The sequence below is a fragment of the Mesoplodon mirus genome (genome assembly GCF_964341445.2).
Source record: "Mesoplodon mirus genome assembly, chromosome: 19".
NCBI classification, from domain to species: Eukaryota; Metazoa; Chordata; class Mammalia; order Artiodactyla; family Ziphiidae; genus Mesoplodon; species Mesoplodon mirus.
The window spans coordinates 58272658-58334771 of NC_138995.1; the positions used below are offsets into that span (position 1 = coordinate 58272658).

Below are 62114 nucleotides of genomic sequence, written 5' to 3' on the forward strand. Positions count from 1 at the left end.
GATTGGACCCTCGAAAGGAGAAGAACTGACTGGTTAACTCCTGGGTCCTGACCCCTTTCCTTCCCTTTCTGCATTCTGCTTTCTTCCCTCTGCTGTCTGCAAGCCATCTGGACCCGCTTCTTTCCTGCTGAGGCTCTGAGGTCTGTTCTGGCCCAGGGAACTCTGGGGGACCTTTGGGTGGTTCGGGCGGAGTTTGGGAAGAATCTCACCCATGTACACCAGGCCATAGACTGGGCCCAGGCTGGAGGTGGCTTGTTAGACATTGGCATCTACTGCCTCCAGTTCATCATTATGGTCTTCAGTGGGCAGAAGCCGGAGAAGATTTAAGCTGTGGGAAGGCGCCATGAAACAGGTACGATCTATCCTGGACTATACGATGGTAATAGGAGTGACCCTGTCTTACTGGGAGTGCTGAGCTGGGAATGTCTCCTCACCCACGAGAATCAGGTTAGACAGCTGGAGGAGCTTCCCATGTGAAGACAAAGAGGATCAGAGTTGAGAGTGTCGGCAGGCTCTGTGCTGGGATTTTGCTGTGTGATCTTGGCCAAGGGACACAACTTCTCTGAGTCTTAATTAGTTACTGGTAAAATGTCAGTAATAGAGTTATCATAAGGAGTTAATGAAGTAACTTGAGGCAAATGGCAAGCAGTTACTAATGATTATTTTTGAATTTGTCTCAGACTTTGCTGCATAACAAACTACCCCAGAACTTAGTGACCTTAAGTAACAATCATTTATTAGTTTGTGATTCTGTGGGTTGGCAATTTGGGCTGGGCTCACCTTGGGCGGTTCTTCTGCTGGTCTTAGTCATGTAGCTGCAGTCAGCTGGCTGTTCCACTGGAGTTGGATGGTCTAGGACGGCCTCACTATGTCTTGCAGGTATTGGTCTTGGTTCTCCTCCACATGGCCTCTCCAGCTGGCTAGCTCAGGTTCATTCACACTGTGGGCTCAGAGTTCCAGGCGTAACATAAAGAAGGCAGGCCTCAATGTGCAAGCACTTTTCAAAGCTTTATTTGTACCATATTTGCCACTGTTCCATGGCCCAAAGTCAGCTCAGATTTCAGAGGTGGGCAAATAGACTTTACCTCTTGATGGAAGGAGCTACCACAAAGGGGCACCCATAGAGGAGTAAGAGGAATTACTGTTTTCATCTTTGCAAACAGTACCACAGAAGGCAATGAATAACCAGGAAAATAAAACATGGGATCAAGGTCACTCTTCAGAAAAACTGTCTCAGAAGATTGGTTCAAGATGGCAGAGTAGGGCTTCCCTGGTGGTGCAGTGGTTGAGAATCTGCCTGCCAATGCAGGGGACACGGGTTTGAGCCCTGGTCTGGGAAGATCCCACATGCTGTGGAGCAACTGGGCCCGTGAGCCACAGCTACTGAGCCTGCGCGTCTGGAGCCTGTGCTCCGCAACAAGAGAGGCCATGACAGTGAGAGGCCTGCGCACCGCGATGAAGAGTGGCCCCCACTTGCCACAACTAGAGAAAACCCTCACACAGAAACGAAGACCCAACACAGCCAAAAATAAATAAATTTATATTAAAAAAAAACTATCTCCAAATGAAATCCTAAAATAAAATGCAATCTTTAAAAAAAAAAAAAAAAAAAGGATGGCAGAGTAGAAGGACGTGCACTCACTCCCTCTTGCGAGAACACCAGAATCACAACTAACTGCTGAACAAACATCGACAGGAAGACACTGGACCTCACCAAAAAAGATACCCCACGTCCAAAGACAAAGGAGAAGCCACAATGAGACGGTAGGAGGGGCGCAATCACAATAAAATCAAATCCCGTAACTGCTGGGTGGGTGACTCACAAACTGGAGAACACTTATACCACAGAAGTCCACCCACTGGAGTGAAGGTTCTGAGACCCACGTCAGGCTTCCCAACGTGGGGGTCCAGCAGGAGGAGGAATTCCTAGAGAATCAGACTCTGAAGCCTAGAGGGATTTGATTGCAGGACTTCAACAGGACTGGGGGAAACAGAGACTCCACTCTTGGAGGGCACACACAAAGTAGTGTGCGCATGAGGACCCAGGGGAAGGAGCAGTGACCCCATAGGAGACTGAACCAGACCTACCTGCTAGTGTTGGAGGGTCTCCTGCAGAGGTGGGGTGTAGCTGTGGTTCACCGTGGGGACAAGGACACTGGCAGCAGAAGTTCTGGCAAAGGGCTTCCTTGGTGGCGCAGTGGTTAAGAATCTGCCTGCAAATGCAGGGGACACAGGTTTGAGCCCTGGTCCGGGAAGATCCCACATGCTGCGGAGCAGCTAAGCCTGTGTGCCACAACTGCTGAGCCTGCACTCTAGAGCCCGTGAGCCACAACTACTGAAGCCTGCACGCCTAGAGCCCATGCTCTGCAACAAGAGAAGCCACCGCAATGAGAAGCCTGCACACCACGACGAAGAGTAGCCCCTGCTCTCTGCAGCTAGAGAAAGCCTGTGGGCAGCAACGAAGACCCAATGCAGCCAATAATTAATTAATTAATTAGTTAATTTTTTAAAAAAGTTCTGAGAAGTACTCCTTGGCATGAGCCCTCCCAGAGTCTGCCATTAGCCCCACCGAAGAGCTGAGTAGGCTCCAGTGTTGGGTCGCCTCAGGCCAAACAACCAACAGGGAGGGAACCCAGCCCCACCCATCAGCAAACAAGCGGATTAAAGTTTTACTGACATCTGCCCACCAGAGCAACACCCAGCTCTACCCACCACCAGTCCCCTCCCATCAGGAAGCTTGCACAAGCCTCTTAGATAGCCTCATCCACCAGAGGGCAGACAGCAGAAGCAAGAAGAACTACAGTTCTGCAGCCTGTGGAAGGAAAACCACATTCACAGAAAGATAGACAAAATGAAAAGGCAGAGGACTTTGTACCACCAGATGAAGGAACAAGATAAAACCCCAGAAATACAACTAAGTGAAGTGGAGATAGGCAACCTTCCAGGAAAATGATAGTGAAGATGATCCAGGACCTTGGGAAAAGAATGGAGGCAAAGATCGAGAAGATGCAATAAATGTTTAACAAAGACCTAAAAGAATTAAAGAACAAACACCTAGAAGAATTAAAGAACAAACAAACAGAGATGAACAATACAATAACTGAAATGAAAAATACACTAGAAGGAATCAATAGCAGAATAACTGAGGCAGAAGAACGGATAAGTGACCTGGAAGACAGAATGGTGGAATTCACTGCCACAGAACAGAATAAAGAAAAAAGAATGAAAGGAAATGAAAATAGCCTAAGAGACCTCTGGGACAACATTAAACGCAACAACATTCACATTATAGGGGTCCCAGAAGGAGAAGAGAGAGAGAAAGGACCCCAGAAAATATTTGAACAGATTATAGTCGAAAAGTTCCCTAATGTGAGAAAGGAAATAGCCACCCAAATCCAGGAAGCGCAGAGAGTCCCAGACAGGATAAACCCAAGGAAAAACATGCTGAGACACACAGTAATCAAATTGACACAAATTAAAGGCAAAGAAAAATTATTGAAAGCAACAAGGGAAAAATGACAAATAACATACAAGGGAACTCCCATAAGGTTAACAGCTGATTTCTCAGCAGAAACTCTACAAGCCAGGAGGGAGGGGAATGATATATTTAAAGTGATGAAAGGGAAGAACCTACAACCAAGCTTACCCGGCAAGGATCTCGTTCAGATTCGACGGAGAAATCAAAAGCTTTACAGAGAAGCAAAAGCTAAGAGAATTCAGCACCACCAAACCAGCTCTACAACAAATGCTAAAGGAACTTCTCTAAGTGGGAAACACAAAAAAGAAAAGGACCTACAAAACCAAACCCATAACAATTAAGAAAATGGTAATAGGAACACTTCTCCCCTTCAGAGAAAGCCCGCGCACAGCAATGAAGACCCAATGCAGCCAAAAATAAAATTAAAATAAAGAAATTTATATTAAAAAAAAAAAAGACACTGGCAGGGGCACTTCCCTGGCAGTCCAGTGGTTGAGACTCCAGGCTTCCACTGGAGGGGGCGCGGGTTCGATCTCTGGTCAGGGAACTAAGATCCCACATGCCATGTGGCTCCGTCAAAAAAAAAAAAAAAAAAAAGACACTGGGTATAAGTCCCACCCCTTGGGTTCAAGTCCCATCTGAATTGTGCAGTTTCATCTTGAGACCCAGGAAGAGCCAATGTTTCAGTTTGAGCCTGAAGGCGGGAAGAAAGCTGATGTCCTAGTTCCTTTTTTAAAAAAAAAAAAATTATTTATTTATTTGTTTATTTATTTATTTGGCTGTACCGGGTCTTAGTTGCAGCATGCAGGATCTTCATTGTGGTGTGAGGGATCTTTAGTTGCAGCATGCAGAATCTATTTTCCTGACAAAGGACCAAACGGGGCCCCCTGCATTGGGAGCGCGGAGCCTTAACCATTGCGCCACCAGGGAAGTCCCTCGTGTCCTAGTTCAAAGGTAGTGAGGCAGAAAGAATTCTTTCTTATTCAGAGGAGAGTCAGCCTTTTGTTCTATTCAGGCCTTTTACGCAATCTTCTTTACTAAGTCTCCTGATGTAATATCGATCTCATGCAAAAACACCCTGAGAGAAACACTCAGAATAATGTTAGACCAAACATCTGGGTACCCTGTCAAGCTGGCCCAGTAAAGTTGACATATAAAATTAACCATCATAGTTCCTGACACTGTGGAACTTTACTCACTGTTATTGTCATTTAAGGCTGCATATTCTTGGACTGTTACATGAGAGGGAAATAAACTTCTGTGTTGTTTAAGTCATTGTTATAATGGTCTTTGCTAAAGCAGCTGAATTGGTGTGCTACCTTATATTTTCCAAAGATATCTCCTGTCCCCACTCACTTCCCCCATTAAGAAGCAGAGTCGAGTTCCCCTTCCCCTGAAGTGGTGTGGGCTCATGACTGATATGTAGCTGTTGCAACATGGCAGAAGAGTGATGCTGCATGATTTTTGAGGTCAAATCAGGGAAGGCAATGCAATTTCTTTGTTAGCTGAAATACTCTTGAAACCTTCAGCCATCAGGCAAGTAGTTCAGCTGCCCTGAAGCCACCAAGCTATCAGGAAGCTCAAGCTATCCCACACAAAGAAACCACATGGAAAGGCTTGAGGCTCCGTGAAAACATATGCTCCACCAGGTCCCGACACCCTTCAGTCTCCCTGGTCTTCCAGTTCCAGCCACTTTCTGACTGCAGACACTGAGTGACCCCAAGCTGGAACTGCCCAGAGAGCCCTTCCCAATCTCACTACCTACAGGCCTATCAAAGATAATAAAATAATTGTTGTTTTAAGCCACTAAGCTCTGGGCTGATTTGTTACACAGCAATAGTGAACCAGAACATCTGGTATAACTTTTATAGTGGGAGAGATGGATTCATTTTTAATATGTCTAAGCAGAAGTGGAACCCCCAAATCCTACTCACTCTTCTCCACCCCAGAACCTTCACTAGATCAGCCACCAGGGTCCTCTTCCCCTGAATAACTTGGCAGCTACAACATGTTAGCCCTGTCCTTTGTTGTCCTTCCTCTATGTGCAAAGGGTTCTTCCTTTCCTGGAGTGCTAGTCAGTTGCTTTTCTTTCTTTCTTTCTTTCTTTCTTTCTTTCTTTCTTTCTTTCTTTCTTTCTTTTTTCCATTGAAGTATAGTTAATTTACAATGTCATGTTACTTTCAAGTGTACAGCAAAGTAATTCAGTTATATATATATTGAATATATATTTTATTTTCATATTCTTTTCCATTATAGGTTATTACAAGATATTGAACACAGTTCCCTGTGCTTTACAGTAGGTTCCTGTTGTTTATCTATTTTATATGTAGTAGCATATATCTGTTAACCCCAAACTCCTAAATTCTCTCCTCCCCCCACCCCTGCACTATCCCCTTTGGTAACCATAAGTTTGTTTTCTGTGTCTGTCAGTGTATTTCTGTTTTGTAAATAAGTTCATTTGTTTCATTTTTTTATGTTCCACATATAAATGATATCATATGATATTTGTCTTTCACTGTCTGACTTACTTCACTTAGTATGATCATCTCTAGGTCCATCCATGTTGCTGCAAATGGCATTATTTTATTCTTTCTTATGACTACTATTCCATTGTGTATATGGACCACATCTTCTTTATCCATTCATCTATCGATGGACATTTAGGTTGATTCCATGTCCTGGCTATTGTAAATAGTGCTTCTGTGAGCATAGGACTGCATGTGTCTTTTCGAATTAGAGTTTTCTCTGGGGTAATCGGTTTCTAAAATGGCTCTCAATGACCTCCACCTCCTGGTATTCATGTCCTCATATCATCCCCTTTCCTGTGACTGTGCTGGACCTAGTGACCTGCCGCTCACGGCAAAAGTGATGGGATGTCCCTTCCGAGACTAGGTTATAATAGACTATGACTTCAGTCTTGCCTGCTCACTTTGATTAAGCTTGCTGCCATGTTGTGAGCTGCACTGTAAAGAGGTCCCATGGCAAAGAAAGGAGTTCCAGCCAACAAGGAACCAAGATGCTTGCCCTCAGTCCAGCATCTCTCGTGTGACCGGATCTACCCAACAATCATTTATGGGTGCTTGGAAATGGATCCTTCCCCAGATGAGTCATTGGATGAGACCAGAACCTCAGCTGACACCTTTTTTTATAGCCTTGTGTGAGAATGCAAAGCAGAGGACCCAAGTAAGCCACCCCCAGGTCCCACCGATTATGTCCATCTTGTAATATACATCGGTAACTTTAAGACACCTATAAACTGTATTTTCCTTTGTTAGAAGAGTCTTAAGTTACTTCCCTGGTGGTCCAGGTGTTAAGACTGCGCTTCCACTGCAGGGGGCATGGGTTCCATCCCTGGTCTCGGAACTAAGATCCCACAAGTCATGTGGCATGCCCCCCCGCCAAAAAGTCTTAAAACATCATTTTCTCTCTGATCCCTTTCGATATACAATAAATAACAGATTGTACTAGATTCATTGTCTCATAATAATGTGTAAGAGAGATTTACTATTACCAGTGAGCCATGGGAAGGCTGTGAGCCTGTGAGGACCAGGTGGAAGATGGGCTGGAGGGGAGGGACAGGAGGCTGGGGCCTGTGAGTGGGGCTGAGTAAGAAAGCCCTGTCCAAGTGACACAGGTCAAGCTGGAGACCTGACAGCACCCACAAGAACCGTACAATTCTGGCAAATCCTTCTCCTTCTCTGGGCTCTGGTTTCTGCATCTATAAATAGGCCATAATTATCCTAGATGTATTAGTTATCTATTGCTGTATAACAAATTGCCCCCAAACTTAGCAGCTTAAAGCAACAATAAACGTTTATTGTCTCACACAATTTCTGAGGGTTGGAAATCAATGAGTGGCTGAGCTGTGGGGTCCTGGCTTAGGATGTCTCACGAGGTTTCAGTCAGGATGTTGGTGGGGACAGCTGTCACCTGAAGGTTTGACTGGGGCTGGAGGACTTGGTTCCTCGACACGTGTGTTTCTCCAGCAGATGACTGCTTGAGTGTCCTCACAACGTGGCAGCTGCTTCCTCTAAAGTGAGTGATCCTAGAGAGAGTCAGGCAGAAGCTGCAGTGACTTTTATGACCTAACCTTGGAAGTTACACTCTGCCATTTCCACAATACCCTATTAGTCACACTGTCAGCCCTATTCAATGTGGGAGGAGACTACACAGGGGCCTGAATACCTGGAGGTGAGAATCATTGGGGCCCATCTTGGAGGTGGGCTTCATAGTTCTGATATAGTATCTTTATTATTGTAAACAATATTGACTTCAGAACTATCTCAAAAGTTTTTCCCCCTCTACTCAACAGCTGTACTGTTTAGAGATCTGTGGCTGCATTAAAAGCCCTTTCTTCCTTCTCTGTAACTGAGATGGAGGGAGGGCTAATTCACTGGGCTGGAATAACAGACACAAAGAAAGACAACTTCAAAGTTAATACGAAACACTATTTCCCAAGGACATGCTTTCTTACTCACACTGTTGGAAATTCTATCAGTAAAAATGAAACATCCCACTCTTGCCTGTAGGATCGAAGTCATTTGATACATAGTAGCAGCCTTGATTTCCAACCCAGGTGCAGAGTAAAGGGTTTCTTGACCCAACACTACACATCTACATTCATCTTGTAGTTTGCAAGGATACAGGACCCTGGTTCCTTTTGCAGTCCACACACTGCTTGGCTTTGAGCCTAACATACAGTCATCATCTAAACTCCACTCTTCCTCCAAATCCTATAATAACTCTACCTTTTCCTTTGTCAAGATGCTCCATGCTTTCTCTGTTGTGTGGTCTCCATCATCTCAGTGGGTCAATAAACTTTAATTTGTCAGACTATATTCCTGGTGTTGTCAGGCTGATGGATTAAGACACCTATAATCTTCAATTGCCGTGGCTCCCAGCCACGCTTGGGACATAGATTCCCTTCTCTTATATGCCCAAACCATTCATCATCTGACCCCAGCCTATTTTTCTAATCTCAGTTCTTTTTTCTTCTTACTATTTTCTTTTGAAAGGGAGATATAATCATTTCCATACAGTAAACTGCACGTCTTATGTGTACAACTCAGTGAATTTTTAAATATGTGTATGCCCAAGTAATCACCACCCAGATAAATATATAGCACATTTCGGACCCCAGGAGCCTCTCTGTCCTCACCCTGCCAATCTATCACCAATCTATCACTTTCTGAACTTCAGATTCCTTTTATTTTCACAGAAACACATATAAACATTCATAGACTTTAGTCATCTGGAACGTCCTGCCTCAAAGAATGCTATCTTTGGCCTCTGATATTCCTTCTGTCCTGGCAAGGGCTCAAGTCCCACCCGAAACTTTTGAAAATATTGCAGTAATGAATGAAAGAATAAAATTTAAAGCTGCGATTGAATGCGTGCCTGGTGGAATGGCGCCACGACCAGTTCCTAAGGGGAAGTGCTGATTGGGCAGTCACGTGATAGGGGCCGAGCCTTCCCGGAGCAGGTGAGGCAGGTGCGGTCTTGTGTCCTGCTAGCCCTGCGGGGCAGCGGCTCGCGGCGGCCATTTTGCGGGGCGATCACGTGAGAGTACGCACGCTCAGCGGGGCGCTCACGTGACCAGGGGCGTGCTGAGGCCGCCCGGGCGGACCCGGCGAGAGGCGGCGGCGGGAGCGGCGGTGATGGACGGGTCCGGGGATCAACCCAGAGGCGGGGGTGAGGCGGGAGGCGGACGGGCGGGAGGAGGGCGAGCCCCTCGCCGGCCGACCCCAGGATCCCTCCTGCCGGTATGGGGCCGTGCGATCGCCAAGCACTCCGGGGCAGAAACTCCGGGATCCGGCGCTGCCAGCTTCCACCCACTCCCGGGGTCCCGGGCTCTCTGGCCTCTGCGTCCGGATCCCTTCCTGTCTGGCGCTCTCGGACCCCCGAGAAGCTGGGGAACCCCATAATCCAAGCCCCCGGGGCAGGCCCGGGCTTGTTGCCGGCACCACTTCCTGGTGGGAGGGGCGGGTCTCCCCTCAGTCCCCTCAGGCCAGGGGTCTGGTTGCATGAAGTGTTCCCTCAGCCTCCTCCCCCGGAAGAATGAAGGATACAGGCCCAGGACTCCTGCCTCTTTCTCCATCAGGGACTCAGTTGCCTGGGCCCCCAGTCACTTTATCTACCAGGGACCCAGAAATGCAGGGTCCCCTAGCGTTGTCCTCCCTCAGGGATCATGAGCCACTCCAGTTCCCTGGATCCCCCTAGGACCCAAGAGTCCAGGCACCTCTTCCCTCCTTTCTCCTCTAGGGCCCACCAGCTCTGAGCAGATCATGAAGACAGGGGCCCTTTTGCTTCAGGGGTGAGTTTGAGGTCTGATTATTGCGGAGCAGATTTGAGGAGTGAGGCCCCATTCTGATTCTGCATTCCCTGCAACTCCATTCCCACTCTAGTTTCATCCAGGATCGAGCAGGGCGAATGGGGGGAGAGACACCCGAGCTGGGCCTGGAGCAGGCGCCCCAGGATGCATCCACGAAGAAGCTGAGCGAGTGTCTCAAGCGCATTGGAGATGAACTGGACAGTAACATGGAGCTGCAGAGGTGTGGTCCCTGGGACCCAGGAGTCCAGCCAGTGAGCCCCTTCTCCCTCAGAACCCAGGAGTCCCAGCTCCCAGCCCCCACTTTCCCTGGGAGCCTGGAGTCCAGGCCCACAGCCCCCTTTTCCGTCAGACCCAGGGGTCCAGGGCCCCACCACTCAACTCAGCACTCTGGACTCCCAGCCCTCCCCTGCCCTAGGATCTTGAAACTCTCCTTCAGGGAGTCATTTTCCCCAATTTCCTCAATGTCCACCTTGTGGCTCTCCCCCATGATGGCTTCCTGGCTCAGGCCTCAGTTTCCTTATCTTTGGTACGGGGTGGACACCAGAGTTTCCACACTCCGCCTGATCCTCCCTCCCCAGCACTGGCTCTCCTCTCTCCTGCAGGATGATCGCGGCCGTGGACACAGACTCCCCCCGAGAGGTCTTTTTCCGAGTGGCGGCCGAAATGTTTTCTGACGGCAACTTCAACTGGGGCCGGGTTGTCGCCCTTTTCTACTTTGCCAGCAAACTGGTGCTCAAGGTGGGCAGCTGCAGGGCTGTGAGCCCAGGCAGGCTCCCCTATGAGGACCTGGGAGTTGTGAGGTCAACCCCTGTGGCAGCCCAGGAACCACAGAGGGAATGGAGAGAGACAGCTATGGACCGCTTGTCTGCTTTTTCATTCATTTATTCATTCAACAAACATTTATGGGCCCTATGGTGTGTGTGACCTGTACTCGGCACCCAGGACACAGAACAGAAAAGGCTAGGTCCCTGCTCTCAGGGAGCCCACGTCGTATGATGAGTGCTGAGCGAAGTAAACTAGGGTGACGCGATTGGGCAAAGTGGTCAGGAGAGACTTCTAAGAGGAGGTGACGTGAAAGCCGAAGTTGGAATGACAAGAAAGATGCAGTGATATATTGTATAAAGATGGGGGAAAAGGCATCCCGTAGAGGGGCAGAACATGCAAAGGCCCTGAGGTAGGACCAAGCCTGGTGTGTTGTGGGCAATGAGGAGGCCCATGTGGTTAGAACAGAGTGAGGAGGGGGAGAAGGTGAGAGGTGCGGGCAGACTGCGAGGGTCTTGTGGGCCGCTGTAAAGACTAGCTTTACCCTGAGTGCAGCAGGAGCGACTGGCTGGTTTTAAACAAGAGTGAGGTGACCTGATTTATAAATAGAAAAGACTTTTCAAGCAAGGAGAGCAAAATGTTAATTGTAGAATCTAGGTTGTGTGTATATGCCTGTACACTTCAGAAATTGTTTTAACTTTTCTCTCTGAAGATTCTCCTTATAAAATATTGGGGGGGGGGAAGCCCAGCAAATTACTTTGGCTCTTGTGGGTAGAAAAACGGATTATGGGGCACAAGGGCAAAAACTGGGAAGCTGACGAAGGAGTACCTGTAATAGTCCTGGCTAATGGAAGACTGACCTGGAGTCGGGGGGCAGCATTAGAGGTGGAGAAGTAGATTTTTTGATGTGTTTGCAAGATTGAGCTAATGGGGCTTGAATGTTAGAGGTGAGGGGAACAGCAGTCAGGGTGATGGTAGGGCTGCGTGTGGAGCGGGGGACAGCAGGTGAGAAGCAGTGAGATAAAGGCTGAGTAGGGAAGCTTAGGGAGTTGAAGAGCAGGCGTCAGGCCTTACCTGGTCTGAAGGTCGGAAAGCCCTCTCTGGGGAAGTGACATTAGACCTGAGCTTTGAGGGATGAGTGAAACTCCCTTGGTTGAGGCCCATTGAGGCAGCAGAATCAGCATGTGCAAAGGTCCTGAAGCAGGTTAAGAATGTGGTGGGAATGAGGATACGGAAGAAGGGTGGGAATTCCCTGGCGGTCTAGTGGTTAGGACTCTGTGCTTCCACTGCAGGGGGCACGGGTTCGATCCCGGGTTGGGGAACTAAGATCCCACAAGCTGTGTGGAGTGGCCAAAGAAAAAATTAAAGTTTAAAATTAAAAAAAAAAAAAAGATATGGAAGAAGGGCAATGAGGCACAGAAAAGAAGAGGAAAATTGGAATGTGATCAGGTCAGAGGCTTCACACAGAGCCTTGTGGGCCAAGATGTGCTTTTGATTTTTTATCCCAGAGGTACTAGGGAGCCATAGATGGTTTGTGAGCAGGGCAGTTGGCAGTGACCAGATCCACTTTACAATTTATGAAGCTCATTCTGACTGTGAGTGGAAAAGAGATTGCAGAAGGGCAGGAGGGGAGGCAGAGAGTTGAGAAAGGAGGCTGGGGGCCACGGCCCCAGGCAGTGGGGACAAGGCTCACTCCCTAAGGCCCAGCCCACTCCCCGCAGGCCCTGTGCACCAAGGTGCCCCAGCTGATCAGGACCATCATGGGCTGGACACTGGACTTCCTTCGAGAGCGGCTGCTGGGCTGGATCCAGGACCAGGGTGGTTGGGTGAGGCCCCTAACCCCACCCAATCCCCCACTCCTCTGGGACCCCTGGGCCTTCCTGAGCCCACCACAGTGGTGCCCCCCTCCCCATTTTCGGATCATCAGATGTACTCTGTAATGCGTTTTCTTACATGTCTGATCAACCCCTGATTCATATGGCACCCACTGACCTCTCCATGACTCTTGACCTCCTGGTGACCTCTGACCTGACTAGTTCCTTCTGCCCTCCCTGGTGCCTCTACTTCCTTCGGAATCCCTCAAGTTCTATGATAATTCTTTGGCCCCCAACTCGTTAGTACCATTAATCTTAGGCCCTTGCCCCCACTCATGCCCTCTGACCTCTCTGTGACCCCTCACGTGCTGGCCCAGGGCCTGCCCCTCGGCTGAGCTGCTGAAGTGCCTCATGTCCCTATCCCCAGGACGGCCTCCTCTCCTACTTTGGGACACCCACGTGGCAGACAGTGACCATCTTCGTGGCCGGAGTACTCACTGCCTCGCTTACCATCTGGAAGAAGATGGGCTGAGGCCACCAGCGGCCTTGGACTGTGTCTTTTCTGCATAAATTATGGCATTTTTTTGGGAGGGGTGGGGACTGGGAGCCATGGGCATTTTTCTTACTTTTGTAATTATTGGGGTGGGGTGGGGAGGAGTGGCCTCGGGGGGCAATAAACCTCTTTCGGGCCACACTTTCAGAGTCTGAGTCACTGGGCCCACTTCCTGGCTGTCGCAGGAGACCAGGCTTCACGTGCTGACACATCTTTTTCTGAGGTTGCCTGGTGCCCTCTATGGGTAGGTGGTGAGTTAAGTCTTGGCCCTGCCCTTAAGGAGCCCACAGTCCTGAGGGGAACCGAGGTGACTTGAGATCACATGAGTCATGTGTCACAGCCTAGGGTATTGTGTTAGAGGCAGCACTGTGCCAGGCCCAAGCCCGGCAGAGGGGGCTGGGGCTGGGGCGGGGGTGGGGGGTGGATATCAGGGTAGCAGAGTGCAAAGCAGCCTCCTGGACCCTGGGAACTAGGGCCTGGAAGCTTCCACCAAATGGGACCACAGGAATTTGCACATTTACTGAAGTGGAGAAATGGGGAAGAAGCTGGAGGGGGGCAGACCTCGGGAGGGCTCTGGAGCCTTTTGGGGAAGCCCTTGGAGGCTGGAAGGCTGAGGAGGCTGGAGAGAGGGTCCAAGGTGGGGACTCCAGGGGAGGCCTGAGCTTGAGCTGTGTGGCTGCAGAGGAGACACACAGGCTGGAGACTGACAGGTTGTGGAGGGAGGGGCTGGAGGAGGAGGAGGAGGCTAGGGTCTGGCCCCGTAAATGGGAAGGGCCCTCCAGGAGAGGGGCGGCCCCCTGGGAAGATGCTGCGCTCACAAAGAGGCACAGTAGATTGAGCCACAGAAGGAGAATCAGAAAAGGGAATTACAGAGAATAAGGTCACTCGGAGAGTCACAGTTGGTCGTCACCTCTCTGGCTCTCTTTCTTTGGCCGAGTTGGGTCTTCGTTGCTAGGCGCAGGTTTTTTTCTCTCTAGTAGTGGTGAGCAGGGGCTACTCTTCATTGCAGTGCCTGGGCTTCTCCTGTTGCGGAGCATGGGCTGTAGGCGCGCAGGCTTCAGTAGTTGAGGCACGCAGGCCCAAGAGCAGGCGGGCTCAGTAGTTGTGGCTCGTGGGCTTAGTTGCCCCGCAGCATGTGGGATATTCCCGGACCAGGGCTCAAACCCATGTCCCCTGCACTGGCAGGCAGATTCTTAACCACTGCGCCACCAGGGAAGTCCCACCCCTCTGGCTCTCCGTCCCCCTCTCTCTGGGTCCTTCTGTCCCCTTCTCTGTCCCTGTTCCTGTCTCTTTGTCCCTCTCTGGGTCTTTCTGTCCCCCTGTCTCTCTGTCCCTGTTCTCCTGGGTCACTTGTCTTCTCCCATCCCCCCTGATTCCCCCCACCTTCTTCAGATCATCTTTATCTCACTGCTTCCTCTCCCTCCACCTGTGAGCACTTTCCAGGTCACCTCTCCTTTCCCAGGCTAAAGGTCTTTGGGCTGAGGTATGAAATTTGGTGAATGAGTAACTCAGACCCCACTGTGACTGTGTGCCTGGGGCAACTGCCCCTCCCCCAGAGGCTTGCCCCAGAGGCTGCAAGTCAGGGGAGAGATGTCAGATAAGACAGAAGTGAGGGGAGACTGAGTCACCACCCAGAGAGGGGGGACAATATGGCCACAGGCGGGAGCCCAGGGAAACCATCAAGGGAACTAAAAAGACAGTGCCTTGAGACAAAGCACTCAAGGTGGCACCTTGGGGGAGGGGGCCAGACTTGGGGCCCAGCCACGCCTAGTTCCCCCGGGTCCCAGCCAGACTGCTGTCCACCCAAAGTAGCTGAGGTCAGCGAGCGGGCTCCACCCCGCCCCTCTGCGGGAGCCCCTTCCAGAGCTGAGTTCAGCATGACTCAGCACAGCTGCTCTCCTGGCCACTGGCCCAGACACCCCTTGAGGACCCCAGACACCAGCCTGACTGGCGTCCCCTTGATCAGGGAGTACCCTGCCCGGGCTGCTTGGAGAGGCTTCTCTGCAAGGTGAGCCCTGACCTCTAACCCCCAACGCCCCAGCGGCTTCAGCTTTCCTGCCCCAGCCGGACAGCTGCCTCCATTAGGGCACTGAAATAGGGTCAAAGTCCTGTCTTTGTTTCTCCTTCCCCCCAAACAACCACAATGGGAGCTCCTGGAGGGCTCCTTCAGCCAGCTCTGCTACCCAGGCACCAGCCTGGACCAGACACACTTTTTAAATGTCCATTGGTTAAAGACAGACATCCCATCCATAGGTCCCCAGACCCTCCTTGTTTCACCAGGACCCAGTACTTCTCCGTGATCTTGAAGGAGCACGTGTCAGGCAAGACAGGGACAATTTCAGCGAGGCTGCTTCAGAGTCAGAAAGAATTCCCAGTCTCTGGCTGCCTTCAAAGTCATCTCCACGAAGTGCAGCCTCAGAGGGACCCCCAAAACTCAGTGTCATTTCACCCCTCCCCATCTCAGCTTCCAGAAAAAGTGAGCCCCTAAAATAGCCCCTAGGTATTCCAAGGGGCTCAATCTTTCGAGGGCTCCAAAAGGCTCTCAAGACCCCTGACCTCTTTAAAAAGCCCCTACTAGGCTTCTGGAAACATCCTTCTCCCCGACTCCTGGGCTGAACACCAGGGCTCTACAACTGGCCTTTTAATCTCGCAGATCACTTCAAGGGCCTAAAGACCGCCCTACCCCCCCGGGGAAGTTTCCAGAAAAATATGGACTTCTGTGAACTCTAAAGCTACAGAAACTCCCCCCACCTTCGAACCCCAAGGCTCCAGGTCCTCCCAGAGAGAGACCCAAGGTTCCAGAAATATCATCTCACAGCCTTCCAAACTTCTCAATGATCCGGGTACCCCCTTATCTGCAAGCGCAAACCCCAGTCATTTGGAGGTTTCCGCACTTCTGAGGAACACCCCCCCCGCCAGGGTTCCAGTAAAGTCCGTGCCCTGACACAGCACCAGAATCCGATCTACTTTCCTGAGACACCCCCAGGACCCAGGGATCATTATTTCCCAGGGTTCCCAGTGTCCTCATTAATCTTTCACCTACCAGAGAGTCTCCCTCCCCACCCCCACCCCCAGAATCCCTTAACTTCCCAGAATTAGCCCCAGAGCCGTGGCATCCCGCGAAAACCCCCAACCCCCCATTCCCCATTTCACAACAGCCCTCGCCTACAGGCGCGTGACTTCCCCACCTCCGGGGCGGTGGGAGGGGGGGTCTAGGAGTCCTATATGCTCCTGATTGGTCACGCGTGGGCTCCAGGGCCCACCTCCCGCCACCGCAGATTGGCCGATTGCTCTCCCTGACCGTCCCACTTCCGAGGGCCCGCGCGCTATAAAAGAAGCCGCCTTGGCCACAGCCGCCTCATTGCGCTCGGCGGTTCCCCGGATCTGTCTCTTGCTTCAACAGTGTTTGGACGGAACAGACCCAGGGTCGCCCTTTCTTCCAGCCTCCGACCACCCTCCAACCTTCGGAGTCAGCCACTCATCTATCCACCGTCCAACCTTCGGAGTCAGCCACTCAGCTGTCCTCGGTCACCAGGACCAGCCAACACCATTTTTTGAGCCGAACTCCTTATTACCGATCAACCATGAGCTCCCAGATTCGTCAGAATTATTCCACCGAGGTGGAGGCCGCCGTCAACCGCCTGGTCAACATGCATCTGCGGGCCTCCTACACCTACCTCTCTCTGGTGAGGGTCCCCAGGACGCCCCCAGCCCAAGTTTCCCTCAGCTGCGCACCTCCGGCCCTCTGCGCACGCGCTGGCCTTCTTTGTCCTGTTGGATAGTCAGAAGGCGGAGTCCGCATGCCTGGTCTCGCCTCCTGCTAACCGTTATTCCCGCCATCTCTTCCCGCAGGGCTTCTATTTCGACCGCGACGATGTGGCTCTGGCGGGCGTGGGCCATTTTTTCCGCGAATTGGCCGAAGAGAAGCACGAGAGCGCCAAGCGTCTCTTGAAAATGCAAAACCAACGTGGCGGCCGCGCCCTCTTCCAGGACGTGCAGGTAAATAGTGTGTGGGTAGCGGACTACATCTCCCAACAGTCCCTGCACTAGAGGCCCCTTGACTGTAGCGGTTTAGGCACCGCGTAGGCTTCTCGGAGATTGAGTTCAGTCTTTTGTGGGTTATTACAGCTGGTGGTCGAGGCGCACCCAGTTCTCCCAAGACGTGGCGGTCCAGAGCGCAGCGTGTAGTATCCTGGGACGTGTAGTTATAGGACACTAGGGAATGACAGATACAAACTCTTAGACGTTTTTTTCCGGTTAAGCCCTCTACTCTCGCAACTACTGGAAAGTTAGTGTTTAGTCTTTTCCAGGGTATGTGGCTAGTACTGAGCCGTTTCTGTTTTCGGTATAGAAGCCAGCTCAAGATGAGTGGGGTAAAACTCAGGACGCTATGGAAGCTGCCATTAACATGGAGAAGAACCTGAACCAGGCCCTTCTGGATCTGCATGCCCTGGCTTGTGCCCGCGCAGACCCCCACGTAAGTATCTCCAGTCACGTCTATAAGACCTTCCCTGGAATGATGCTTACATACTAAGCATTGGCCTCATTTGATTGGGCAGATTTCCTTCTGAGCCTCCTTCCCCCATCAGTCACATTGTTAGATCTGTACGTGGCAACATTTTCTTCTCTTCTATCACTCAGCTCTGCGACTTCCTGGAGAGCCACTTCCTAGATGAGGAGGTGAAACTCATCAAGAAGATGGGTGACCATCTGACCAACCTCCGCAGGCTGGCTGGTCCCCAGGCTGGGCTGGGCGAGTATCTCTTCGAAAGGCTCACCCTCAAGCACGACTAGGAGCCTCCGGAGCCCAGTGGCCTTTGAGGAGGCCCTCTGGTGTCAGGGCTTCTGCCTGAAGCCCCTCTCCGCAGCCAGTAGGCAGCCTGTTAACCACACTGGAGCCCTCTCCCAAGCCTTGGACCAAATGGAAACAATAAAGCTTTTTGCAGCAGCTGGTGGTTTTGTGTGTGTATCCTGGGAAAAAAGGTGGGATCTGTTTTCACAAAGCTTCTGGCTGCACTGGGCTGGCAGGGGGAGAGGAGTTTGGCGCTTTACTTCTAAGACATAACACCTGTACTGTTGCTGTAGTGGGTTTTCTGCTTTGCCAGGCTGTTAACTGCCCCCCCTAAGATGGTAGAGCCCAGACTCCAGGGAGTCTAGTAAAACCTGGGGTTGCTAGCTGGAAGCAGACAGCTGTTAGGGAGATCAGTAAGGAGAAGCCGGTTCACATGCGTTACGTTGCTGGGCACTTGCCAAGCTCTGAAGGTACTCTGCCTCAATTCCGGGAGGCGAAGTAGAAATGTGAGCTCCTTTATATGGGTAAGTTGAGACAAGCTGTGTAAATTACCCGTGGTAACCAGGAGGCACACCCAGGTCTGACCTCCAAAGGCTGTTTGTTACAGGGGTGGAATTCAAGGCACATAATAGGTAGAACCTGGCTAGTGGGTCTGAGCACCTGAGGGCACGTGGTGTGAAAGAGGTGCTGAGCTAGGGGTTCAGGGCTCAGCACAGACAGAAATGGGATGTGAAATTATCCAAATGGGAACTGAAGAAGCTTGAAGATGACTTAAGCAGCTGCTGGGTCCAAGCAATAAAACGATGTCAACTCTGACCCCCTACCCCATCCTATTTTTGCTAGATGAATCTAAGAGGAAATGGCTGCTAGACAGCTGTTCTTTTGTCTGCTCAGCACCATGCCCTTCCTGCTGGTAATTCTGGTGGGGGAGGGGACACTCGGATGTCACAAACACTGCAGCTAACAGAAAGATGATCACACATCCAAATTCAAACAAATGCAAACAATCAGAGCTTTCTACTACCCTGAAGAGCGACTGATTCAGAGATGCACATGTAGCCTAGGGACGATTAGAACTAAAAGGAGAAAGATTTTTTTCCAAAAGTAGAGTCATCCAGGGGACAGTAGGGCCAAAGGCCAGAGGCCAGAGTCCTAGAAACATGCTCTAAGCCAGTGCTGTCCAATAGCACTTTTTGCAGTGATGGAAATGTTCTGTACCTGCGCTGTCCAATAGGGTAGCCATGGGCCACATGTGGCCACAGTGGCTATTGAGCCCTTGCAAGTGGCTAGTGCTACTGAGGAATTTAAGAGCCTGAGCCAAGTTTGCCACTTGCAAGTCGAGTCAAAAACAAGAGAGTTGCCTTCCTTTGAAATAACACTGGAACCCAGTGGCAATCCAAGTCTCTAAGACAGTAGAATGAGACAAGAGAACCGGGACCCAGCAGTGGGCAAGGGGAGGAATCAAGAGGTGAAGAGGAGGGAAGGAAGAGGAGGGCAGGGCCGGGATTGAGGCCCACCAAGCCCTCCGGTCAGACTAGACCTGAGATTCTTAAATATAGATGTATTTTTTCATTTCTGGACACACTTCAATCACATCGCTTCTGCCCTCCCCCCTCCCAATTGCAAACCAAGGGCAGCAGACATAGCACAGCACACGTGAGGGGTCCCTCCCTTTCACCAAAGCTGGGGGCAGGGCGCAGTTTAGGGATGGAAGAGCCTCGAGGTAAATATGGAAGTTCTAGAATCCGGTGGGCTGAGTTCTAGACCAGAGGGAAGGGACCAGGATGCAGCAAAGTGGCGAGGTTCTAGATTTGGCAGCTGGGACCTAGAACCCAGTGGTTTCATGGTGGGTCTAGCGGTTGGGGGTTATGTGTGCAGGTACTGGGGAAGAGAGCCAGTTGTCCTCAGCAGAGGGATTCCCTGTAGGGCGCAGGAGTTTAGAGATATGGGGAAGAGTTCAGACTCAGGGAAGGAGGAGTAGGGTCTGGTCCAGAAAAGGCCAGAAAGGCATCTAGACCAAGACAGCTTGTTCTCCAGTAGGAATGAGAAGCCAAGTGGTTCTGCCCCCACTTGCTTGGCCAAAGTGCAGAGGAAGAAGGGAGCAGGGGTGGAGGGATCCTCCAGGCAGAGCCGGACACCCCAGGGAGGGCTAAATCAGAGTAAACACGAGTGCACTGGCCTGGAGCCCAAGTTCTGGAGTTAAACCTGCATTAAGTCCCTGAAAGTGCCCCAGCTCTGGACTTGATTGTCTCATTAGCAGGGACTCCACGTGGTTTCCAGTGCTTGGTGGCCCCGGGCCAGGGCTGAGCATGGCAGGCTCTGTATGCTGTAAAATTAGCCAGCTGCAAGGGGCTCAAGGAGCCCCAGCATAGAAGGCAACAGAGCAGGTTTCTGAAAACCTCTGGCACCACGGCAGGATAATGGCAGATTCCTGGCCTCTGGGATGGACTGGGGGACTCCAGGGCACAGATTATGCACTCTGGAACCCAAGAAAGGCACGGCGTTGTGGATTCTGGAGTGTTTGGGATTCCGAGAGTGGATCTAGAGGGGCTGGAGTGTATGGCGGAGGGGGTAGGGCTGTGGACCCCACAGAGGGCTGGGGATCTGGAGTGGAGTTTAGGGACAGCGCCATTCTGCATCCACCCTCCAGATAAGGGAGGCAGGGCTGGCAGGGGAGTGCGGGGCAGGGGACTTAGTTGCGCTCCTCGCCCAGGGAGCTGGCGGGGCTGAGGGGCTCGCTGGGGGTGCTGACTGAGCTGGAGGGAGCTGTGTCCACCGAGCCGCGCTTGCTCCCGCCGGTTGAAGACGTGTAGGAGGCGCGGCGCGGCCACTCCGGGGCGCGGATATTGCGCCGGTCCTTGGCAGCCTCCTCGTCCTCGTCGTAGCGCTCGCCATCTTCATCGGGTGGTCCGTCCCGGGGCTCCTCCTCATCCTCGCTCTGGTGCGGGCTGGAGTGTCTCGACAGTGAGGGCGATGGTGGCACTGAGGCTGGCCGCGGGTAGCGGTAGCCCTGGGTCTGCGTACGGAGGTGTGGGCACAAACCACATAGTGAGCAGAGGCCTCTACAGCCTGCCTGGGAGTCCAGCGTCCTGGAGGCCTTGCAACTCCAGGAGGGACACCCCACTTCACCCCACCCTTCTAGCCCCTGGCCCCCTAGAGAGACCCCGGATCCACTTACCGCCTCAGCCTCGTGGGGCTCGTAGGTGAACTGTTCTGGAAAGGCCTTGGCCAGCGCCATGTGACGCGCGGACATGTAGTACTTGTTGGGGGGAAAGAAGAGTGGGCATCAGGGGGCAGGAGCCTGACCCCGCCCCCTGCAGGTTTGGAGGTGGGGTGAACCCTGGTTACACGTTTTATGCAGATGAGCACACCCTGCGGTGGTTTCCAGTTGGCCCCTCTGCCAATCCGTCTTTCAGGCTCCACCCCTTATGTAGATAAGTAGAGCTGTGACTGGACAGTCTCTGAGCCACACCCCTTTAACAGGGGCGGAATTCTCCAGTGAGGTACCTCTTTGGCCGCACCCTTATGCAAATAGAGAACTTCCCACCTCGGTGGTCTTCCAGTCTGAAAGTTGATTCTTTTCTTAAAGGGACAGCAAGCGTTACAAACAGGAAGAGACCATGCCCTTTGCGCCAGCTTTCGAGGCACGGGGGATCAGAGACCCAGAGCCGTAAGTGACTGATTCACCAGCAGAGGACAGGGAGGGGAATTATACCCGGCCTAGGTATTTCCAGTCCAGAAGGTCGGAGAGGCGCTCCGTGCGGTTCCGCTGGATAATGCGCTGCCGCCGGCTCTGCTGGCAGAAACTGTAGAGGAAGGAGGTGAGCTGCGAGCAAGAATCATCCAGGCCTCGGAAACGCCGGTCCAGAATGTAGATGCCTGTCGGGGCCAGGACGAGTCTCAGAAAACAGATTGGGGAAACCTTCATTGTCTCTGGGACTCTGCGGACACCAGGACGCCTCCTCCCACTGGGACTCAGGAGTCCACCCCCTCCTCTCTTAGTGACCCAAGAGACCACGCCCCTCCTTCCCAGGATCCAAGAGTCCCGGCTCTCATTCCGGGCGCTCACCGTAAGCTGAGGGGTCTGCGATGTGTTCCTCCATGAAGCAGCCGAAACCAGAAAGGTTGGTGGAGACACTGGGGATACCCATAACCGTGCACTCAGCTGCGGGAAGGTGTGAGAAAGGTCCGCTTAGCTTGCCCCTCTTTATTGCCTTAAATCCCAGTGAAGGCCCCAATGGCGCCCTCTATTGGCGCCTTTAATAAGAGCCGGGCGCTGTGCCGCGCAAGTCAGGAACCAGACAAATAAGGCTGTGCATTAAAGTATGATAGTCCCTATTCCTTAGAGGGGAAGCTACTAGGCCCAGAAAAGGGAATTCATTTGCCCCAAGGCCTCAGGGTAAGGAAGAGTCCATAACTGGGTAATAAGGATGCTAATTTATTGAGCACGGTACTCTGGGCCAACGTTTACCGTTTTAATTTATCCTCATGACCTATAAGACAACTTTTTGTGCCAGACTGCACTGTTTTGGTTGTCATAGCTTTATAGTCTGTTTTGACAAGAGGTAAGACAAGGTCTCTCATTACTATCACTGTGCACAGAGCACCTACTACACCTTGCTTACTCCCTTAAATAACGCTGAGAAATGCTTCAAGGAGTTTTCTATAATTTTTATATAAGTGTTTCTAAAAACCTCTGTAAGCTGCAAAAGTAGGCACTACATATAACAAGGCTTATGGGAAAAATAGGGTTGGAGCTGGTCACAAAACCTATGCACCATTTTAACCGTGGATGAAACTGGCAAATTTCCTAATCATCACACAAGCACAGTTTAAAAGACTTGTCAAATTACTCATCATTTAAGAAATATTACAGCAAATGTGGTATTTATTTTGCCTTAAAAACATATGAAAGTAGCTTGATTGTTAGAGAACCGTGCATTTAGCTGTTGTTGTTTTGGGGAACCAAACAGTAGCAAATTGGGAGAAATCATGTGTGAACTCTGACATCAGCCCTCTAGTTACTCACATGAGCTACTGTGTCACAAAAACACATGAACAGACTGTTTTCATTGTTCCTGTTTTGCAAAGGAGGAGTCTGGAGCTCAGGGAGGGCCAGTCCCTTGTCCTGGGATCACGCCAGACGCTGAACTCACCTGGTGTGTAGCCCCAAGGCTCATAGTAGGAGGGGAAGACGCCCAGGTGGCAGCCGCGGACAAACTCCTCATAGTCCACAGGGAGCAGGGGGCTCGTGGAGGAGAGGAACTCCGGGTGAAAAATCACCTGGCAGTGGAAAACAAGGGCTCAGCCCGAGCACCTTATTTAGCTACTCCATGGGGATCCCAGAGAGGATGAAAAAGTTGTCTAAAGCCACACAAGACAGTGTCAGGACAAAGAATGGAATCCAAGTCTGTCTGCCTCAGAAGCAAAGGTTCTTTCTAAACATTGCAATCCTTTGATATACCAGGGGAGATGGGGAATGTGAGGCTCAGGCTCCAGCCCCCATATCACCGCCCTCCCCAGCACCCCCACCCCTACCCATGCCCAACCCACCCTGGCCAATGCCCTCACCTTGACCCTGTCGGCACTACTATTGAAGAGGCCAATTCGGCGGATGGTGGTCAAAATAGGATCTGAGGAGTCGTCCAGCATATTGTGGGTGCACACAGGAGGGAAAGACTGCCGCTGTAGGGGCCACAAGTGGGGTGGGGGGGTCAGCAAGGGACAGAGGGCTTCCTACTTCCCCATGAGCCATGCTCATCCTGGGGATCTAAGGAGACAATTCCCATCAGGTTGTGGAGCAACAAACCCAAGAGCTTACCAGGAGTTGTAGATTTCCTACTTGGCTCTATCGGTAAAGGTTCTCTTTTCCCTTTAACCACCATAAGCCGAAAAGAAACTACAATTCCAGCTGTCTTAGAGGCAGAGCCAGTGTTAACATGCCTCACAGACTAGAGGGAGTTGTAGCTATCCTGTTCTGTACTCTGGGCTCTCAACAAAGAAACCCAAAGGGACTGTAACTCCCAGCAGTTGATGGGGGCTGTGCCTTTAAGGGGCTGCTTGCCGGAAGTTATAGTTTTCTTATGAAAATCCTGGATCTCTTTCTCTCCAAGTTCCTTTTACTCTCCATCCTGTATTCTCTCCACCTCCACCCTCAAAAGAGGCCCAAAGAAACCACAATTCCCAAGAGCCACTGGAGGAAGACAGAGCTAGTGCGATAGCAGTCCCAGGGGCTGCTGGGATATATAGTTCTTTGCAGCTGTCCCATCATTCCTCTCATTAAAAGATCTACTCATCTTCAATTTACTGATTCCAGGAGCCCAGGAAACTACAACTCCCAGCAGCCCCATGGCAGAAACATCCTCAGTGAGGCCGACTGCCTTAGGAACTACTGAAAATTATAGTTTGACCAAAAACAATTCACACCTTGTTGTGCAACTTGGCAGTCTTGGTTTCCATTCCCCAGGACTGGGGGAAATCACCAACCCTGACCACAGGTACCAAAAACCCTTGACTCCAGAGAACAAAAGAACTCTAATTCCCAGAAGTTTCTGGGGCAAGGGAAGAGTCAAGGTAGCAGAAAGCCCTGGGGGCTGCTGGGAGTTATGGTTCTCATTTTGTGACTGCCAATTTTCTCTAAGGTTTCCCACCCATCTAATTAACCCCAGGTATCTAAAGAAGCTACAACTCCCAGGGGTATTGAGACTAAGACACAACCAGTGGGATAAGAAACAGTAGCTGCTGAAAGTTTTCAACGTTCTTCAGTGAATAACTGTTGTTTTTTGTTGTTTTTATTGTTGTTTTTTCTTCTTCTTTGATCACACCATGCAGCACGTGGGATCTTAGTCCCCAACCAGGGATCGAACCCACATCCCCTGTATTTAAAGTAGAGAGTCTTAACCCCTGGACTGCCAGGGAAGTCCCGAAATAATTTTTTTAGCTGACCTGGCTCTATCCCTAGAGGCCCAACAAAACTACCACTCCCAGCAGTCTCTGGGGGAAGAGGTGGAGGTAGCTTGCAGCAAGGCCCAGGGTTAGCTGGGAGTTGCAGTTCTCCTTTTGTGGCTCTCTTGACTTTAGTTTAAGGTCCCTTCCACCTTTTGTTCATGGATCCCCAAGGACTCAAAGAAACTACAACTCCCAGCAGCCTCTGTGGCAGAATAAGCTGTGGGAAAGCAGGCTGCCCTAAAGCCTTCTGGGAATTGAAGTTCTACCAGTCAGCTCACACACACCCTTCTGACTTCAGAATTGATTCCTTGAATAAGGGCTGCCAACAAAGCAGAACTCCCAGCCATCTCTGGGGTCAGAGCTAACACGGCAAGCTGCCTCCAGGGCTGCTGGGAATCGCCATCTTTCGACTCAGAAGTCCAAACCATACCTGCGTGGCAAAGATGGCTCTCTTCATCATAGTGAAGTCCTCCTTGTCCAGCATCTTGTTCATGTCTGGGAGGCTCCCCCTGTAAGGCGAGCAGGGGGATGCATCTGGGAATGGGTGATGAGAGGGTTTAGAGCCCAGGAGGATGCAGGGCTGAGGGCGGGACACTCACACCAGCAAGGATTCATAAAGCTTCCTCCCAAACTTCTCCTTCACTGTGTTGGCTGTATCCCTGGAAGGAGCAGAGTGACAACATCACTTATAGACCAGCTGCCGTTTCTTGTTAGGCTTCTGGGGCAGCTGGGAAGTTGAGGTCTGAGCAGAGAAGCTCTGGGAATTCCTGGCTGGAGGATGGGGACTCAGGGAATAGGCCCTGGAAGGCTCGGATCCCTTGTGCTTTGCATCAGCTCTGTGGCCAGGGACAGGTGGCCTTCCCTCTCTGACTTCAATGCCTCATCTGTCAGATGGGGATAAAAATAGAAGCAACCTCAAAGGTTTGCAGTAGAATTAGATGAGGTCATGACAAAAAGTGCACAGTGCCCATCATACAGTGAGCCTTCCAAAAATGTCAGCTATTATTAGGACTTGGGCTAGTCCTGGTAGTAGTGATGCTAAGCCCCATTTTATAAAAAGGGAAAAAAAATTCTGAGAGAGAAAAATGTATGGACACAAGTAAAGCTAGCAAAGAGTGCCACCCTACAACTTCATTGACATTCCTCTGTTCGTGGTCCTCTCGTAGCTCTGGCCTCATTTTCTATCCCATCTCCCTAGGGTACTCTGCTTCAGCCCCGCTGGCTTCCTTGCTGTTTCTCAAACATGCCTCAGGGCCTTTGCACTTGCCATTCCCTCTGCCTGAAATGCTGTTCCCCAGATACACACAGGGCTTCCTCCCTTGTTTCCACTCTTGGTCTCTACTTGCTGGCACTTACTCAGTGTGGCCTGTCCCAACAACCCTGCCTCATATTCCAGTCCTGCTTTTTTTTTGCCAGAGCACTTTCTATAGAACTTTCTAGAATGTGAACACAATGAGGGCAGGGATTTTGTCTTCTCTGCCTCACAGCTGTGTTCCCAGTGCCTAGAACAGCACCTGGCACACAGTAGGAGCTCAAGAAATAGCTGATGGCTAATGGGTGTTTTTTACAGATGAGGAAACTGAGGCTTGAAGATGGGGAGTCGTCTGCCTAAAGTCACAAAGCCAGAGCAGGACAGGGGCATGAGCGGGATCTCGCCAGCTTGATACCAGAGCCCTGGTCATGCTGTCACACTTGTCCTGCCTGTGACTGCGACTTCGTACTGCCCCCAAGTTGCAAGCATCTGGAGCAAGTAACTTTGCTGGGAATCAGGTGGGGGATGGGCTGATCATGTCACAGATGACAAAACTGAGACTCCAGGAGAAACAGGGGACCCAAAGCACACAGCTGGGAGTGGGAGCGGCAGGGATGCCGGGCCGAGGGCTGCTGACCAAAGCTGCTTGCGCACGGCTTGGCCCTTAAGGGTTTCCACGTTGAAATTGTTGGTCCGAGCTGGCATGATGAAGAAGGCAACCACTGTCTGCTCGCTGCCATTCACCTGGGGCAGAGGAAAGGGAGGGTGTGTGTGTGTGTGTGTGCATGTGAGTGTGAGGATCACATGGGAGAAGGCTGAGACCACCCACCCTTTTCCAGCCCCCAAGACCACGAGGACCCTGCCATGCCCCTTACTGTCAAGGAGAATTATAGGACAGAGCTACCATTCCCACAGGGACTCTGATCTTCTTTCTGGGTCCCTACACTCCTGTTTTACACATGGGTTTCCCTGCCCCCACCTCCCCAGGTCTCTGTTCTCCCCAGTCATGTACTGATTTTCTCATCCTCCTTGTCCCCTTGCAGACCAGGCCTTACTCTGAGCAGATAGTTGAGCCGGGCCAAGGCCTCTAGGAAGACATCGGCCCCCTTGTTGGAGAATTCGTAGCGGCCAGCGATAAAGAAGTACAAGGTTTTGTCCAAGTTGAAGTCCAGGTGCCTAAAGAAGCCACAAGACAGGGTGAAGCCAAGACCCTCACCCACTGGCCCCAGCCTTGAAACTACAAACCCCAGAAGCCACAGGGGCAAAGAACATCTTAGGACAGAGGCATCATGGGAACTCCTGGGAATTGTTCTTTTCTCCTTAGATGGGGATTTCCTTAAATACTCAGCCATTGTTCTGGTGCTCAAGAACTCAAAAGGCTGAGTCCTCAGCTGTCCCCTCTGTTGGCCCCAGGAGTCTAGGTTCCCAACCACCCTCTCTCTCAAGACCTAGGTATCTGGCCTACATACCCATAAAAATGGCCCCGCACAAACTCCTGGATTCGAGCCTTGCTCTGAGCATGGAGGTTCTGGAACTCATGCATGGCAGAGAATTTCTTCACATTCAGTCCATTGGGGGTCACGATATCTGGGATTGGGGGAGAAGGTCCCACATTTCATTTCTTCATTTCTTCGTTCAGATCAATGTGGCTGAATGAATAAATGAAGGAAAGACCCCTTTCCTTTCACAATGCCTTTGTTTCAACAGCTCCCCAGTGAGCTCCTGTGGTGACCCAACTGCTCTGCCACTCAGATACCTTCTTGCCCAATATTGCATGCTTATATTCACAAGCCTGACTACAAGTCCCATCAGCCCCTGTGAATGGCTAACCAGACAGGGAACAGAGCAACATCGGGGCTTCTGGGAGTTGTAGCTCTTTTGTTTCCCCTATGCCACCCTGAGCTGGGGGAATGAGTCAATGTCCCCATCCTGCCTCTCTATCTTCAAGCCTCTTTTAGGGCCCCAACCATTTCCTATTCTCATAGAAATTAAAGCATATCAGTGAAAAACTATAACCTCCATCAGCTCCTGGGGCAAAATTCCAGGAATATAAGGAGTTGGACAGCCAAAGGTCTTCTGGGAGTTTTAGTTCTCACCTTATACCCACTGAGAATGGATGCTATAGTTTGGGAAGAATAACTGGTTCCAACACTGCTTTTCTCAAAAACAAAATCCAAGGAACCTCCTTCCTCTTTCAGAAGACCAATATCTACATTAGCCAGTAAAAGAATTTTACCATTTCTGAAATTAAAGAAACTACACTTCCCATTAGCCTCTAGGGCATGCAGCCAGGCAGCCTCATATTCAGGTCACCAACCTAGGGCATTCTAGGAGTTGTAGTTCTCTGCTCTTTACAGCAAAAACATTGGAACAGGCCTTGGCATAGACTACCTCGTTTATGTCTACGGACCCAGGCCTATTTCCTACCTGGTTTCCTTTTGAGTAGGTGCTGAGCCTCAATGGCGGTAATCTGGGACACGGTAGTGAAGACATGAGCACAGTGGGCTGCCGCCCGCTCCATGCAGTAGCGGTGATAGATTTGCCTCTCACCTGCTTCCTTGTCCACGTTGAACTGGGTAGGGAGGGAGGGCAATCAGGTTAGAAATGGGGAGAAGACAGGCGGTCCAGACTCCAGGGTCTTAGGGGAGATTGGGCCTTGAAGCTGGACTCCTGGGCCTGAGGGTGGAGGGGGTTGGGGACTTGGATTCCTGGGTCCTGGGGGAAGAAGGAACTTGATCCCCTTGGGCTTTGCAGACAGCCTTGGGCTGTCCTGAAATATTGGCAACCCCCATCTGCCACGCTCCCAGCTCACATTCTCCAGGTTGTTGTAGAAGTCCACGGCACCGGCACACAGGTATCGCCCCAGCAGCGTGGCATGGGTCGTGAAGATGGTAGCCACGGGCAGCCGCCGGGCACGGCATAGGCAGAGCCCGATGCCTGCCAACCACTCATGGAAGTGTGCAACCACATATGGTTTCTCCTCGCTCTGGGCCAGGAACTGTGGGACAATAGGGATAGGGCCAATGTGTCTCCATGTGTGTTGTGAAGACAACCAGCAATCCCCAACGTGGATGAGGAAGCAGGGGAGAGGTCAATCTATCCCCACAACCGCACAGAGTGGGTGGTGACCCATTGCAATCCCCATGGGACAAGGAGCTCTAAATCCTTAAGGCAGCCAGACTAGCTGACCTCATTCCCAGAGGTTGATGGGAGCTGTGTTTTTTTGACCAACCTTCTAAGTCCCAAAAGGGCCGAATTGGAAAGACCAAAGTTTTAGTGTCCCCAAGTCCTGAACACAATTCCTGGACACCTTTTATGTCAATCAAGAGTAGACCCGGGCTTCCCTGGTGGCGCAGTGGTTGAGAGTCCACCTGCCGATGCAGGGGACACGGATTCGTGCCGTGGTCCGGGAAGATCCCACATGCCGCGGAGCGGCTGGGCCCGTGAGCCATGGCTGCTGAGCCTGCGCGTCCAGAGCCTGTGCTCCGCAACGGGAGAGGCCACAACAGTGACAGGCCCGCGTACCGCAAAATAAATAAATAAATAAAATTAAAAAAAATAAAGAGTAGACCTGTACCGGATACTGGTTGAAGGACTACAACTCCCAGAATGCCCTAGGAGCAGCCAATTCATAAACTGTTCCAGGATATGGGAAACAGTTTCTTGAGCCTTTTAAAACCTAAGAGAGGGTCCGAATTGGGGTTCCTGGTTCTCAGATAGGCTGGGGATTCCCAAACATCCGGGGACCCATCTGAGAGCCAAGTCCCGCCCATATTAGAGAACTACAACTCCCAGAACTCCCTGGGGGTAAGCCCTCCCGTCAAGCCAGCCTCCCCGAGAGCAATTGGCTTAGAATTCCTATATTTGGAAGACTGGAGTGAATGAAGCTGGGGTTGGGAGTCTGGGCCCCTGGATGTCCATATTGCCAGAGATCAGAGCTAATCCTCGGTTTAAAGGACTACAACTCCCAGAATGCTCTGGGAGACACTAGCCACCCTCTGGCCTCGGATGGCCATTGTAATTTGGGGCCTGGGGTCGAAAGGAGTGACACGGGGATTGGCAGTGGGGCCTACCTCACCCAGGAACCAGGTGGTGAGGAAGCCAAAAAGGACGGCGTCGTTGCCTTCCCGGTCATACCAGGGCACCCCGATGTTGCACGTGTCCCATAGCTCCCCCTTCCAGCGCTCCAGGGCCCAGGCTGAGGCCCCCACGTCGAGGAGCACCACCAGGGGGCCCCCCTCGATCAGCCAGCGCCCGAAATACACCTGCAGGGGGACACAGGGAGGCTTAGGGTTTTGGCCACCTGTCTCTGGGCACAACAACTGCGTTTCTCCCATCCCCAGGGAGACGTCTGGGCTCATGGCCTCAGTGCTTCTACCTTCTGTTTCTGTATCTGCTGCTAATTTCTCACCTGCTGCCTTATTTCTCTATTTGCCATTAGTTATTCCCTCCACAATTTTTTCCCATCTCGGCTGCAGCATCTCCCTCTCCCTTGCTTAGTTTCTCTAACAGTTGCCTCTCTTCTCTACTTATAAACCCACATTGCACATGTCCTGTCTCTGTGCCCCCACTGCGTTATTTTTCCACCCTGCTAATCATTTCTCCAGCCCGCTGCCTTGCTTCTGTGTTCGCTGCCACATTTCTCTCACCAACCATAATGCTGCTTTCTCCCATTATCTTTCCTATCTGCCACTCACTCCTTGTACTGGATCCTTCTTCTTCCACTCGCTCCCTTGTTTCTGATCCTTTCGCCATATATTTGTCACCTGCTTCCTCTTTTCTCTGCCCATAGGCCCATCTTGTACTTCGCAGCCTCATTTCTAACACTGCCCACCCACTTTCCATGCACGGGGCCTACATTTTTCTACCCACTGCCGTGTTTCTAAGCCCCTCGGTCGCATTTCCGGCCCTGCCACGTTTCATTGAGCTGTTGCTTTCCTCTTGAGACCGTGGCCCGGATTCTGGGCCTGCTGCCACGGCTCTATGCGGCCGACAAGCCGTCCTACTCCTCCCCAACCTGGCTTTTCCCGGCTTTGGGCGCCTGACCCCCTGTGCTCCTCCCCCTCCCAGCTGTTGTCTGCCCTTTTGCTGGGGGGGCTATTCTTAGGCCCCCAGCACATGGACAGCAGCTGCCATGGGGGAGGAACTGGGCTGCCCTAGGGTTCCTTAGGGACACAGTCCCGTCTAACTGGACTCCAGACCCCACCCCAAATCAGAGGCTGTGAACGAATGAAGGCAGCATTGTACCTCTCCCTCCCAGACCCCAATGTCTGTACCTCAGCCCTGCTGCCTGATGACCCTCTCCCTGGGGGACAGCCACTTCTCTGTCCTCATCCTTCAATTCTCATTGGGTGCCTGGGACTCTCCCTTCCTCTTTTTTATTTTTCCCCTCCTCCTTTTAATTCCTGGCTGCGCATCCAAAACTCTGTCCCCTGGGTTTGCCTGCCTACCTCTCCTCTCTTCCTCAATACTCCATCTTCCTCTCTCCTTCGAGATCCTTCTCTCTAAAACATCAGGCTACCTCTTTTCTGTATCTGGACTCTGTCTATTTCCCTATTGCTCTAACCACTGGGGCCACCATCACTTTTTGGAACACTCAGCCTCTCTCCATCTGGCTTTCTCCTTTGCCTGCCTGTCCACCTCACTCTGCAAGTGTGGCTGCTTTCAGTAATAATGATGATGATAATAACCGCGACGATAACAGCTCACAGACAGTACTAACTGCATGCCAGGGCCTGGGCTGAAGGCTTTTTATGACCTAGTTCATCCTCCCAGGAAACCTATAAAGAGGAAGCTATCAGCATGTTCATTCGCCAAGGTCACAAGGCAGGAAGCAGAGAAGGCGAATTTGAACTTCAGGCTCCAGAACTCCTGCTCTGGCCTCCTGCCTCACCCCCAAGTCCACCTCCCCTGGCTTTTGTCTGGCTGTCCATCTAGCTCTTTTCCTCTCTCTGGATCTGAGGATCTTGGCCTCTTGGGACCATCTTTCAGTCTGTCTCATACCTGCTGTCTGTCTGTCCATTCACCAATGTCTTCGAGCTGGGGGTGCACCCACTCACTTCACGGGCTCCTGCATCTGTCTGAGTGTCTGTCCGATGTCTGCCCGGGAAAGTGCTGGGCCATCCTGAGTTTCTGTCCACGCCTCCCTCTCTCCCTGGGGCTGTCCATCCCCTGCTCCTTCTCTTTCTGCTGCCCCCACCCTGCCCTCGGCCAGGCCATGTCCCACCTTGCAGCCCTTGCTGTTCATGGAGTCCAGCGTCCTCTTCAGGGCTGGGGTCGGGGGCTCGAGCAGTTCCACCTGGGTCCTCACGCCCTGCTCCGTGTACGGTCCCACCAGGTAGTAGTTGTCGCCCCACTCATCCCCTGTCACCTTCGCCTTCGTCTGCAGCACCGTGTAGATGCCACCCACTGTGGGCAGAGGTCCACAGATCTGGGGCCTGGGGCAGGGTTGGGGGGGGTGCCGCGGGAGTCCTGGACCTCTGGCTCAGAGGGAAAAGGGGCCTGGGAGCCCACACTTCAGAGTCAGAGGAAGGAGGGAGAGGGCGGTGATGGACAGTACTCCTGGGTCTATGGGAGAAGGGGGCTGGGGTCGGGACTTGAAGGGTGGAGGGTGCTGAGTCTGAGAGAAGGGGCTGGGGGCCTAGGCTTCTAGGTGTGAGGGAATTAGGGGCTGGGGCTGAGGAGGACAGAAGCTGACAAGGGTTATTAGGGCCTAGCTTCTTGAGTTCCCAGCTTACAGGAGCTGGATTTAATTCCCAGTCAGGCTCCAGGACACAGTAAGGGAGAATCCCTCTTTGTGGCCTCATTTAGGTTCTCGGAGTTGCCCAAAAGAAGCCAGAGCTGTTATTCCTCACCCCCCAGGGACTCTGCCGACCTGTGCCTCAGTTCCCTCTCCCCACATGGGGACACAGGCATGCAGGGCCCTGCCCCTCCCATGACTCCATTCCAGACCCAGGAGTCTGGGCCTCCAGCCTCCTTACCTCCTGAAGCCTGGGCCCTGGAGATCCCTGTCTCCATGTTCACAGACCTCCCCTTTCTCTCCCAGGACTCAGCAAAGCAAAATCCCAGCTCCCTTTCTTCTAGATTGCCTAGCTCTTGGGATTCCAGCCCCAGCCTTCTCCACACCCAGAACCTCAGGACCTTTGGAGCCCAGAACCCAGAAATCCAGGCCCCCAGCCACCCCCATCCCAGGGCCCAGCCCTTGACCAGCTTAGGACTTTCCAGCCTTTCCCCATTTCTGCGCGCATGTGTCTGAGGCTACAGGCTCCTCTATTCCTAAGAACCCAGAGCTCAGGCCCTCAGAACCCAGGCATCCAGGTCCTAACTCTCTCTCACCCTAGGACCTAAGCATTAGGGTCTCCAGCCCCTTCATATCTTTACTCTCAAATGACCAGTTTCCCAAATTCTCCCACCACGATTCACGCATCGTATCTCCAAGTGGGCTCTCTCCCAAATCCGGAGTTACATCCCAAGACCCTTCCGCCTAGGGCCACAGTTCTGAAGTGCAAAACCCCTCCCCCCATCTCCTTCCCTACTGAGGACCCAGGTCTCTGGTCTTTTTTCATGTTAGCCCCCTCACCCCTAGGACCCAGGACCTGGGTTTCCAACCTCCTTTCATCTTAGGCGACTCATCCCCTCCCTCCAGGGCCCAGGGGACAAACTCCAGTCCCTCCCCAAGGACACAGGAGTCACAGGCTCCTTGCCCAGGACCGAAGAGTCATGCCATGCAGACTCGTTCCTCCGTTACTCTACAGTTCCGGGCCCCCATGCCCGACTGCCCTTCTCGTCCGGGTCCCTCCGCCCGGCATGCTCACCCTTGTTGGCCACCTCCCAGGCCACCTCAAAGAGCACTGTGTTCTCCAGGTCGAATTCATCCTCCCAGTCCTCCAGTCCTGGCAGTGAGGACATGGACAAAGTGCGGTTTAGAGGCATGGCCGACGCGGTTAGAGGGCTCCGGGGGCCACAGGTGGGGGCCCCAGAGGTGTCTGAGGAATGTACTGGGCAGGGCGCTGGGCCAGGTAGCTGGTGCCCGACGGGAAGCTTGCACCACCCTCGGCTTCCTATTGCACGACCGCACTACCGCCTGGAGCGCTCGGACCGGGGCCGGAGGCGGCCGCAGCGTCACTGAGCCCAGTGGGGGTTCCTGCAGTGAAACCTTGCGGCCACCAGGAGGCGGTGCCCGCCCCCCGGCCAGCACCATTGGTCTGCGCCCGGGGGCGGGGCTCCCGCGTCTCTCATTGGTGAACAGTGCAGGGTTCGCTCAGCCCCGCCCCCGTCTTGGCTGTTCGTGCGAGCTCCAGTGGGCGGGGCTCGCCGCTGCGCTAGATGATTGGCCTTCAGCTCTGTCAATCCGAAGCTAGAGGCCCCAAAATTGGCGGGGGAGGGAAGACGGTGGATAAGGAGGAAAGGAAGCGTGAGGGACGTGTGGTTTCGCGAAGGAGTGTTCAGAATTTTGCAATCGGCCTTAGTAAGGAGGCCTGGGTAAAAGGAGGAGGAGCCACGAGGCGTGGGGAATGGACTCAGGAGCTCTGGGAACTCATCTTCCTGAGCAGCCTGGATGGGCGGGGCCTGAAAAGTGACGTCGCGCCCCACCAGGAGAACCACCGAGATATTTGGAGGACCTGGCAGCCTAGAGGGGCCAGAACGCCTCGTTCCTAGCGCGTTTCCGTTTCCGCTAGGATATTGGCGGTTGGTGAGCATCATGGCAACCGTGGTGAGTGTCGGCGTGCGGAGGGCTGAGGAGTCTCAAGGAGGAGGGGGCTGGACGGGGACTCTTGGATCTTAGCGGAGAGGAGGCTGGGGGCCTGGACTCCTGGTTCTGAGGAAGGAGGGAGCTGGGGGCCCGGGCTTCTGGACCTGAGGGAGGAAAAAAGAAGGGACTAGTATACCGGCATCCTGGGTTCAAGTGAATATTTACGGTCTCAGTGGTCAAATCTGACTCCATCATCTTACTACAACTTCCAATCCTCTGGGCGCAACTAGTGGCCAGTTCTCCAGTCCTTTGCCTTAAAGTCTGATGAGGGTTGTAGTGTCTTGGGCTCCAAGCCATCCAGCAGTCTTGGGTTGTTGATGGTGTGAATAGTACCTGAGTACAAGGGAGAAACACAGGCGGGGACCTGTCTTATGCGCTTCAGATCGTGGAGTTGCTTATTGAGTCTTGAGCCAAAAGAGAGAGTGTTGAGAACCCAGAGGGTGTCAGTAGAGAGCGGAAAGGGCCGGGAGCACAGAGGCTTAGGAACTTGTCATGGGATTGTTTTAGCCATTTTCATATTCCCAGCATTTCATCAGGACATGCCCAAAGTGGATGCTCACTTGAATGTATGCATGTGAACTCCATAAAGGAGAGACCAGGTACACTGGGCCAGGCACCTAGTACTTTTCTGAGAAAAATCTGAATGAAGAAGGGATGTAGCCTTAGCTTGGGGGTTGGACATGGCTTCCAGATGCCTCGGTTCTCACGGTGACTCCAGTCAAGATGGGGCTACGATCGGGATGAGAGTTAACTGGTGCCTGAGGGGCGACATGTGAGTCTGTTTCTGTTGTCATGGCAAAGGGGGTGGATGGGGAAGCGGAAGAGGAAAGGGCAGTGGCCACACTCCTGAGACCCAGTTCGCATGGGTGTGGATGAAGTATTGAGAGTATGAGGGGATGGTAGGAGCTGAGTTTTGTTTCCATGGGATCAGGAGGCAGCACGGGGTAGGAAAGGCTTATGGTGAAGGGAAAGGTTTTGTAGGACGCAGGTCTGTTTATGTTGGGATTGCTGAGGGTTGGGATTCCTGGACCAATGTCTATTTTTTGTCTTGAGTAGAGTCTGATAGGCTGTATAGGGGTGGGTGAGAGTATGTTCCCAATCTTCTGATAGGGGTTTTGGGGCAGTGACCAACCTCCTATGAGGAAGAGTAAGTGGGAGAGGTCACAAACAGCAAGGGAGGGGGCTTCCTGACCATGGGGTCAGGAAGTCTGAACTCTTGGTTCCAGAGAGAGGAGGGTTTTCCTGGATTTGGGTGCCTGCATCTCCTCTCATTCTGGTTAGGAGACCTGTGAGGAGGAAGAGGGTTGAGGGCAGGTGGCCAAGGAGCTGGGTCAGCGTGCTGGCTTCTTAGGCCTCCCTTTCTTTATTCACCCCAGGCAACCTCTAATCTACTTTGTGTCTCTAGATATATCTATTCTGGACATTTCATGTAAACGGAATCATACAACATGTGACCTTTTGTGTCTGGCTTCTTTCACTCAGCATAATGTTTTCAAGGTTCATCCATGTTGTAGCGTGGATCAGAACTTCATCCCTTTTTAAAAAAAAATTATTTACTTATTTATATAAATTTATTTATTTATTTTTGGCTGCGTTGGGTCTTTTTTTTTTTTTAAGAATTGTATGCTGCATTGGGTCTTCATTGCTGTGCGTGGGCTTTCTTTAGTTGCGGTGAGCGGGGGCTACTCTTCGTTGCGGTCCATGGGCTTCTCATTGCGGTGGCTTCTCGTTGCAGAGCACGGGCTCTAGGCGCACGGGCTTCAGTAGTTGTGGCACGCGGGCTCAGTAGTTGTGGCACGCGGGCTCAGTAGTTGTGGCTCGCAGGCTCTAGAGCACAGGCTCAGTAGTTGTGGTGCACAGGCTTAGTTGCTCCGCGACATGTGGGATCTTCCCGGACCATGGCTCGAACGTATGTCTCCTGCATTGGCAGGCATATCCTTAACCACTGCGCCACCAGGGAAGGCCCTTCATCCCTTTTTATGGCTAAATAATATTCCTTCTTATGGCTACCCCATATTTTGTTTATCTATCCGTTGATGGATGTTTTGGGTTTTTTCCACCTCTTGGTTATATATAGCACTGCCATGAATATCTGAGTGGATCTCCATTCGGTTCTTGAATTGTCCCAGGCGGTGTTTACTCATCTCTCTTCCCCACGTGAGAAGGGATAATGTCTGACTTTGCTCTTTGGAAAGCTGGGGACACAGGAGACCTCAGTACCTGCTTGTTGAGTAGCTCAGCACTTCAGGGCATCATTCATTCAAACTCCAAACATTGAGCCCCAAGGGAGACCAGTGAGATGTGGGCTGTGCCCTTCATGGGACTCACATCCACTGGAGCCAAGAACATTGATCCAACAGTCTACCTTGTGAGTTTGAGATCAGACTCCCAAAAGAGGCTCTTCCTTCTGTCTGGACATGCAGAGACCCTAGAACTAGCCGGGCAGGGGCTGAGGTCAGGGAGGGCCTCCCTTTTTTTTTATTTTTTAATTTTTTTTATTACTTTTTTTTTTTGCGGTACGCGGGCCTCTCACTGTTGTGGCCTCTCCCGTTGCGGAGCACAGGCTCCGGACATGCAGGCTCAGTGGCCATGGCTCACGTGACCAGCCGCTCCACAGCACGTGGGATCTTCCCGGACCGGGGCACAAACCCATGTCCCCTGCATCGGCAGGCGGACTCTCAACCACTGCGCCACCAGGGAAGCCCTGGGGAGGGCCTCCCTTAATGAGTAACGCTTGATCTGATTCAGTGAGGGGGGTGGGGAGAGCAGGCCAGACCAGGGACCTGCACATGCAAAGGCCTAGTGACAGAGAGCTGGGGCAGCGAGGCGCAAGGGGGGTTGGGAGATCAGCAGGGGCCAGAAGACGTCCAAGTTAATGCCCACTCTGCATCTGTCCTCGCAGCTCTGGGGGACGGGGAGGACTTCTTCCTTCAGCAAATAACTCCTGGGCACCAAACATGGGCCTGGCCCTGGGGACGGGGCTGTGAATGAGACAGACACAGTCCTTGGCTTCCTGGGACTGAGAGCGTAATGGGGTCAACCCACCAGCCCTAGTGGGTGACAACTGAGGAGGATCTGGTGTTTGGGACGCCAGCCTGCCTGTGGGGAGGAGTGGAAAGGACTGTCTTGTGGGAGGCGGGCAGGAGGGACAGAGGAGGGATTGTTGAAAGCTGGGACCGCAAAGGCTCTTACTGATGCATCTTCCTCCAACCCCAGACAGCCACAACCAAGGTCCCAGAGATCCGCGACGTGACGAGGATTGAGCGTATCGGTGAGTGAGCGTGGATCAGGAATAGGACCTAGCCCCTGCCTGCCCTCTGCACCCCTGACAGAGCCAGCTTACCCAGGACCCCCAAGAGGGAGTCGGCCTGCACACCATCCCACCATCCCCCGTCCCCCCTGTCTAAGGAGGGAGGATCCTGAGTTCCAGAGCAGGTCAGATGGCTGGGGGCGGGGGTGGGGTGGACCATGCCAGGCCTCAACCCCAGGCAGTACTGCTGCTGGCTTGGCTTCCCTAGTGAGGCTCCCTGATGCCCCAGAATCCTGCTTGGAAATCGTGAAAGTGGATATTTGCTGGGTGCTGACTGGGGTTGGCCCTGCACTGACTGTCCGAAACCCCAAGCACACGCACCATCTCTGTGCGGGCAGGGACCTGGTCTGTCTCCTTCCTAGCGGTGTCCCCAGCACAGGCCCTGGCAGACCAGACGCTCCACAGATAACCATTGAATATGAGTTTGCATCCCTTGAATCCGTACAGTAGCCCCACAAGGCGCCTCTTGTGACTGTCATCCCATTTTTAGCTGAGGTGACCAAGACTCAGAGCAGTCAAGCCCCTGGTCCCAGCTCACCCGGGACCAGGAAGTTGGGGTGTAGTGGCAACAGCAGGGTGCAGCCTTTGCAAAGAGCCTTACTTGCAAGGAGGAGACTACACTTATTTGTTCACATTCATTCATTCATTCATTCAGAGCTTCCAGAAGAGGCAGTAAAGGGCTCCTGGCTATGAACCTGGGCTCTGGAAGCACGCTGCTGGGTGCCACTTCTGAGCCACGTAGTGAGGGGCTAGTTGCTTTCTGTGCCTCAGTTTCCTTACCTGCAAAATGGTGGGAGAGTAGTTCACCTCCTCAGTTGACATAAGATACAATAAGGTAAAGCACTTAGCTATCAAGGGCCAGCTGTGCTGGGAGCTGAGGACCCAGGAGACTCTAGCTGCACCCAGTCCCTGCCCTCAGCGTGCCTACTGTCCAGCACAGGGGTTGGCACATCTTTCCTTAAAGTGCCAGATGGTAAATCTTCTCTGTTGAAAGTAATCAATTCTGCTGCAGCAGTACGAGAGCACCCCCAGATGGTATGTGAGCGAATGGACATGGCTGTGTGCCAATAAAACTTTATTTACAAAAACAAGTGCCCACCCACAGGCTGTAGTTTGCCCAGCCCTGGTCTAGTGTAAAGCGTTGGAATCCTGCATCTTCACCTCTCACTGGCCGTGTGGTCTTAGGCAAAGGACCTAACCTCTCTGAACTCCTCCCAGCCTCCATGTCAGTGAGGGCCTGGGGGCGATTATTGAGCCCTGGCCATGATCCAGGGTGATAATAGCTGAGACTCTTATTCTCAGAGTTTCATGGAATGAGATTAGAACCTGGGAGGTCACTCAGGCCACCATGTAGCCTAAGAGCCACTCTTATTTACTGAGCATTTACCATGTCCGGCCATCCTCCCAGTGAGGTGGGGAATCCTGGTGCCCTTGTGACTGAGGAGGAAACCAGGGCTCGGCGGGGAAGCCCCTCAGGCCACACATCGACAGGAGCTGGCTGGTAACTGTGTCTTCTGGTTCTTTCCCCGCCCACAGGCGCTCACTCACATATCCGGGGGCTGGGGCTAGACGATGCCTTGGAGCCACGGCAGGTAGAGCCCAGGGGGCCGGGGTGGGAAGGCTGCTCCATGGGGGCCTCAGTCATAGGGGACCCAGGGCTGTGGGGAGTATGGGGACTGCGTGGTGATCTTCCAGACCTTTGTCTGCGCTGTATTTATAAAATTCAGCCACATGTGCAGTTTTATCGGTCTTTAAAAAATGGGAGTGGAAAAGGCTTTTTTGGCTTTTTTCTGAAGTCCCAGCCAACACGTCCTGTTTGATCTCATCAGCCTGGAGGTGGTAGAAATGCAGTAGTAGCCCAGGAGGAAGTCACCTTGTGTGCTCTGTCACCTCCCATCCCCAGGCGTCCCAGGGCATGGTGGGCCAGCTGGCGGCCCGGAGGGCAGCTGGCGTGGTGCTGGAGATGATCCGGGAAGGGAAGATCGCCGGCCGGGCGGTCCTCATCGCCGGCCAGCCGGGTACTGGGAAGACGGCCATCGCCATGGGTAAGACACCTCTCAGGGCAGGATCTCTTCTGGCCTTGCCAGATGATCCTTCCCGTGTAAGTCAGGGTCAGGGTCAGCCACGTCTAACAGACAGCTCAAAATGGCAGTGCCTTAAACACTATGGGTTTATTCTCTCCCATAGAATAATCTGAATGTAGGCCAATTCAGCCTTGTTGAACGGTGAAGGCTCCTACCTTCCTGCCTCCACATTACTTGCTTCCATGTCAGGGTCACCTCATGTTGCAAGAAGATGGCCTACGCTCCAGCCATCCCACCCATACTCCATATGGGAAGAAGGAGAAAGAGGAATTGCAATGAGGGTGTACCTCCTAGAGGTAGCTCCCTTTAAGCAGCTGTCTTGGGACTCCCACACACTCTTGCTTATATTTTATTGACTAGAACTTAATGGCTACACTCTGCTGCACAAGAGAGTGAGACATTAAAACTTATTTTAACATTTTAATGGGGATCACTGCTACCCTAATAAAATGGGGGTTCTGGAACGAAGGAAGATGGGAAGGATGGGCATTGCATAGACAGCCAGCATTCTCTTTTGCAATGCATTAGTGATTTAAGATCTTTTTACTCACAACTGTCCCTCATCCTTGTTGAGCTCCTATTCATCCTTCAAAACCCTACCCAGGCATCTTTTCCTCATTGAAGCTTTCCTGGACTCTCCTTTCTTCCCACTCATTCCCACCTTTGTGCCTTGACTGTGGGGCCAGGCAGTGAGAATCAAGGTAACAGCTAGGTCTGCAGTTAAGATAAAGTAGCACTCATTCGGGAACCCTGGTGTGCCAGGCCCTGGACCAGACACTGCGGACACTAAGATGATTAAGACCAAAGTCCTGACTTTAAGAAGCTTCCGGCCTGGGGGAGGTGTTCGTGGACACAGTCCCATCCAGGGTGATGAACAGAGGAGGCTTCTACCTCCGATGAGGGGTGGTAGGGAGAGAAAACGAGGTGGCGGTTGTCAGGAGAGACTTCCCAGGTGAGTCAGAGCCTGAACTAAGACTTATAGGATGTCTGGGAGTCTCCTGGACAGACGGTAGGGAGCAGGACACCCAGGCACAGAGTGTGACACACATCTGTAAAGGGGACCAAGGAGAGTTCCCAGCTCACACTGCTCAGGAGGGTTCGGTGACTTCCTGTCCGGGGGACTTGGCTCAGAGCTGGGCAGAGCCCTCAGGAAGGGGAGCTGGCAGAGGGGCTCAGCGCTTGGAGTGATGCCAGGAATGGCCCCGCTGTCCACCAGTCAGCTCCAGGCCCCAAGCCATGGAGGAGGCCCGTCCCTGTGCTGGTTCCAGACCATGTGACGGAGTCATGGTTGAGCACCAGTGTATCCCTGCCTGCCCGCGTAATCGCTCCTATGCAGGGTGCCATCCCGTGCCAGTGCTTGTCATGTTATCGGTCCTGTTACACAGAGGGGCAAACTGGCTTGGGGAGCAGACTTCTCAAGGTCACCCGGTGCTAAGCACTGAAGCCGGGATTCGAACCTACACAGTCTGACTCTCTTACCTTCAATTTCAGCCCCTTGCCTCTACCCCCCGCTCATCAGCCCCAAGCCCTGAGGCTAAACAGCTCTTAGAGGTTGGGAGGCAGGCTTGGCAAGATTACAGAGTCATAAGGTTTGCCCTCTGGGCAGCGCAGGGTTCTGATCCAGGACCTCCCCATGCGGCCCTCTGTCCCCTGCCTTCTCTGCGTCTCCTTGTCTGCCCCTCAGCACCCTGCCCCTCTCTCCTGCTCTCCTGCCTGAGGAGGGAGAAGAGCTGGTTTGCCACAGAGCGGGTGTTGGGGACCTGGTGCCAGGGCTGTCCCCACCTAGCCAGGCTGCCTCCCCTCCTTCCCAGGCATGGCACAGGCCCTGGGCCCTGACACCCCGTTCACAGCCATCGCCGGCAGTGAGATCTTCTCCCTGGAGATGAGCAAAACAGAGGCGCTGACACAGGCCTTCCGGCGCTCCATCGGTGTGCGCATCAAGTAAGCAGGGAGTGATGCCTTGTCCCAGAGGCCTTGGGACGTCCCCCCCCGGCCCTGCCAGCTCATCCTGCACCCAAGGGCTCATGGGAGTTGGCAATTCCTGAGGGCCCAGGCCTCGGGCTGTCTCCTTAGATCTGTTCTCTGCCCAGGGAGGAGACCGAGATTATCGAAGGGGAGGTGGTGGAGATCCAGATTGATCGCCCAGCAACAGGGACGGTGAGTCTGCTGCCAAGTCTAGGCTCCCCCCAGGGCTGGAGGGTGGAGGTCAACTTGCACCTTTAACACCTGTAAACAGCCTCCTAAATTAGTCTCATCTATTGCAATTAAATTTTGAATTTTAAAAACATGGTAGGAGAATCTTTAAATATAGGGAAAGCTATTCCCCAGATAGTTCTTTAAATTAGATTTTGATTACAGAAGAAATCCGTGGATACATCTTCCCTTTAAAAATGAACAACCGGGCTTCCCTGGTGGCGCAGTGGTTGAGAGTCCGCCTGCCGATGCAGGGGACATGGGTTCATGCCCCGGTCCGGGAAGATCCCACATGCTGTGGAGCGGCTGGGCTTGTGAGCCATGGCCGCTGAGCCTGCGAGTCCAGAGCCTGTGCTCCACAACGGGAGAGGCCACAACAGTGAGAGGTCCGCGTACCGCAAAAAAAAAAAAAGAAAAAGAAAAAAAAAAAATGAACAACCAAAACTCCCTTTAACTCCCTCCCCAATCCCAGTCCTCTTATGCTGCCACCTGTCCCTACAAAGGGAGCACCTCACTGTGGAAACAATTCCAGGAAACAGGAGAGACTCCAATATGCTGGGAAAAGCCCAGGCTTGGTGACTGTTTATCTTGTGAGGAGTGGCGTGGCATTTTGTTTTCTTAGCTTATCTCGTGGGGAGGGGTGTGGCATTTTTTGTTTTCTTAGTTGTGTTTAGCTGAGTTCTTCTGGGTTTGTGATCGACAAAAACCGCCTTTCATTTGGGTATAAAAAAGGAGTGTTACAGTGGGACCCCTTTGGCCATTCTGTGAGACCTCAGGTCCCTGTTGTTTTTACAGATTTTGTCTTTTAGGTTTTTGTTTGTTTCTTTACTGAATTTTTTTTTTTTTTTTTTTTTTTGCGGTACGCAGCCCTCTCACTGCTGTGGCCTCTCCTGTTGCGGAGCACAGGCTCCGGACGCGCAGGCTCAGCGGCCATGGCTCACGGGTCCAGCCGCTCCGCAGCATGTGGGATCCTCCCAGACCGGGGCGCGAACCCGTGTCCCCTGCATCGGCAGGCGGACTCTCAACCACTGCGCCACCAGGGAAGCCCTTTACTGGATTTTTAATAATAGCTTTATTAATGTGCAATTGACAACCAATAAGCCACGCCCTTGAAGGTTTACAGGATGTTAGGCTTTGACACACATGCACCCAAGAAGCTGTCACCGCAGTTGTGACAGTGGATATCTTTGTCAAGCCCCCAAAGCTGCCCCATGTCGTGCTTGTTCTGAAGCTGTGTTAGGGAGACATCCGGCCCATCTCTGAGCCCCTTGCCTGGCATGTCACCCCTCAGGGCTCCAAGGTGGGCAAGCTGACCCTCAAGACCACAGAGATGGAGACCATATACGACCTGGGCACTAAGATGATCGAGTCCCTGACCAAGGACAAGGTCCAGGCAGGGTGAGCAGTGGGGGCCGCACCAGGCGGTCAGGGTAGGGGACCTCTGGCCCTTCCTTTCCTCACCCGCACCCTTCATCCCCTGCAGGGATGTGATCACCATTGACAAGGCCACGGGCAAGATCTCCAAGCTGGGACGCTCGTTCACACGCGCTCGAGACTATGACGCCATGGGCTCCCAGGTGGGCCAGGGCTCCAGGTCCCCTCAGTCAGGCCCCAGGATGTTTCTCTCTCCTCCATCACCCCAGGGCCCACAGGGTCTAGATCCTCCTGTCACCGCAACCCCATGTCCCTGGTACTCCTAGTTCTTCCCTGTACCCTCTAGGACAGCTGGGGCCCCTCCGCTTGGCACTTGGCTCATGGTTCCTCCAGGAACCCCCATATCCTTCAGTGCTGTTGACTGCCCTGGTCTTGACTACCCCTTGGGCCTGGGGTTTCTGGGTGACCCCCATCTGGATTCTTAGTGCCATTCCAGGGAGACCCAGTCTCCCCCAGACGGCCCCTCGGGCCCCCCCTTCATGCTCTTTTCTGCCCTTGTCCACACCGAACCCCACCCCGGCCCCATAGACCAAGTTCGTGCAGTGCCCAGACGGGGAGCTCCAGAAACGCAAGGAGGTGGTGCACACGGTGTCTCTGCACGAGATTGACGTCATCAACTCCCGCACCCAGGGCTTCCTGGCCCTCTTCTCAGGTGAGGCCCAGCCGCCGTCTCCCCCCGCCCGTCCCCCAGCCCCAGGGGCCCTGGCAGCTCCCCTCTCCCGTCCACCAGTACGGCACCCCCGTGACCATGGCTTTTCCTCTCTTCCTCCATCCCTGTTCGCCGACTCCTTTTCTTCTCCATCTGTGACTGTGCTTCGTCTCTCCCCGTGTTGCCTCCCTGGGACATCTCTGACTCCCCGGCCCCCCCGTCGTGCTGCCACTCCAGGGGCTTGGTCTCTCTTCCCTCTGTCCCCGGCGTCCCATCCTTCTGCATCTTGGTCCACCCTCCAGCCCTGGATCCCTGTCTTGTCTCTGACACCCTGCCTCCCGCAGGTGACACAGGGGAGATCAAGTCAGAAGTCCGCGAGCAGATCAATGCCAAGGTGGCCGAGTGGCGGGAGGAGGGCAAGGCGGAGATCATCCCCGGCGTGAGTACCAGGATGGCCAGGGCAGGTGACGTTGCAGAGGGGGAGAAGAGGGGGCACAGGAGGAGGATTTGACACCCGTCCCCCTGGCCCCCAGGTGCTATTTATCGACGAGGTCCACATGCTGGACATTGAGAGCTTCTCCTTCCTCAACCGGGCCCTGGAGAGTGACATGGCGCCTGTCCTCATCATGGCCACCAACCGCGGCATCACCCGGTGAGCCACTGCCGGCCCCTCAGAGGCCCCTGGGGAGAATGGGGACCTCTGGGTGGTGGAAACGGCCACTGGGTAATCAGGGCCCGTTTGGTGAGCACCTCGCTAGGGAGGGGTGGGCTTGGCTATCCCCAAGCTTTGTGGCCCAGACAAGACAGTGTACTTTCCCCTCAAACAAAAGTAGGCGGCTCGTCGGGGCTGGTGGGCAGCTCTGCTCCCCAAGGAAGTCCAGGTGCCACATTCTTTCTGTTTTCTTGTTCTGGTAGCCCTTAGAGCTCCAGTTCCCAAACTGTGTGCCAAGGCATCCCAGGGTACTACAGAGAACACAGGAGTGCTGTGGGATGTTTTTGTTTTTGTGGGTTTTTTTTTTTTTTTTTTTTTTGGCTGCACTGGGTCTTCGTTGCTGTGCGCAGGCTTTCTCTAGTTGCGGCGAGCAGGAGTAACTCTTAGTTGCGCTGCGCGGGCTTTTCATTATGGTGGCTTCTCTTGTTGCAGAGCATGGGCTCTAGGCGTGCGGGCTCAGTAGTTGTGGAGCCAGGCTCTAGAACACAGGCTCAGTAGTTGTGGTGCATGGGCTTAGTTGCTCCGCAGCATGCGGGATCTTCCCGGACCAGGGCTCGAACCCATGTCCACTGCATTGGCAGGCGGATTCTTAACCACTGCGCCACCAGGAAAGCCCCTGTGGGGTGTTTTAAGGTTTTAAGGGATGCACAGTGACATGTTTTGGACGCTGCAGAAACTACTACAATTAAGTTGCTTACACCTAACTGCTTAATAGAAATAAAGGGAACGAAGCTTAGTATTTCTCTTGACCTAAGGATACCATGGAAAAATTCCTGAGACATGAAGGGTACCAGATGCCATAAAGCTTGGGAACCTCTGCCCTAGGATGTTGCTGTGCCATGTCCTCCTTGCTGGCTCTTCCCCACCTCATCTACATTTCAAGAGTCCACAGGAAGGAAGAAGGAAGTGGAGGGCAGAGAGCTTGCAAGAGGCTGGGGCCCAAAGGCTGCACCCAGCGTGGCCACCTGGACCCATTACCCAGGGCTGCTCAGGTGTATGGCAGCACCTGGCTGAACGGTAGCCCAGGGACCAGCACCTCCAGGGCAGCAGCCACGTGCCAGCTGTAGTGCAGGGAAGACAGGGGCATGGCTACCAGGGGCATGGCTACCAGGGGCAGCAGGCAGGTCGTCCTTGGCTCTGTGCTTGGCCCTTTTCCAGGATGAACTGCTTGCCCCCCTCAAAAGAAGCTCGGGAGGTAATGTTGTCTCAGCCCTGCTTTATGTTTTTTTTATTTTTTTTTGGCCATGCCTCACAGCTTGCAGGATCTTAGTGCCCCAATCAAGGATCAAACCCGTGCCCCCTGCAATGGAAGCGCGGAGTCCTAACCACCCGGACCACCAGGGAATTCCCTCAGCCCCATTTTAAAGATGGGGACGGCAAGGCCTGGTAACTTGTCCAAGGTCACACGTAGAAGGTGGCAGGGCCAGAATTTGGTATCCAGATGACAGGGTTGGACGAGACCAGCTGAGAGCATGTTCGTAGCAGCTGCAGGTCAGGCTGTGGGAACAGGGGTGTCTCCTGTGAGGGGCAGCAAACACAGTCATCCTCTGCAGATTCCGTATTCGTGGGTCTGCTTACTCGCTGCAGTTGATTTGTAGCCCCCAGATTGGTATCCATCACACTTTGGCGGTCATTCACAAACGTGTGCAGAGCAGGAAAAAATGGAATCGCCCACGGCAGACAGTCCAGACGAGGGTCAAAACAGGCAGTGCTTTGCCTCCTAGTTTCAGTTCACATGCTGTAAATAAGTGTCCTTTTCCTGATCTGTTTACTGCCACATTTGTCACATTGTATGCTTTTTGTTCCTGGTAATTTTGCTGTTTAAAATGGTCCCCAGCTGTCCAGCGTCACTAAGCGCAAGAAGGCAGGGATGTGCTGTACGGAGAAAACATATGTGTTAGATGAGCTTCCTTCAGGCACGAGTTCAAGCACTATTGGCTATGAGTTCAGCATGAATAAGTCAATGATATATATTGAAGAAGGTGTCTTTCACCTGAAACCACGCTGTCTATTGGTTGGTTGCCAAAACTGGTGACCAGAGGCTCCCCAGAGGCTACCCCTGTGTTTGCTGAGTGTTCACCTCCACTTGGTAGAATGCAGCTACCATGAATAATGGGAATCTGCTGTTTCCTAGCACCACGTGCCAGGCCTTGTGCTGGGCCGGGTGCCGCCGGGGACAGGACCGGCACAGTTGCTTCCCTTGTGGAGCTCTGTGTCAAGCAGAGGAGTGGGACCTTGATCCAGTAATCCCGGACACAGATATCTAGCTAAAACCAGCTCAGCTGCAGGGGGATTGATGCAGTCAGGGGGTGGCTGCGCCGTCGGGCAGTGACACCAGCCCGGAGCTGAAGGCTAACCCGTATTTGGTCTGGTGAGCGGGCTGTGGCCGAGGGGGTTGGTAGGGGTGGGGTGTTCTGAGTTGAGGGAATGGAGAGCCAGGTTCTAAGGGCATCACCCTGACAGCCTCCCTTCCCCCTCCTCCCCAGGATCCGGGGCACCAGCTACCAGAGCCCCCACGGCATCCCCATTGACCTGCTGGACCGCCTGCTTATCGTCTCAACCTCTCCCTACAGCGAGAAAGACACAAAGCAGATCCTCCGCATCCGGTGCGGGTGGGGGGCCCCCCTGGCCTTCCAGGGCAGGACCAGGCTGCAGGCCTGAGAGGCAGGGCTGGTGTCCACCCTGTTTGACACGTGGCAACACTGAGGTCTGAGGGGGAGGTCACTGGGCCTGCCAGAAGCAGGACTGGGCTGGGCATCCAAGCAGTGGCCTATGATGGGGGCGTGCTCTTTGGAGAAGGGAGGGGCTGTGCCGGTGACTGACCTTGTGGAAAGAGCCCTGGAAGGGGGAGCCTCAGGAGGCCCAAGGTTTGGGCCCAGCCTGTGCCTCGGTGGCTCTTCTGTGCTTCTGAGGACGTGGACTCCACGTGTACCCCAGGAGGTCCAGCAGCGCCAGGGCCCTGGCTGAATGCCACCTACGCCCCCTGCCCGCAGGTGTGAGGAGGAAGACGTGGAGATGAGTGAGGACGCCTACACAGTGCTGACCCGCATTGGGCTGGAGACCTCGCTGCGCTACGCCATCCAGCTCATCACGGCCGCCAGCCTGGTGTGCCGGAAACGCAAGGTCAGCGGCTGCGTCTGCCCAGGGGTCAGATGAGCAGGTGGAGGACATGCTACCCCCAGGGCTTTCCCTGGGCAGTTGCATTTAGTCCCAGAACCCAATTTTTCAAAGGCAGGGGACTTTGGTCTCTCGAGTTAATTTCTGTGGCTCCCAGCCTGACACACGGGAGGTGCTGAGTAAATATCTATTGGCTGCAAGTTGATGCCGTTAAGTCATCATTTTACAGATGAAGAAACTGAGGGGTGGGGAGGTGGGGCCCACAGCCATGAGGTGGCCACGGCAGGATTTGAATCCAGGTGACCTGGCCCCAGAGTCCTCACCCTGACCCGCCTCCTGGGAGGGGCCCCACTGAGGTCTCACGTCCCCTATCAGGGCACCGAGGTGCAGGTGGATGACATCAAGCGGGTCTACTCGCTCTTCCTGGATGAGTCGCGCTCCACGCAGTACATGAAGGAGTACCAGGACGCCTTCCTCTTCAATGAGCTCAGTGAGTGTCCCCCTCCCTGCCTGCCCCAGAGAGGGAGGAGGGAGCCCGGCCTGGAGAGCTCAGGCCCTGCCCTCGGGGCCACACTGACCACGTGGCCTTCCTTCTCCCAACAGAAGGTGAAACCATGGACACCTCCTGAGCTGATATCACCTTCACCCCCGCTTCCTCGTTTTCTACCAGAGTTCTGACACTGTGACTTTGTATTAAATGGTTCTGAAACTGGACCTATTGTGTGTGTTGCGTGTGCGTGTGCGCGTACACAGGCACACACACCCTGAGACCCCAGAAAGACACCCCCAGAGTGCAGTTTGAGAAGTCTTTATTAGGAGGCATGGGGAGGAGCGTCTGCTGGCTCCAGGAGTTGAGGTGGGCATGGGAGGTTGGGGTGGGCATGGGAGGTTGAGGTGGGCATGGGAGGTTGGGGTGAGCATGGGAGGTTGGGTTGGGTATGGGAGGCTGAGGTGGGCATGGGAGGTTGGGGTGGGCATGGGAGGTTGGGGTGAGCATGGGAGGTTGGGGTGGGCATGGGAGGCTGGGGTGGGCATGGGAGGTTGGGGTGGGCATGGGAGGTTGGGGTGGGCATGGGAGGCTGGGGTGGGCATGGGAGGCTGAGGTGGGCATGGGAGGTTGGGGTGGGCATGGGAGGCTGAGGTGGGGATCCTTAGAGGAAGAGGAGGCCTGGGCGAGGGGAGCGGTCACAGGCCAAGGGCTGGGCTCTGGGACCCCCACAGTCAGAGCTGCTGAGGCGGCAAGGCCCGCAGTGACAGCTGAGGGCCACGGGGAAGGAGACCATTGGGTCCACACCAGGCGGGCAGCCGGGGAGCCGGATGGAGGCAAAGCGCAGCTCGCGGTAGGTGCACACTGGCTGGGGCACAGGCGGCAGGGCAGCCGGCAGCACCCGAACCTAGAGGTGGCGGGGTTGGTGGGGGGGGGTGCTTGGGTGTCTACTTGGGGCCAAGCCCTCCCCCGAGCTCCCTCACTGCACCCTACAGATCCCAGACTCGGGTGTCCAGAGGACCGTCTGTGCTCTCCCTCCCACACGCCCAGCCCCTGCCCCGGGTGGCGGGCCACCCTTCTACCCCCGGGGCCACTTCCTGTCTTCTGTGGGCCTGGCCCTGAGTGATGCACCTGGGGCTGAGGTGTTAGCACCCACCCACCCCAGGCAGCTCACCATGCTGGGGCAGTAGCCGGCACAGATGCTGGTGGTGAAGGTGATGCAGACAGGGCAGGCCTCGTTCTCAGCGGCCAGGGTGGCGTTGATGGGCCGGCACAGCGGCCGCAGTGGCCCCCTGGGTGCCCACACCCCGGCCACGCTCAGCAGCAGCCACAGCAGCAGCCCCTGGGACAAGGCCAGTGCCTCAGGGCCAGCCTGAGTCCTCTGCCCCGGGTCCTTAGCACCCACCCCCAGGCCCCGCATACACACGTTCGGGGACCCAGCTCCTCTGCCTGACGTCTTCCATTCAAGAATCTCCCATCCCCATACCCAGGGACCCCAGACACCCCAGCACCTCAGATACCCACCCTCAGGCCCTGCACCAGCTGCTTCCCTCCTCCTGCCAGGAAGCTTGCTGGCTCTCCACACCCTTCTAGAAAGAGGCCTCCTTTGCCAGGTCACAGGACTCTCCCTCTTCCTTCCAGCCGTGGCCTGGATGTAGTCGCAAGGGGCCCAGGGGCCCTGCGGTCTTACCTGGAGCATCTCCATCCTCGGTGTCTCCCCTGCCGCGTTTACCTGGTCTTATAGCTGCGGGCTGTGGGGGCGGCAAGGCCACTGGGGGCGGCAGCATGGTGGGGTAACCTGGACACTAATCTCCCCGGGGGCGAGAGGCAGACAAGGTCAGGGAGATGCAGGAATGGCCCAGTGGCGCCCCCCTCCCCCCACTCCCTGAGTGGCTTCCGCGCCAAGAAGCAGAAGACGCCCAAGGTGAAGCGGACTTCACAGCCTCAGTCCCCAGGCGCTAGGGAGGCCGTGGTGGGAGCACAAGAAATAGGGTATAGGAGGCCGCAGCTGTGCCCCTTGCCTTGTGGGCCCCCCTCTACCCATCCTGAGGGGAGCCCGCCAGAGGCTGGAGCACCGCCCCTCTGACAGTCCTCCAGTGGTGATAGGCTGAAGCCTCAACCCTACTCCACCTGCAGTAGACTGAGTCCGACTCCTTAGGAGGGGGGTGGCTTCGATGTTGGATTCTGTCACCGGAGGTGGGGGGGTCCACCCAGACGCGCCGCCCCTCCACCAGGGATTCAGCGGGAATCCCACCTGCCCCACACTCAGGTCCCCAGAAACCAGGATGCCGGAACTGAACCCAGCAAAGAGCGTGGTTTAGGCTATTTATCTCTGTCGTCGACTGAGAAGAAGGTGTGTCCCACCCTCTAGCCCACAGCCCCAAGGTACATTTTCCAGGCTCAGTCCCGCCCCCGCGATCGAGTGGACGTGTTAGATTCGCCCCGCCCACGGTCCAAGCTCTGCCCGTCTTAGCCCCACCCAGTGTACCCCTAGTCCCAGTCTTCCAGGCTCGGCACCGCCCCCGCTTGGGGGGCGTGTCCAGGGCGGGGCTGGCCCGTCTGGCTCAGACCAGCGCGGGCTTTAAGCTGCCGTAGTTGAAGTTCTCGGTGCTGTAGGCTTGCGGCACGCTGTAGATGCCTGACTCGGGTTTCCAGTGGGGGCCGCCCCAGGGCAGCTCCAGCGGGCAGAAACGGTCGAGCCGGCGGAGTGGGTGCAGCGGGGGGCTGTAGGATTCTTGAGCCAGAGACAGCGCCCCGCGGTGCGGCACGACTGGCATCACCGGACGGGCGCGGGGCACGCGGATTTTCGGCGGCCGGAGTGGCCGAGAGGAGCACGGACCGGGCGGCTGCTTCGGGCCGGGGCCCCAGGCCTGGGGCGTCTCCCCGAAGCTCCAGGAGGTCATCGAGTCCTTGCGAGGGTAGCCTGACAACTCCTTCCTGTCGGGGATTGGGGTGGAGGCACGATGGGAAGGGCACAGCTAGATAGGTCCTCGAGGACACATTTGTAGGAGTCAGGGACGCTTTAGGAAGCATGGGACTGGGGAGTCCTAGCCTGGATTCCTGGGTCCTCGAGGTATTTAAGGGCCTGGAACCTGGGACTTTTCGCATCCTCGGAAAAGAGTTATCTGGGGGACTCAAATACCAAAGGAGCCCGCCCTAGACCCTCAGGGCCACGTCCCCAGATCCAGAACTCCTTCTTGGGCCGTTTGCAGGCTTCCTGTTCCTGAGAGTTGACACTAAGCATACCAGGGCGCTAAAAAAGGTAGGGGCTGGATCTGAACTTCTGATTATTGCGCGTGCAGGAGCTGAAGGCCGAGACTACTGAGTCAGAGACAGGGAGCCAACACCGGGGGGCTCGGCGTCCCACCAGCCTATGCGGGGGCTGTGCAGGGGGGCGGTGCCAAGGGAGGATCCAGGCTCACTTCGAATAGGCCTGGAAGTCCCGGGCCGAAGTGGTCAGATAGAGCTGATGGCGGTCCAGGATGCCCTGGTCAGAAATAGTGAAAGGCCGGCCGGCCAGCTCGGGGTTCTTCGTCCGGGGGATCAGAGCCTGAGGAGGATCGCGGGAGGAGGGATGAGCAAGAAAGGTTTCAGACCCTTTTTCATGCCCTGTGTCCCAGACGGAATTCCTCTTCCTTCGGCCTCAACAGCGCCTCTGAACCAGGCCGACACCCGCCCCCAGAATCAGAATCCTTCCTGGCCAGTTGCACGCCAGTGCACTTCAGCTTCGCTCCCCAAATCAGAACCCTTACTAGCCTCACCTCCAAAATCCAAATACTTTCTGCCCGTCATCGGACACAAAGCCAAGCACCCAGTCACTAAAAAACCTTCCCTGCTCCTCCCCTAGATTCAGACCTTCTCGGTCCCGCCCCTGGAATTCAGCGGCGCCTCGGGCGACTATTACTCCTTACACCTCCCTACCACTGGAAGCCAGCCCCGCCTTCCGCCCCAGACCGGCCTCAGAATATTCAAGCTCCGCCCACACGTACATTAGGCTACCGAGCTCCGCCCGCAGCCTCAGAACCGCCTCCTAGGCCCGCCCCAGGATGTACTAGCTGTGGCCCCAGCCTCAGAGCTGGGATTTCGGGCTTCCAGTCCCCTCCTCCTCCTGGCTCCGCCCCAAAAGGCCTAAGCCCCTTCCCCACTCAATGTAACCTCCAGATTCTGTCCCACTCTTTAGACCCCAGACGCAAAATTCCCTCAGACCCCGCCCCAGGGTCTCAAAGATCCGCCAGATCCTGCCACTGCGGTTTTCTCCGCTACCTGGGAAGGGCCCCCTCGGTTGTGGTCCGCAAGCTCCAGGGGCTGGGGCCCGATGAAGGAGGTGGCGCCCCGGTCCAGGCTGGGCCAGCCGGTGTACTGCGCCCTCGTCTCACTGCACCGGTGCTTTGTGATCAGAGGGAGGCGCCCGCCGCGGTGTCTGAGCTGCAAGAAGACGACGCGGGGAAACAACATGAGGGCGCACGGGACTCCAGTGCGGTCCCCAGCCCTGTCTCCCGCGGACCTGGGCATCCCAGAACCTTACTTTTTCCGCTACATCCTTGATCCCCACAATCCGCGTGCGGTCCGCAGGTTCTGGGGCTTTGGGCTGCGCGTAGGGCCCGCCGTGGGTCTTGGGCACGTGAGCTGAGCCCGAGGTTGTCTCCCATCTGCTGGTGACCTCGTCGAAAGCCCAAATATGCAAATCCTGCTTTGCGGCCGGGGGCAGGGGCTCCGCGACCGTGGACTGAGGAGAAGGTGCAGGACATCAGCTAAAGGGACTCAGGAGTCTCGTCCGCAAGCCCTGATCCTTCCCAGTCAGTCCCCAGCCCCTTCCTACCGCCCGTTCCAGGCATCCAGGTTCCCTGACCCCTCCTCTCTCAGACCGAGTCCCCGGAACCCTCCTCCTTCTGTCAGACAGGACTCTAAGCCCGGAATCCCCTTTTCTCTCAGCAGGTGTCTGGATCCCCAGGCCCCTCCTTCAGTCTGGGCCCCCAGTCTCCTCTTGGCTAAGATCCTAGGGTCCTCTCACCTGCACAGTGGGCGGGGGAAAGGGCACGGGCGGGATAAAGTGGTGGGCGACGCCACTGCTGGTGAGATGCCAGCTGGGCTGGGATCCAGGCACCTCGGTCCCAGAGATGGGGGACCGTGGGGGACCGTAGCGCCGAGCTAGGGTCCGACCCGCCATGGTCCCACCCCCGCCCTGTAGCCTAGCAGGAGCCGGCTTGTTGTTGCTGTTGCCCCGGGTGACAGAACCCTCCCACCCTAAACCCAGCCAATGAAGGGCCTGCGGGCGTGCAGATGGATGGAGTGAGAAAGACTCCAGGAGGCAGGAGGGAGGAGGATATTGAGAGGGGAGTACAGAGACACCAAGAGGGGCACAAAAACTCAGAGAAATGGGGGGTGGGGGGTGGGGACGGAGACCCAGAGGGAGAGGAGGGCAGAAAGTGCGGGGGAGAGCAATAGAAGTCCAGAGTTCAGAGAGTTTGAGACCCAGAGAGGGGGCAGCAGAGAGAGGGGGACAGAGACCTGGGGTGGGGGGTGGTCAGATACCCAAAAATAGAGGAACAGAGGGAGAGGAGGGCAGAGCTACCCAGCGCACCAGGGTATCCATGAGAAACATCCCCCTTTCCTATAGGGTCCCGGGCCTCTTGGCCACCTCCTCCTTCTGCCAGGACAGCCCACCTCGGCAGCAGAGGGCAGGGGTGAGGGGCTGGGTAACGACTTCCAGACTTCCCCAGGGCTCTCCCTCCCCTCCTTGTGTGTGCTGAAGGACTCAGCATCAGCTTTGGCTTCTCCTGTCCTGCCTGCCTTTGATTTGGTTGAAAATTTCCACCTGGGTATGGGGGTAGGAGAAGAGGGAGGGACCCACGGGGAAATACTTAGCAATAAAGAGGGGGGTGTGGAGCTTTGCTGAATGAGAAAGAAACACACACAGGAATGGGTGAGACAGTGAGTGAGAAACAGGGACAGAAAGAGAGCTACTGACCCAGAGATGATGGGACAGGAATTTAGACACAGAGACAGCAAAGAAGGCGGCAGAAAAGAGAGCGGGAACCACAGACCCAGAACACAGAGATGTAGAAACAAGGGCAAAAGTGTGTGTCTGTGTTTGCATGCGGCTATGGAATGGTAATATATGAAGGGGTGTCCTGAGGGTGTGGGGTCTATCCCTGAATTCTCTTGTCACTTCCTCACTTTAAAGCCCTTTTGGTCAAAGCCTCTGCCTCCTCAGCCCCCATTATCTCATCCCACCAACCCATTCTTCAGACAGGGAAAACTGAGGCTGCCTTCTGCAGCCTGGCCCAGGGTGCCACTGACCCCCTCATTCAGGCTTCTGGTGCCGCTTCTCCTGTTGGATTTTCCAGGCTCACTCTAGGCTGATCAGGGTCCAAATCACCCCTGATCCCAGCCAGGGGGCAGGCCAGTTGGTCAAAACCTCATGCTCTACTCAAGCTGGACAATGGTAAGGTCTATTTCTTTACTAGTATAGGGTAAAGGTTGGGACAGGGAAGAGGGGTAGAAACCTGATTCCAACTCCCCACCAAGGCCAAACTCTTAAGCATCCTGACCTCCTGTCATTCAACCTTGCTTGTGCTCCTGCTGTGGTAGGTAGCTCACTACCTCAAAACAGAATATCTAAGCCAACACTTGCCCTATCTGACTAAGTAAGTTTTCTCATTCGAACCCCAGCTCCCAACTAGTTGCCTACATGTTCCAGTTTTTATGCTCCCACACACACTTCTTGACACATCCCCTCCTTGTCACTCTCTCCAGGGTGGGCAAGGTGATGTCCTCTGAGATCGCATGGTCAGCAACTTAGAAGCTGAGGGCCTCCAATGGTCAAATCCACCAGAGTTGATCTGACAAGTTGTGTATTAGAGCTCATAAACAGTAGGCACTCAGAAAATATTGGCTATCATCATCATCATCATTACCCTCAAGTTCATCCAAGAGAACTCCTATTCATCCTTCAAAACCCCATTTGGTTTCACCATCTGTCTTTCTTGCCCAGATTGAGCTCCCAAAATCAGAGAGCTGTGATTTTTGTGACCATTTGACGAGTTCCCAAACTGAGGCCTAGAGCAGCCAGGCCACCCCTGAGGTCTTTCAGCATCCAGCTCTCTTCTTCCTCTACCTGCCCAGTTCCCGGTCATGGGCCTCAGGCCCGGCCAGTCCGGCTGAGGAGCGTGCAGACACAGGCAGTGTCAATTCGAATCCATCGCCAGCCCACACGGCCCTGGGCATCGGTAGTCAATGCCCGCACGTAGGACTGCTTGGCCTTACACTCAGACACCCAGTGCCTCCAGTCCACACCCCGGCAGCCTCCTCCACCCCCACCGGGGCCACCTTCCCCAGCGCTGTCAGCCTTGCAGCGGGTTTCAAAGAAGTACTGGCGAAGGGGATTGCCGCCAGCCGCAGGCACCTCGCCCAGCACCTCCACCTCGCGCCCACGCAGGTCCACAGCAGTCCGGCGGTCTGTCACCCAGCCGCTGACTGCATCACACACAGCCAGCTCTCCGCGGCGACTTGCTGGTGTTGTCTCACTCACCCCCCGCCGACTGCGGTTGGCCGGGCTGCCAGCTGGCTCCCCAAAGGCTCCAGCCTCCAGCAGGAAGAGCAGAGGGGGCCCAGCGGGGGTACCCCTGGACAGGGCTACGCGGGGGGACAAGAGGTCCCACTCGGGGACTGGAAATGGGGGCAGGGGTGAGGATGAGGCGTGGGGCTCCACTGGGACACTGGGGAGGAGGAAAAGTAGGAGGATGGGGAGGGAGCCTGAGGGGTGGGGGAGCATCTCGCTGAGCACCTGAGGATAGAGAGAGGGAAGCTGGAATTAGAGAGAAGGATAATAACTTAGTGGGGGGGGGGCCGATGGGAACTTCTGTGTGCCAGAACCACAGGGAGGCGGTTCTGGCACTTGTTCTAGAACTTTGGGGGACCCTATATTCTAGGACTTCGATAATGCCCAACTTCTAGATTAATCATAATTAGTCTACTATTATTACTATTAATAGCCAACAAATGGGGAAATACACGCAAATGGGGAAATACAGGCTCAGAGAGGTTAGTGACTTGCACCAGGTCACACAGCCAGCAAATGCCGGAAGTGGAACTTGAACCCTGTCCCAGCAACTCCACTGTGCCATCCTGCCTCTACAACCCCAAGAAACCCTAAGCCCTGCAGCCTGGAGGAGGTTTGAGTTTCCAAAATTCTGAGAAAGGTCATGTTCTGGAATCCTAGGGAGACCCAAGTTCAGCTTAAAACTGCCACTGTGAAGGCAAGACACTTCCTCTCAGGTGGGGCTTCAGTTTCCCTGTCCATGAAATTGGCCCAGGGCTGGGAGACACTGGCAGGGTTGTGCATATTGCAGTTTCTCTAGAACATTCTGGAAGCCTGTGGATTCTGGGACAGGATGGCCTGGAGAGGACTGAGAAGAAGTGGGTGGTTACCAGACCTGTCAGCACCTCCTCCGCCTCCGAGCTCCGGGGTTGGGGGCCCCCAGGCTCCGGGGGGCCCCTGTGGGGGATGCAGGTGGCCCCCTCCTTCCTGACATCTCAGGAGAGGGAGGGGGCAACCACCTAGCAGAGGAAGGGAACAGGTAGGTTATAGAGGCAGGTGGAGGAGGGGGCCTGAACACTCCCCTTCTCAGTGTTCCTTTTAAAGTGTAAGGGACCAAGAGTCAAGGCTGCATCCCCCTGCTAGAGGCCCCTGCCCTGCCCAGGTGATGGCTCCTGGGTGGAAAGCAGATGGGGCGAGGAGAGGGGAGGGGAGACGCTGAGGATGAAGGAGGCTGGAAAAGATCACATCCTCCTCAGCCCATTCATCTCTCAGACAGGGCGGGCGCAGGGCTGGCCTGGACACCCGGGTGTCTGAGGGCCCACACTTAAGAAGCCCCGGGTCCCGGAGGCTGCTTCCTGGAATGTTCTCTCCTCACAGGACAGGCCAGGGCCCGTCCAAGACTTCTATTACACATACCTGGCGTGGCCGCCTGCCCTGGCTGGGAGATGGGGAAATGGGAAGGGGGAATTGTGAAGAGGGGCACATGCTGACCCAACCAGAACCCGGAGTGTAGGTTTCCAGCTGCCTCCTGCCTCAGATCTGGAGTCTTGGGCCCTAGCTGCCCCCTCCCTTAGGAGAACAGGCTCTCGCCCCCTCCTCACTCAGACCCAAGAGCCCCGGCCCCAGCTGCCTCTTTCAGGAACTCAGGTCCCCAGCTCCCTCCCTCAGATGCGGGAGTCCAGGTCCCCAAATCCCTCTTCCTTCAAACCCAGGGGTCCGGACCCCCGGTGCCCTCCTCCTTCAGACCCTGGAGTTTTGGATGGAGTTCAAGCTCCTTCCCAGGTACTCAGATATACGGACTCCCCGGCCCTCCCTCCCCCAGAAGGTTTAGCCAGGGGGTCCGGACTCCTGAGACCCCGCTGGGGGTCACGGGCTCTCCCTCTGGGACACTGCCCTCCTGCCTCAGTTTCCTCCGCCAGGCCCCGCCCCCGCCGGTCCCGCCCCCGTCCCTCCCTACCCGGGGGCAGGGCGACCCGGACGCCGGAATCCCGGGGGAGGAGGCGCGGAGGCTCTTACCTGGGGCGCACTCCTCGGCTCCCCCGGCTGTCCCTGGCGCGGCGGCGGCTCCTCCTCCTGCTCGCTGGCTGCAGGGACGCCCGCTCGCCCACCGGCTCCTCGCGGCACCAGCTCCCGAGGGCCCGGGTCGGGGGCGGGGGCGGGGGCGGGGCGGCGCCCGACGGCGGAGGAGGGGCCGGGGGATCCCGCCTTCCACACGCGTGCCGAGACCTTGGAAGCCCGGCCTGGCTAGCTCAGCCTTCTGCCCTACTCAGTCCCAGGAGGCCAGGCGCCAGCACCCCCCCTCCCTCCCTCAGACCCAGGAGTCAGGGTCCCCAGCCCCCTCCTCCCCCAGATCCAGGAGTCCAGGTCCCCCAGACCCCTCCTCCCGCAGACTCCGGAGTCTGGGCCCGCGCAGCTCCCTCCTCCTTCAGACTCAGGAGTCTGGACCCCCAGCCCCTTCTTCCTCAGCTCCAGCCCCCTCCTCCCTCAGACCCAGGAGTCTGGGCCTGAGATTCCTTTGCGTTCTTCTGCCAGTGAAGTGTCAATCCCCGGGCAGATTCCCACCCTCTGCTCTCATCCCCAACTCTCCCGGGAGCCCCAGGCCAGACATTAACCAGCTGGGCTCGGGGAGTGATAAGGCCCGAGGCCCCGGGGAGACGCTGGGTGAGGGGGGTCTCTCCCACATAAGTCCTCTCTGCTGGAATTTCCTGGATGGGGAGTGGGGAGAGGGTCTTGTCCTGAGTTCAGATAAGAGCAACTCAAGGTATTCCAGGACCCGGAGATAGACAAAGATGTGATTTGGCAACAGAATGACCTGCTTAGAGAAAGAAAGTGAATAGTGACAGATGAAGGGAGGTGGGGGAAAGGCACAAAAATGGAGAGTAAAAGGGGACAGGCTCCCAGAGAAAGAGGGAGACAGAAACCCAGAGAGAGAGAGAAGACACAGATGCAGAGAGAGGAGACAGACATGCTGAGAAAAGGGGACAGAACCCCACAAGGGGGACAGAGACCCAGAGAAAGAGATACCTTAAGACAGACGGAGATCAGACAGGAGTTGGAGTCCTGGGACAGACTTAACGCCTCACCCCTCCCCTGGAGCTATTTTCAGGAGGAAAGCCGACACCTGCCTTCGTGGAGGAGGGGGGGTCATCCCGTACCCCTCCCTCAGCCTAAATATAGCATGGCAAGGTGGCGGGAAGGGTGTCCCCGGATTAGGGTGTTCCCCTCACCTCTCCCCATCCGAGCCAAGGCCACATAGAAGGCTGCTGCGGTTGTTTATTGGGGTGGAGGAGGGGCGCTTCCCAGTCTTTTGAGTGTCCACTCAGGTCACTTCCCTGACCTCGCCATGCTTCCCATACCCCTAAGCACCCAACATGCCCCACCCCCTACCAGAGGAACTTTATGCAACTTTCAGTCTCTGACGGGGTAGTAGGGGTGAGTTTTCAAAGAGTAATGGGAGACAGTTTCCGTCTCCCCCTCTCTCCTTGGGTCTCCCTCCCCCTCTCTCTGTATCCCTCTCCTCTCTGTCTGGGTCCCTGTCCCTCTCTCTTCTCTGGATCTCTGGCCCCTCCTCTCTGGTCTGTTCCCCCTTCTATGGGTCTTTGTCCTCCCTCCTGTCTCTGACCCCCTCCCAGACCGCTGCCCTCTTCGCTCCTGCTCTCCCTCCTCCCCTTGGGTATCTCTGTCCTCTCTGCACGTATCTCTTCCTCTTTGGGTCCCCGTGCTGGGCTCTGTGCCTGCCTCCCAGACTCTGCCCTGTGTCTGCCACTGTGAGGGGGTCTGTCTGTCTCCGTTTCTTTTCCAAAGTGCCTTTCTCTCCATTTCGGAGAGAAGTGTTATATTATTTAAAGGTTACATTATTTTCAACCTTTATCAAACACTTCTCACAATCTGTACCTTCTTCTATCTCTCTGTGTAAAAAGGTGGTTGGATTAAATCAGGGGTTTCCAAACGGAATTTGTTACCCACATTGTGAGTTGTCAAGAGAGACCCCTCAAACCAGTTCACACCCTCTGATGAATCACACTGGTGCTCCTAAGTGAGATTTCATTTGACCAAAAAAGAAAGGGGGGTGGTTTCCTAGCTAAAAATAACAACAACTCTCTGTAAACCACTGGATGGATTTTAATAAATTAATACAAGTACTTTGAAAGTTACCTGGCACATAGGCAGCCCTATACATGTTAGTGACGTAACCATCCTCCTCTTCTTCCTCCTCCAAATGCCCTTTTAGTACTGAAAGACCTCTGACCTTGGGTAACCCCCTCCCCTCTGAGCCTTAGTTTCCTCATTTGTGAGAAATGAGGCTGTTAGACTCGGGAAGTCCTGTGCAGACCAGCAGGCTGATGGGGACATGTAGGGTCAAGCAGCAGGCCACAAGTCCAGCCCCGCATCCCTCGCCGGGGACAAGCCATGAGATCTTGGGAAGCCACTCCCATGCTCTGAGACACTGCTTTCTCCCCAGGAAGATAGAGTGGGCCCTGCAGTTTGTCTGACACACTTCTTGAGCTGCGGGAGGATAGGTTGGTGCATCCTGATTTGGGATCCCTTTGTGATTCCATGGAATACACCGTGCATCTCTCTCAGGTTTAGGGGCACTGACTTTTTCTGACTTTTTCTTTTTTGGTTCTCTTTCTCTGGGGTGCTCTGGTCTCTTTCCAACTCTGGGTCTCTGTCCCTTTCTCTCTGGGTGCCTGATACCTGCCCCCTCTGGGTCTCTGTCTCCCCCTCTCTCTGGGTCTTTTTCCCCTCTTGGGGTTTCTTTCTCTTTCTTTCTCTGGGTCTCTATCCCTCCCCAGCTCTCTGTCCCCCTCCTCTGGGTTTCTATCCCCCCATCATGTCTGAACAGAGTACAGTTTCTCCCCCTTTCCCCTTCCCTTGTGGCTCTGATCTCCATGTCTGGAAGGAAAACTCTATGGGAAGACAGATAGAGAAGGGGTTTGAATGGCAAAACAAAGCAGGTGTGGGGTAAACGGAAGGGGCATCTACATCTTCCAAGTTCACCCAGAAGCCTTCTGTGTGACCAACTGAATCTACAAATACAGAACCTAGCCCTGCCCCTTATAGGGATGACACGGGGCAAGCCAGTTCAGCTGGTCTCCTAGAGTCCACATACCATATTCACTCCTTGACACATGATTTCTTCCCGGTGCTGTTATTTTTGGGTCCTTGCGCTACCACTAAATGCAGAACAAACCAGCATGGCCCTGTGGTGCTCATACATACAGTCCAGCTCAACCCAACGTTCCTATAGGACTCCAGGATGCAATTTGATGTAACCCAAATCAAACAGTTGTATGACCCAACTGAACTGGTCCTACGAGGTTCACATGATTATACAACTCATTACGACTCAACTCAGCCCCGACAAACTAGCCACATAACTCTACACAATTCAACACAACAGAACCCTGAAAGACTCCTATGCTCATACATTCCAACCCAACTTAACCTCATACGACCTAGAAAGCTCACATTCTATCACGACTCTTCATATTTCTACATGACTCACAAGTTCACAGAACTTAAAATAACATGGCCCTAGAAGAATCACAAAGCCACGCAGTTTCCAGTGTCTCAACCCAACTCTACAGCACCATGCATGAACACATAATCAGTCCCAACAGTGCCGTGGTGACCACCTTACTTGATCCAACATGGCCCTAGGGGACTCATAAAACCACAGAATCCTGCATAATGCACTTGGACAAGACTCACCTACACTTGTAACCCAACCCGACCCAACCTGGAACTAAGAAACTCACAGAATTATGTGACAAAACCTATCGCAATACTACCCCAAGCTTTACACAACCCAGTACAATACAAACCGATGGAGCCCCCCCTCAAATCAGCATAATCCATTGCCATTCGCTGTCACCTAAGGAGGTACCCACAGGAGCTACCAA

The 62114-nt window shown here is 54.3% G+C and overlaps 7 protein-coding genes across 7 annotated transcripts; 3 read left to right on the top strand and 4 right to left on the bottom strand.

The window, feature by feature from the left end:
- The first annotated feature begins 9065 nt into the window (after positions 1-9065).
- On the top strand, positions 9066-12997 carry BAX (BCL2 associated X, apoptosis regulator). The gene is made up of 6 exons (XM_082608056.1): positions 9066-9169; positions 9740-9791; positions 9883-10029; positions 10412-10547; positions 12293-12397; positions 12813-12997. Exons 1-6 carry the CDS (start codon positions 9136-9138, stop codon positions 12915-12917), a joined length of 579 nt encoding a protein of 192 aa, XP_082464182.1. The 5' UTR covers positions 9066-9135; the 3' UTR covers positions 12918-12997.
- A 3285-nt stretch (positions 12998-16282) lies between these two features.
- FTL (ferritin light chain) lies at positions 16283-17886 on the top strand. The gene is made up of 4 exons (XM_082606013.1): positions 16283-16624; positions 16791-16937; positions 17290-17415; positions 17580-17886. Exons 1-4 carry the CDS (start codon positions 16523-16525, stop codon positions 17730-17732), a joined length of 528 nt encoding a protein of 175 aa, XP_082462139.1. The 5' UTR covers positions 16283-16522; the 3' UTR covers positions 17733-17886.
- A 1385-nt stretch (positions 17887-19271) lies between these two features.
- GYS1 (glycogen synthase 1) lies at positions 19272-34063 on the bottom strand. Its single transcript, XM_082608161.1, has 16 exons — positions 33745-34063; positions 32157-32338; positions 30004-30195; positions 28743-28928; positions 28358-28502; positions 27400-27517; positions 26986-27106; positions 26568-26674; positions 25278-25337; positions 25109-25187; positions 23302-23415; positions 22887-23013; positions 21800-21895; positions 21446-21609; positions 20909-20989; positions 19272-20746 (listed from the first exon to the last, which is right to left on the bottom strand). The coding sequence occupies exons 1-16, from the start codon at positions 33860-33862 to the stop codon at positions 20423-20425; spliced, it is 2214 nt and encodes a 737-aa protein (XP_082464287.1). The 5' UTR covers positions 33863-34063; the 3' UTR covers positions 19272-20422.
- A 256-nt stretch (positions 34064-34319) lies between these two features.
- RUVBL2 (RuvB like AAA ATPase 2) lies at positions 34320-48895 on the top strand. The gene is made up of 15 exons (XM_082608330.1): positions 34320-34643; positions 37899-37953; positions 39529-39584; positions 39896-40037; positions 41888-42017; positions 42167-42233; positions 43561-43667; positions 43753-43846; positions 44232-44355; positions 44697-44791; positions 44886-45004; positions 47551-47670; positions 48058-48187; positions 48557-48671; positions 48785-48895. The coding sequence occupies exons 1-15, from the start codon at positions 34632-34634 to the stop codon at positions 48808-48810; spliced, it is 1392 nt and encodes a 463-aa protein (XP_082464456.1). The 5' UTR covers positions 34320-34631; the 3' UTR covers positions 48811-48895.
- Positions 48896-49272: 377 nt separating this feature from the next.
- On the bottom strand, positions 49273-50938 carry LHB (luteinizing hormone subunit beta). The gene is made up of 3 exons (XM_082607126.1): positions 50359-50938; positions 49843-50010; positions 49273-49575 (listed from the first exon to the last, which is right to left on the bottom strand). Exons 1-3 carry the CDS (start codon positions 50371-50373, stop codon positions 49333-49335), a joined length of 426 nt encoding a protein of 141 aa, XP_082463252.1. The 5' UTR covers positions 50374-50938; the 3' UTR covers positions 49273-49332.
- Positions 50939-51175: 237 nt separating this feature from the next.
- On the bottom strand, positions 51176-53835 carry SAXO3 (stabilizer of axonemal microtubules 3; the record flags this gene model as incomplete). Its single annotated transcript, XM_082607136.1, has 5 exons — positions 51176-51605; positions 52091-52218; positions 52932-53093; positions 53194-53394; positions 53680-53835. The coding sequence occupies 5 exons, from the start codon at positions 53833-53835 to the stop codon at positions 51233-51235; spliced, it is 1020 nt and encodes a 339-aa protein (XP_082463262.1). The 3' UTR covers positions 51176-51232.
- A 1974-nt stretch (positions 53836-55809) lies between these two features.
- NTF4 (neurotrophin 4) lies at positions 55810-57161 on the bottom strand (the record flags this gene model as incomplete). Its single annotated transcript, XM_082607214.1, has 2 exons — positions 57104-57161; positions 55810-56454 (listed from the first exon to the last, which is right to left on the bottom strand). The coding sequence occupies exon 2, from the start codon at positions 56440-56442 to the stop codon at positions 55810-55812; it is 633 nt and encodes a 210-aa protein (XP_082463340.1). The 5' UTR covers positions 56443-56454; positions 57104-57161.
- Between the last annotated feature and the right edge of the window lie 4953 nt (positions 57162-62114).

Excerpts from the sequence above, each read along its gene's own strand:
- BAX (XM_082608056.1), top strand. The coding sequence starts at position 9,136 with ATGGACGGGTCCGGGGATCAACCCAGAGGCGGGG. Across the intron at positions 9,792-9,882 it reads GGGGCCCTTTTGCTTCAGGG|TTTCATCCAGGATCGAGCAG; the intron begins GTGAGTTTGAGG and ends TTCCCACTCTAG. Across the intron at positions 10,548-12,292 it reads CCAGCAAACTGGTGCTCAAG|GCCCTGTGCACCAAGGTGCC; the intron begins GTGGGCAGCTGC and ends CACTCCCCGCAG.
- FTL (XM_082606013.1), top strand. The coding sequence starts at position 16,523 with ATGAGCTCCCAGATTCGTCAGAATTATTCCACCGAGGTGGAGGCCGCC. Across the intron at positions 16,938-17,289 it reads CCCTCTTCCAGGACGTGCAG|AAGCCAGCTCAAGATGAGTG; the intron begins GTAAATAGTGTG and ends TTTTCGGTATAG. Across the intron at positions 17,416-17,579 it reads GTGCCCGCGCAGACCCCCAC|CTCTGCGACTTCCTGGAGAG; the intron begins GTAAGTATCTCC and ends TCTATCACTCAG.
- GYS1 (XM_082608161.1), bottom strand. The coding sequence starts at position 33,862 with ATGCCTCTAAACCGCACTTTGTCCATGTCCTCACTGCCAGGACTGGAG. Across the intron at positions 27,518-28,357 it reads CCTACTCAAAAGGAAACCAG|ATATCGTGACCCCCAATGGA; the intron begins GTAGGAAATAGG and ends CCCCAATCCCAG. Across the intron at positions 23,416-25,108 it reads GAGCCATCTTTGCCACGCAG|CGGCAGTCTTTCCCTCCTGT; the intron begins GTATGGTTTGGA and ends TGGCCCCTACAG.
- RUVBL2 (XM_082608330.1), top strand. Across the intron at positions 44,792-44,885 it reads AGGCGGAGATCATCCCCGGC|GTGCTATTTATCGACGAGGT; the intron begins GTGAGTACCAGG and ends CCTGGCCCCCAG. Across the intron at positions 47,671-48,057 it reads AAGCAGATCCTCCGCATCCG|GTGTGAGGAGGAAGACGTGG; the intron begins GTGCGGGTGGGG and ends CCCTGCCCGCAG.
- LHB (XM_082607126.1), bottom strand. Across the intron at positions 49,576-49,842 it reads CCGGCTACTGCCCCAGCATG|GTTCGGGTGCTGCCGGCTGC; the intron begins GTGAGCTGCCTG and ends CGCCACCTCTAG.